This window comes from Apteryx rowi, unplaced genomic scaffold, assembly GCF_003343035.1.
Source record: "Apteryx rowi isolate R43461 unplaced genomic scaffold, aptRow1 scaffold_458, whole genome shotgun sequence".
Classification (NCBI taxonomy): Eukaryota; Metazoa; Chordata; class Aves; order Apterygiformes; family Apterygidae; genus Apteryx; species Apteryx rowi.
Genome location: NW_020450714.1, coordinates 427,668 through 491,684, shown reverse-complemented (window position 1 = coordinate 491,684; position 64,017 = coordinate 427,668). Strand labels below are relative to the sequence as shown.

The 64,017-nt window shown below is 38.4% G+C and overlaps 2 protein-coding genes and 1 long non-coding RNA gene across 4 annotated transcripts; 1 reads left to right on the top strand and 2 right to left on the bottom strand.

The window, feature by feature from the left end:
• Positions 1–30,653: 30,653 nt before the first annotated feature.
• Positions 30,654–42,032, bottom strand: LOC112971810. Of its 2 annotated transcripts, none has more exons than XR_003255469.1 (4): positions 41,623–42,032; positions 40,404–40,762; positions 40,246–40,291; positions 30,654–32,817 (listed from the first exon to the last, which is right to left on the bottom strand). It is a non-coding gene; the product is annotated as an uncharacterized LOC112971810 (long non-coding RNA). The 2 variants fall into 2 exon arrangements; XR_003255470.1 differs by having other exon boundaries at positions 41,671–42,032.
• Positions 42,033–42,524: 492 nt separating this feature from the next.
• On the bottom strand, positions 42,525–53,891 carry NDUFS6 (NADH:ubiquinone oxidoreductase subunit S6). The gene is made up of 4 exons (XM_026077555.1): positions 53,708–53,891; positions 50,929–50,982; positions 44,625–44,747; positions 42,525–42,671 (listed from the first exon to the last, which is right to left on the bottom strand). Exons 1-4 carry the CDS (start codon positions 53,852–53,854, stop codon positions 42,606–42,608), a joined length of 390 nt encoding a protein of 129 aa, XP_025933340.1. The 5' UTR covers positions 53,855–53,891; the 3' UTR covers positions 42,525–42,605.
• A 51-nt stretch (positions 53,892–53,942) lies between these two features.
• MRPL36 (mitochondrial ribosomal protein L36) lies at positions 53,943–56,124 on the top strand. Its single transcript, XM_026077557.1, has 2 exons — positions 53,943–54,038; positions 54,142–56,124. The coding sequence occupies exon 2, from the start codon at positions 54,151–54,153 to the stop codon at positions 54,424–54,426; it is 276 nt and encodes a 91-aa protein (XP_025933342.1). The 5' UTR covers positions 53,943–54,038; positions 54,142–54,150; the 3' UTR covers positions 54,427–56,124.
• Positions 56,125–64,017: the final 7,893 nt, after the last annotated feature.

The window sequence follows — 64,017 nt, the reverse complement described above, 5'->3', positions numbered from 1 at the left end:
TGTAATGGCAATGAGATCATGGCCCTGCGACCGCACACAGATCTCTAGTTCTTCCTGTTTGTTCCCCATGCTGCGTGCATTGGTGTACAGGCATTTCAGGGAGGTGATCAAGCATGCAGGTATCAAGTTTAAGAATTTGTGGCTGACTGCCGCTTATCCTTTAGGAAAGAAAACAAAAAGAAAGAAAGAAAACAAAATCAGTTTTGATGTAAATGTTCAAATAAGAAAAAAAATGATCATCACTTTCTATACATAGTGTAAAATAATATTATCCCTTTATATTCTGATTGCTGGAGCTAATCCCTTTGTCATCTAAATTCAAGCGCCCCGTGTTACTAAGAAGGAACAGTTTCTGCAGTTAGCTAACTGTGCTATACGTGTGGGCACATCTAACTCCTGGACTATGATTCCCTAAGATAGGCTAAAAACTTAAAGCTTCCTGCAGGTTTGATCGTAAGGTGGAATTTCCTGTCTGCGGATCATTCCTGTAGTGCTTCTCTGAACACTCTCCAGTTTTTCTATCTTTTCGGAGGGCTAGGTATCAGACTGCATTTTGGGAATGGTGGCAGTAACTTGGTGTACAGAGATAATACAGCTCCCTTTTTCCTATTTGATGATTCCGTGTTTATAAACCCAAGGACTTACCCCAGTTCTTTTTGCTGGAGCACCAGATGGGAAAATATTTGCATTAACAAGGCATTCATAGAGCCTTTTCAGAGTCAGACTTTAATGTTAAATCCTGTACTTTTTTATTTAAATGGCCTTGCATTTAATTATATTAAAATGCATGTTTTTTGTTCCCAGTTTACTAAGTGATGCAGAGAATATTGTACAAACGACCTGTTGTCATGATTTTCTTACTGTTCCAACTGTTTCTGTGACACTTGCAAACCTTATCAACAATTATTTTATATTTTCTTATGTGCATTTGTCAAAGATTTATGGCTGTATCGGCGTGAGAACTGATTTGTGTGACACCTCACTGGAAACCTATTTGATTATTAGTTATTACTCTGTTGGGTATTTATCACTAATATATCACGTACCATATTGTCTTAGTGAGAAAGTTACTTGGCAACATCTGAAAATCTGAAGAGAAATTTAGCTTGATCAAGCTAATAAAGGTGCCTTTAATCAGCTCATCATCTCTTAAGAAAGGAAATGAGGCCAGGAGGAACTATTTTGGGTAAAAAAACATCAATTGAAGTTAATTCTATTCTCACCCTTTATTTTTCATACCAGTTATTCCATTATTCTGGCAGACTCAAGTGTCATCTTTACAGGTTTATCCTAATCACCATTTTTTAAAATATAAATTTATTGGCAATCCCACAGAATGCCCCTGTCATTCCCAAATTTTAAAATGTTACCAGGAATAGCCCTCACAGTCAATTCTTTCAAAACTCTTGGACTCCAGTGCTCAGGACTCTACTGCTTTGTATGTAAGGCCTTGCTATCGCTGCTCACCTGGTTTCTGCAGCCTCTTTAGCTCTACAACTACAAATGACTTTGTGGCCACTTTTGTTTCAGTTAAAGTGCACCTCATCTTAGATAAACCTATCCTTGCCTGTTTTGTTTAAACTAGACTGAAATAAGAAGTTATAAACCCAGTTGCCGACTTAAAGCGTAGCTCTAAGTTAAATTATTGACCAGGTTCACCAGCCACAGTTTTGTTTGCTTTTCTTCTGGTTTTTTTTTTCAAAGTATTGCCAAAGACGGTGGGCTGAAAGAGAGAAAAAGAGAGAAAAAGAGATAAGTCATCGCAGGCCACACTAGGATGCATGTGCATGTGCACATATGCACGGCCAGAGGTGCGTATATACCCAGTATAGTGCAGTATACAGACTGCCCTCATGGTACAGAGTGCTTCTCTGAGCCTATCCCATAATTACTACCTTAACAGCTATATACACATATTGAGTAAAACACTGAAGTTCAATACCCCACTTTCTGCCCTTCAGTCTACATGCAGAAAGCTGAAAAGCCTATGATATCATCTCAGGGTTTAAATTTTCCTTTTAAAAAGCTTACATGGCCTTAAAGCTAATTTTCCCACGGATCCGTGGAACGATTTGATAAAGGTACGTACCCACCAGTTGTGATTCAAGAGTACTTTTAAGCAGGCCAGTTCCTACCCAAAGTTATTATCCAGCGTGCATTGCTGGGTGTAAAGAGGACAATGGTTCAACAAGAAATAAAAATGAATTTCATGTTTTAACATTAAAGAGAGCAAAGAAGATCATGTATTAATTAAATAAAAGACTAAACAGGACAAACCTTTGGAACAACAGACATAACATTTAAGAATAAAATCAACATGTCAGGGTAAAGGTCGGAGAAGATCAAGTAAGACACTAATAGTCGTGCTTTTTCCATTTTCTTATCGATCAATATTATGTTTTTCCCAGTGAAAATGCAACAGCAGAGTTATTGCTGACCTTTTCCTCACCCTTTCATTGCGTATAAAATCACAGCAAAATAACAAACAACTTCATAAGCTGCAGAGTTTTTTGAAACAAAAAACATATGTCCAGAAAATAATTGCTTAAAATATACACAAAAGAAGTGTTCCTTCTATGGTAAAAAGGAATCCACTTCTCTCCTAATTACATGTGTGAAAAACTTTGTTCCAGCTTAAAAATCAATAATTAAGCATCTTTTGGGGAAAATTCAACAACAAACTTGTTTAGCATTTTAAATAATTGATGGGCCAAATACATTTCCACTAACACAAATAGAAAGATTAGGAAAAATATACAAGTTTATATATTGAGAGTTGAATTTATTGATTATTTTCAGTGTCAGCATAATATATACCATAAAGAAACACCATTTCCAAGCGAAGGAAGAGATGTTGATATTTTCTACTGTAAACAGTAGTTGTGGATCCATGTAGTAAAGATAATAAAAAAACCCAAAACTCATTTATTGAAAACAATTTACAGTTGTCCTTTTAAAAAATATATTGAAAACACCATCAAAACTTAACAGCTGCCTGGTAAAAAGTTTATCACCATTTCAAACCTGCGCATGTGTAAGTGCTCAAGGTACATACCCCACAAGAAATGCTTGGCAGAAGATGAGAAATGTTGCCAGCTCCCCTGGTTTTCTCTGGAACAGTGCAAGACTTGCAAGTATAAAGCCATGGCCTACAGAGACACGCGATTGCTGGGGGATCTAAACTTTTGTTTAGAAAAGTAGGTTGCTGACCAGCCGAGCTGCAGGGTGAAGCTGGGACACAGGACCTTGTTGTGTTCCAGGAGCTCGACACATAGGTGGCAAAGGCAGACCCCCAAATGCATTATTTAGTGCGAAGTTTCATAAATTATTTTTTTATGATTTAATTATTTTACAGGCCTGAGTCATCACCTGTGAATATCTGAGTGCAGCGACATAGAAACTAACCTAATAAAATGACAATATTATGGTCTATTGGCCCATTGTAGTTACCATAGGCAGTACACCACTCTTGCTTGCTCTCATCCTGCTCACTGTCCTCATGTGCTGCATTAAACTGAAACTAAGGCAACTTAAAGTTACAGAAAACACCCCCCAACAAGAAAGAGCAAGTTTTCTTTCTGTGTTTTATTTGTTAGCCCAGCAATTACAACATTAACTTGAAACATTGGAAAGCAAAGTTCAAGTCCAGAGAGAGCTTCATTCACACCTGAAGCTGGAGGCCTTTCACAAGACAGATTGATTTTGGCTATTCTGGGCATAAATGTTGGGAGAGACGGCTTTCCTAGTCTTTGCTGTTGGGACTGTTGCACTTGCTATAACTAACTGAACATCCATTAAATATTAGACCTCCAGTAACCTTTGGTACCCTACTGCAGTCTCCTGGCTTGCAAAAACTTAATGCAAAACCTGCAAGATACTCGTTACTCTGGTGAAAGCAAAGGTCTCTGTTTTATGAATTGAAATCTCCTCCAAAAAATTTACCCACAAAAAATATTCAATTGCAATCAGTGAGCATTTTTTGTCACCCAATCAGCCATTTAAAAAAAAAAAATCACTGGCAATTACAGATCAGTCCTGATAAGACCCATGCAAAAGAAAAGACATCCAAAGTCAATAAATCATTGGGAGGGAGAAATGGAAAAATGCAGAGTCTTCCCTACTCCTTTTCTGCTTTTTTTTATTCCAGAGTCACTGCTTCACCCCATTTTTTTTTCCCCTAAATATTTCTAACAGTCAAGAGTTGAGTGGAGAGACACAACCCTGCACCTGGTGAGACGCTGAGTTTGTGGAGGGTTTTATTGTTTGGATTGTCAAAGTCTAGAAGTAAATATTTCTGGTTAGCAAGCATAATGCTGGTTCCAAAATGTCTTTCTGCCCTTGCACAGCTTGCTGTTCATGGGATGCTGCTGGTGGGACCCTACAGCACTGGACTTTGCCTGCTTCTCCTTCTACTGACCACAATGCACAAAAAGATGTTTTCATAGCAAGGAAGGGCAGCATTTCAACAGCAGGAGAGCCCTGTGTGTGCCATAAGCCTGCAAGGACCGTAGCTCACTCCACACTGCTGCTTCTCCCCTGCATTTTGTCATGTCCTCTGGAGGGTTTTTAACTTCTTTCTTCTTCTCCCCCCTTTCCCTCATATGGGTCTCCTCTCTGTTCCTACAGTCTTCTCATTCTGCTTGATTTCCTCTCAAGTYGTCATTTTTCATCCATCCTCCACTTTTTTCTCTGTTTGCCATAATTTTGTCACCAGTGCCATGACTTGCAGCTATTTTTGCAAGCATCTCTGATTTGTGGGTCACACATTTGCACTCATTCAGATCCCTCACTGTCTTCCCTAATTTTCTGAGACTTGCACTGAAGAACGCCTCAATCACAAAGGCTGCCCTTTCCCTGCAGTTACTGCGACACTAAGGATCTCACCAAACTGTGAAGTCATTAAACGGTCCTGCGATGGCCTTGCCACGTTTTCTTTCTTGAAATTTTCTGCTTTATTTTTCTGTAATTTTTTTTAGTTATATTTTTTTGCAAGAGATGTTTGTGATTTCACAGGTATGTGATTCACAGGTATGTCTACTTGCACAGATCACCATGAGGCTTATGTTCCCAAAATCTGGAAGTGGATAAYGTTTTAACTGGGGCCCTGAACTGAGTGTTTAATTTTGAACAGGACCCCTTGACATAATTGACAACTCCAGCTCTTATTACTATTCTTACCAGTGGTTTCTGCCGGAAGAGCCAACAGTAAGAAAGTTACAGAAAAGAGGAAAGTTACAGAGTGTATCTTATACTTAAGCCTCAAGAATAAAAAATAACAACTCCTATCCAAAAAAAAAAAAAAAAAAAGAAAAAACCCCACATTTTTCAAGACCAGAAAATGCAAGGTAGCTATTTGGGGGTTAGAAATCTAGCTCAGCTGCTGTGCGTCCATCAATCAGTGGCTGAGATGAACCCATTTGTAAAAGTTAATAGAGCAAACTATAATGAAAGACAAATTGGTGTTATTAGTCTAAAGTTTATGGTTCAATTAAACCAATAATATGCAGTAAAGCAAAAGGAATAATTAGAAATTATGATAAATATACATGGGTTTGTGAAGAGATGACAAAACTTTACATATTTTGTTCTTCTTTTTGAATATACTATCTTTCTGATAGCTCTATACATAGTTGCCTTGGGGCATACAAGAAAAATGCAACAGTAAGATTTAAAACAGATAATTACTTGAAACCAAATGGTATTAAATATGCAACATAAAATTTACAGTGGGAATTATCCCAAGAGCTGAACCAATTTGAGATTTTAAAAAATAAAAGAACATTTTAAATTGATTTTATTAAATTACTTGTTTATCAGCCTCATAAATAAATAAATTATAAATAGTTTGTAACTAAGGATTATCATTCCATTCACTGAACCCTTTAATATTTACAAAATAAGTATGACAGACTGATTTATAGACAATAAAACAAACCACTCATGTCCCCAGAACTTTTCTTTCTGGAAATGCAAGTGATGAAAAAGAGCCCTTGTCACTTGGCTAGTGGTCAGAGCTCTTAGACTGAGAGCGTGAAACTATAAATGGCACTGTCAGCCAGATTGCCTTTACACTTAGCCTCTGCTCCTCAAAGTTAACAACACAGATTTTTTTTTTTTTTAAAAAAGGTTACTGGGATGCAAGCAATGTATTTTGAACATTGTAAGGTGAATGGGGAAACTTTACATAAGGAGGAGAATTGAACACAAATTCGACAGAATAGAAATTTCAAGATTATTTTTAATTTAGATCTGGCTCAAGCTGCAGGTTGTGGAAAATGTGGCTTGCTTTCTTTTGAATGGGAAAGGGCGGCACTGGAGAATGCAGTGGAAAGAAAAGCGGAAAACACGGCAGTAGAGATTTTCAGTTCATAAAAGGAGAGAGGTCAGTTCTGAAGTGCTGTGAATGCTCCAGTGAGATCTTCTTAAGGCAGACAAAAAAAATAGACACCTCAAAAAAAAAAAAAAAATTAAACCAAGTCCCCAAAGAACCAACTACTAATTTCAAAGTTTTCTTCAAAATTTTCTGGAAAAAAAAAGAAACCCTAAACAAACCCAAACCCATTCAGCAAGGTATTTCAATTTGGTTTGTAGACTTCAAGGCTAGAGCGGTCACCAGATGGTCATCAAGTCATCAGATCATCTTGTTGGGGAACCTATATATCACACATCATCACACCTCAGTGACACAGTTTCCTGCAAACCCCAGGGCCGTCACATTTCTGTCAGCAGAAAGCAAAGAATAGACAAGACCAGTCTGCTTCCAGGAGGGGAACCCCTCTAGGGGTGTATTCATCAAATGCTCAGTTATCCTCACCGGGARGAAGCAGTATTCTATTTCAAGAGAAGATGTCTAACTTCAGCAGGATCTCTAGCTGCTTTTGTTAACATGAGTGTAAGCCTCTACTGTCAGAGGGTTTTTTTTTTTCCCCCGCTATGAAATACCTGCTGCCAGTGATCATGTTACAGCTCAATCTTCTCTTCAAATAAGCTGAGGAAGACGAGCTCTGAAAGCCTCACCCCATATGACTTGAATACTTTTGTCTCACATGGCCAAAGACTTTGAAAGTGAATGTCCTGAAGGAAGTTTCAATTTTCTACCCCCAAAACTAAGCAGAAAGATCATAGCTTGTGTGAAAGTTGCTTTAGGCTAGATACTTTTGACAACGCTTAAGCCTAAAAAGAGGCAAAACATTGAGAGGCTCTTATTAATTTTATTCAGCATTTCCCTTCTCTTGCCTTTTAATTGGGCAAATAAATTGCAATAATTTGATCCCTATTTATATTCAAAAACTATGCCTCACTTTTTTTTCCCCCCTCTAATATGTTTGTCATTTGCAATTGTTTAACAGAGTGCTTAGGCAAAGTTATTTCAACCTATAAAGTAACACTTACCTACTGCAACCAGAGAGTCAGATATTTTCTCACTCTAACTTCTAATTTGCATCTGTGATTGATTACTTAAATATCAGAAGATGCATGGGTACTTTTCCCCTTCCTATTGTTTGAAGGACTCTCAAATTTACAAAGATCTTCTTTCAGCAATTTCAGTCAGAACTAAGCAAATAATCTCCACCTAATAATTTACCAAATGCATTCAGATTACAGTTCTTCTTGCTGACTGTCTGGGAAAAGATCCTCAAATAAAAGGTGCTTTTATCATATATATACAGTTTTCAGATTACATAGAGTTCTCTGAGAATCTATAATATTGAAAATTCATAATATTAAGAACAGTCTCACTAAATTTCATGACTATACTATTATGTTGAATTAGTTCAACATAATAGCCAGTAGGACCTGCAGGACTGAAAAACTCATGGTGGACAAACTTTGATGGGCATGTCCCACTTCCTATCTGCTACACATTTATAGCAGCAGAGCTTGAAGAGCGCAGCTTTGAGATGACACTTTTCATCTTCTCTAATAGAAGGCAAGCAGCTTTTCACTGCCTGCCTTAGCCTGAGGATGATGGTCTCTTCCAGCAAAGGAATAAGAATGATTTTCAGCTCCATCATCTCTCACTAGGTTTGCAAAGAAGGTAAAAGATCCTGTGAGCTCCAGGAGAACAGAAAAGGAAGAAGTGAATGCCATTTCCACCCCTTTGCCTGGCTGGGCTTTGACAACACAGAAAGATTTCCATTGCCTGTCCCCAGCTAAAAATGTTCCCTATCCCTGGACTGTCACTCCATGTCCATCCTCACTCTTACTCCTTAATCATGTTCCCACTCATTTAGACCTAACAGGATCCCATTTGGGGGAGAAACCACTGACCATAGCTTAGAGGTAAGGTGAGCATTAGACATATGTGGGAAGAAGAAAATTGTGAGCCTGGAGAGAGAGTCCCTGACACAGAGTTCTTCTTACAGGAAGTACTGGCTGTGATTTCACCCTGAATTTTCATTTTCTGGAAATGAGATTTCTAATTCTTGGAGTTAGAAAAGACAACAAAAAAATAAAGAAGTTTGAAACTGCTGTTATTGTTCCCACCTAAGACCATGGGGGCTTGAAAGGATTCCTCTGAGACCTCTGAACTGCATCATTCATTTTAACAAATTTTGATTCTGCCTTGGAAGTTCTCTTTCTCTTCCCAAATTTCCTCTTGGAGAATTCCAGTACCATCTCATGGTCATGCCTGAGGTAACTTTGCTAGAATAACTTAGCTAGCCAATGGACAGGAGAAGACTAAGTTTTCCTGGTGTGAGCTATCCATATATTCTTCAAAACATTTGCAGAGAGCGTTTCTGGGGAGGAAAAGCTTTCTGCTTTGTAAGCTTGCATTTTCAGTTAAGGGAGTCAAAATCACAATTCTCAACCCCTTTCTCATCTGGGACAACAAATGCCCACCCCATCTCATCCTGGGGGCACCTGAAACCCACAGGCACTTTATTCCCACCTCTGACTCCACTGTTGCATCCAGTCACACCTCCCAGGGCCTGTTTGGGGATATCCACACTGCTCAGTGCTATTGCAAGTCATTCTTCTACTGAATTTGCATAGGGCCAGGTCTATCAGGTGTCCCACAGGAGAGAGCACCTTCTGCTTGCTCAACAGGTGGGGCGCTCACTGGCGAAGCGAGAGATCAGGGCTCAGCCATGGCCATCCCTCAGCTACCTAGCAGACTTCCTCAACACCAGGCTCAGGGCTACTCTGGACCCAAACCACTCTGACCTCCTGCCTGAAGAAGAGGTCAAAATTTGAACGGTGTCATTACATCTGAATTAAGGCACAGAAAAGTTGATGTGAGTGTGACAGTCTGGACTAGTAGTCAGAGCACTTGGTGGAGAGAGAGATGCTTCTGGAGTATGGCTGATTGGTTAAACTGGTTATTGAAGCAGAAAGTTTCACCCATGTCTACCCTCTCTTTGCTCACAGGCCCAGGAATAAGCTTACACTCACTTTTTCTTTTTGATGCAGCAGACTCCCCAAACACTCCTTCTCCAAACAGGACAGAAACTAGCAGAAATTCCTAGACTAAACTAGGAAAAAAGGAGTGTTTGATGTGGGGGAAAAAAAGAAAAAAGAAAATAAAAGAGCAACACATTTCCATAGCATTTCCTTCGGATAACTCCAGCAGGTCCCCCCTCCATGAGCTGGCTGCTCTGCGTCCCCTTCTGCGGCATGTAGCTTTCTCATCCGTTGTGCATGCCCAGGGGCCTGCCTGAACTGAGACTCAGTTATAAACTATAGTTATGGCATGTAACTGTTTAGGCATACATTGTACTATTCAATGAAACAGAGTTTCGACTAATGGGAATCCTTGAAAAGTCAGTCACTGCTTTTTAAACAGACAACCACTCTGAATTCACTGGGGAGTCTGTCTAAATACTGTGATCTGGTATTTCTGAAATGACTGCAAATCTAAATCAGTCAAGGGAAATAGCAGACATACCTTTAAGGATGGATATAAAAAAGTGCTCTGTACGAGCTAGTCTTCATGTTGTTCTGCACTTCATTCCCTACTTCTTTTCTGCATTTCTGCCTGTACTGGAGTTTGTATGTCTTTTCAAATAAACCACAGATAATTTTTTTTGTTTGTTTGCTGGTGTAGTGACACTATTTTACAGAGCGCCAAGAATTTCCTCTGTTTTTAATGCTATAACAATACCTTGGTTCTAATTACTTGAACAAAAGGGYTTTGAGTCCATCAGAGTGCCTTTCAAGGCCTGTGAAGATATTAACTGATTCCATAACCAATTACCTACATTTTCCTTTACTTATTGCAAATGTGACCTTTTGGTAGAATTTGATTGCAAGTTTCCTGCTGTGAGTATATAACTATCTGTGTGTCTGAGAATGGCTAGCCTCCACTCATGTGATGACTGCTGTTAATTTTAATACACTTTGATGGCTGGAGAACAAATAAGTGTCTGTGACACAGAGCAGAGACATTTGAAGGTGGATAAACTACCACTTTAATGAGTAGAAATCAGCAAGTAAAGGGGCCTTCCAGTGACAAACCAGAAGACCTTCAACCTAAGCAAAGAAAAGTATTTTTCAGTCTGCAGGCAATAAAAAAAGAAAAGTACTTTCCTTATAGAGGTAGAAAAGCAGAACGTGTCATAAAAATGACACTAATTAGAGGGGAGAGGAATACATAAATTAATGTTCTCAGGAGATAATCTCTTTCTCTTCTAAATGAAATTAGATGAGAGCAAATATTTCTTTGACTACTGTAGTTGTAGATTTTTATTACCTGTTGATAGTAATTCTCTGAGATAAAACAAAATTGGGTTGTAGTCCTGTTTTCTTTGTACTGGAACTGTATTGTGTTTTTCCTTTTTTCTTTTCTTGACTCCAGAAACAATCTTCAGGCTACAATCCTACCTCAGAAGAAAAGCATACTGCCAGATTTGTTGGAGTCCAGAGGAGAGCAAGAATTAAAATTAGGAAGCTGAAAGGATTCACTTGCAAGACAAGATTAACAAAGTTACATAACCAGACTAAGTAATGATCAAGGTGAAACATTTTAATTCTTTATAAATATTTAAATAGCACAAAATCTTCAGAATGAGAGGAAGTAATTAACAATAGTTAAGGGAGTACTAGGATATTAAGAAAGGTTGAAAATTGTCTAAAACTGTTCAAAGTGGGTTATTTATTGCACAAAAAAGATGTAAAAATTCTCCAAAGAAAATGAAGAAAATTCATTGCCTGCTTACTTAAAACGAGATTTCACCAAAGTTTGGTTCCCGTAACCGCATTCTTTCCATTATTATTGTTTCCACTAGAAATGAACAAGTACACGCAGGGAGGTTGCATTTGTGCAAAACCAGGAGACAAACAGAAAAGCCTTCATTCTTCCTTTTCTAGTTTTTCTCCACAGTTTGCGAGCACATTCTGAACCCCAAAAGCTGACTTGTTATCACTACTGGAAGAGTTTGCAGAGCACAAGAAGATCTCCACTGGCTATAAGCAAAAAAAGGAGGAGCAAGTGGTCATATAGAAGAAAAAAAGACTCTCTGAATATGTTCTTTCCTACTCAGTCACTACTGTAATGGTTCCCAAATTGCTGAAATGATTATTAGCTTGAAAAAACATCATTTCCCTCTGCTGCCAATCACTGGTTTGAGAGCCTCACTTATCTGCAAAAAACCCTCACTTTCACATGCTGCTCCCATAAAGAAATCCTATCTTCACACTGGCTCCAGAATCTACCACTCGTCTTCCCCCTTACTCCCTTACTGAACACACTATACAATAATAGTAGATGTTTCAGACTTCCATGGGGACTCAGGGACCTCTACAGCATTTTAGTTTTACAGCCTATAGCTGATTTTGTCTTCTGTTATCACTGTTAATTATATAAGCAGAGAAGGGGCATTGCTTTTACCTAAAATGCAAAACACTACCCATTGCAAAAGGTTTTTTTCCAGCAATAAGTTCTGCCAAACTGTTAACAATTCAGTCCGAAATTTCCCATGCTGAGTCAGATAATTTTATCTCAGCTATTGGAAGAAAGACTCTCAGCAAAAGGTAACACAGATGATTCCAAGAGTCAGATGAGCAAGAATACCATGATGTTTATTACAGTTCCTCTATTCAGTAACTGTGTCAGGGGATACCCTACTGTAGCTGACATTCTTCTCTGAAGGCAGGAAGAAGCTCTTAGTCTGGTCTGCACCATCACTCATTCATCCTTGTTAAGGCCTATTTTAGTGGTCTAATAGTCACCACCAGAAATGGTCTCACAATCTACTGGGGCTTGCATTATAATGTAGCAGACTCCTGCTCTGTTATCTTGGTCATACCTCCTCAAGATATGGGACACAGGGACCCTAGAGGTCTTGTGAGGTCAGCTGAATGGTCAATGCGCATCATCTTACAAAATCAGAAGTAAACCTTCCTTCCTTCCTAGGGCCTGGAGTTACAATTGCCCTATTGACACAGTCCATCTCTAGACATCCAAAACTCAGGGTGTCACTTTTTTTTTTTTTTTTGGTTTATATGTAGGTCCCGGGAGAATATTGTCTTTGTCCCGTAACCTGAGCAGTTCCACAGCTGGTAGGTAGCTGGCCATGGCCAAAATTGCCCTCCTTCTATTCTAGCGTCAAAAATCTGCCATGACACAGCTACCAGTTCTCACCTACCTCTTTTATTCTACTGACACCAAGGTGGCCAGCAGTCATTCATAATCTGCCGTTATTGCTGACTAGTCAATGACCTTTCCAAGCCTCCTGCCTTGTGTGTAGGTTCTCCACTAGCAGGAAATTTCTGTATCAGAAAATGGTCTTCCTAGACATTAATAAACTCTCTTTCCCTTAAGCACCAGATCAGAGCCTTTTGGATACCTGGCATGTGATGCCAGAAGACACTCCTGCATAAAAGGCTATTTTATAGTTCAGCATACATGCATACATGAATTTTTGAAACAGGAAGCCAGTTTCAGAACATTTTTGGCAATGAGAAGAGTATGAGGGTAGGCAAGGACTGTGCTGTTAGTGCTGGTCAGGCCAATATTGATCATAGGACAAGACTTGAGTGTAGGTTCATTGCCAGCTTGCACCCAGACTTGGCCTTCCTCTCCAGTGCTGCCAGCTAACCCACCACATAACATCTCAGGATGCAAACTGTCACGAAAGCAATGGAAATGATCTGGGGAAGAGGGGGAGCAAGGTTTGTGCTCAGCAGCAGTGGGACTAGCTCATCAGCTAACAGACACAGTCGAAAAAGATTTGGAGTGCAAGAGCAATAGCTCAGGTGGCATTTCCAAGAGGAATGACTGAGTTGGTAACCAGTAGTTCCCCACAACTTTTTGACAAATCGATGTTGAGTCCTTGTTCACACTGAATAACAACTATTCATAAAATTGTGCACTCTCTAGAATATTGCTCATGAAAGCTTCAGTCAGCTTGTCTTTTTGTACCAGAGTGATCTATGAGGGTTTTTTTCCTGATTCTCAGGATGTATTTCTAAGGCAAGCAGGAGAGAGCAAGTGCTCATCTTACAACAAAAACTTTTGTAATAACATCTAACTCATAGCTAGATACATGTCTCCTAGGTCACTCAAGGTCATGAATCCTAGGCTGTGGAATTCAGTGAAATAGCAATTCTTATCAAGTCTGCCCATAACAAGGACAGAAAGCACTTCAAACATAAGGCAATCTAGAGGAATTTAAAAACAGAATGATGTAAGATTTAAAGCTGCAGGTTTTTGAGAATTGAAACTGTTTGTTATTGGCACATATATTGACACAACATCTTACAGAACATCCCCAATCTTTGTCTTCCCCCATTTTCATCTTCCCACCTTTGCCTTCATGTTCTAATCTTATTCTTTTCCAGTGAGAAGTTATTTATATATTCCAGCCCTGTTTGACCTATTAGAACTGACTTTACAGTCTATTTTTTCTTTTTTGCTACATCATAGCCTTCTAAAATCAGTTACAAAAATATCAATAAAACTAGTAAGGAAAATACTAATAACAAAGAAAATGATATATTTCCAATACATACCTATTCAAATGCAGTCAGCCTTTACAAACTACCCCTTAAAAGTTGCGCTGTAAATGATGAAGTTTCTTTAGCTCAATAAAAAGGAAAGCCTGATGTTTTGAATCAGTAAAAAAGTTTTACTGGACTAGCTAGTAGATAACAAGGGTTTTCAAACTGATTTATTTTTACCTCCTTTCTCTGCAACAACAGAACAATTTTAACCACTGTGTAAATTGAGATCTGTTGTCACATTAGTAGCCAATGGTCTTGCTGGTAAAATAAAATGACAAGAGGAATTGCACCACTGGAGGTATTCGCTGTGCAAGATGGACAGGATGGGTGCCATTCAGTTGCCTAAACATAATCACCTTGCACCATCTGAGATGCCCTGGGGTAGTCAACGCATCTGCATGGGGCTGGCAGATCTGGCATAGGACTACAAGGAGATTCACACCTGTACAAACCAGCAGGTGGAGGCCAGGCAAGCTTAAAATTTCAGGCCCAATGACAAGTGTGCTACTTGGACACTTCTGTTCAGGCAACTGAATCTTACCCTTGTTTTTGACTATTCATTAGCCTGCCCTTCTTGGATTGCCAGGGTGCCTTAGCTCATCTTACATTTCATTGCTGCTGGAAAATGGAATTTTACCTGAGATTTCAGTGGAACCAGATCAAGTCCACAAACCTTGAATTCAAAGAATTTGATACCACAGCTATTCCACTGTGAAGGAATTAAAAAGAATTTACATTTGTTTCCCTTCTTTCTTTTTAGGGGTTCACAGAAGCCTCAGTGAAACTATGGGATGTGCTAGCTGGGTCCTCACATCTAACTTCTGGCCACCATGGCAGAACATGGGGGAGTCCCTCCTGGAGACCTGGTGTGCCTGAAGTGCCTGTGGGAAGAATGAGGCGTCTCACAAAGAAAATCCCAGAAGCCAATAACCTCAGCAGGAACCTATCATGATAGAGAGAAATGCAAAGGAGAGAGAAAGAGCTTAGTCCTACTCCTCAGAAGTTGTGAGGTGCTGCTAGCAATTTTCAGCCTTTACCGGAACTAAATGCCTAAGACACATAACCCCTTCTCAGAAAAGAAATAAAAGCTACTGAAATCTTTGTCCTCTTATAACATCATTCAGTGGTGAGTGCACTCAGTGGTGAAAGACCCACTTTGAGATACCTATTAATTTGGAACAGGGACTTCAACTTAATTCTTCTGCCTGCCGGAAGACTGTCCACAGCAGGAAGCCATTGAAGAACTACAGGTGCAGCCTGCCCAGGCTTGACAGAGTTGTTCCATTCTCCAGTGAATATTTCATTATTAACATGAGAAGGACCAGACCCAAGTCTACCACTTCCCAGGTGACAGTCCTAATTACATGCCCATGTCATCAATCTCTGTCTCTGCTGTAATGAATTGTCATTGTTTGTACATACTGGAAGAGTTTTAACAGAGAAAAGGAGGACAGCTCCCTTCCATCCTCTCCTCCCCTCCAAATATCCAACAGTCAAGAGGTTACAGCACTATTTCTGGCATAGATGAAGAGCTGGGTTCAAGCATTTCCTCTGAATTAAGCATTAATGAATCTGAGGACAGATGCACGGAGAATAGCTATAGTCACTGTGAGATACCCCTTGAAGACTCTTCCTTTGGCTGAGTTGACGGAGACTGAATCTGGCAAGAATTTGACTGAACACTTCATCATGAAGAAGGATGCTGACCAGCCTGGCTGTGGGTATGCTTTTGTGCATATCCATTGGCCCCCAAACACTGCAGCTTTAACAGTCTTGCTAGTTCCTTAAAACTGGAGTTAGGCACCAAAAGGAACACACAGACACTTAAGTCTCTTCGCAGATCTAGCCCTTATTATCTAAAAGATTATCTGCAGAGATATACATAGTCTTCTAATGAAAGACAATGTCAATAAACAATATATTTGTTCTGTGCCCCCCTCCCCCTTCAGAATGCATTATACAGCCTTTGCCCACTGACTCGAACAACACAAAGATTTCACATTAAGACTCACACAAAAAGAAAGATCCTTCAGACTCCATAATCACATATTGCTTTCTCCAGGACATCTTCTACAATAGAATACCGCATTTTCATATCCATTACTCACATTCCCTGTAATATTTTCAGCACTAACACTGTTGAAAGTACCTCTACAAGCTCTAAATAGCCTGTTTTTGCCACACTTTGTAGGTGTTTCCCCCAGAGTTCTCCAGAGCTAGATGCTTTCTGAAATGCTGCACATGAGGATTCATTTATCAGAAGTCTATTAATGTGTGTGTGTGTGCGTGTGTGTGTGTATATATATTTATGAAAAGAAATGAGGTTAGAATGAATGCACTTAGTACTATTTCTAATAGACTCACTACTTTTTTGCGCCCTCTGTACGTGCAGGATTACTAACTCTACTGGGATAGACAAGCATTTCCTATTACACTCCAGTCAAAGGAAAGCATGGGCTTTGTTTTTTGTTTTTTTGGTTTTTTTTAAAACATGACTTCTTTACACATTAATCTCTTTAATATTGCAGCCCCTCACTTTAGTGTTCGAGCACTTTGCCAGGTTGATCTGCAGCAGGGGCCAGTGCAGTCCCCATGTGACCAGGAGAGGGGAGAGACAGATTATGAGCTTTAGCCCTTGCACTCCTGATCACATGCTGGGGGCACAATCCTTCTCCCACCACCATGCACTCACAGGGACAAGGCTCCCATTCCCCAGCTGCCTTTGGCTCTCCGCATCCGCCTCCTGCGACCACAATGTCCAGGAGAAAGTGCAACACTGTGCCATGAATGTCCAGGCTCCTGATGCTGCAAAAAGGATATCCAAAAGTATAGCTGTGATCTCCCACATACAAATAAGAAAACATGGTGGGGGGAGGGGAGAGAAGAAAAAGAGAAGGAAGTAACGCTGGGTGAACAGTCTACTACACTTCTGTGCAGATTACACACTAGTACATCTGCCTTATTGCATTATTATTATTGTGGTGGCTTGCCATGCCATCTAGCAGGGACGAAGGGAACTACCAGTTCTCTGGAAGAAGTAAAAAGACAATGCAAAAGCAAGACAGGACAAAAAGTTCTGGAATGTATATCTGCCAAAACAACCTTGTATACAAAATACAACCATCCGCATTTTTCAAATAAAACAATTATTGTATAGTGAGCAGCTTTTAAGAAAAAGATATTTTACCTTTAATTTCCTAATGCAGGCTGTGATATATAATTATGGATCACTTTCACAAGTTCATATTACATTGTGTGGGAAAATAATTATCTTCCAACTTYATATGTTCCATGTTTGTTTGTTTTTGTAATATTAATATTTTGTAATTTTGTAATATAATTTTGTAATATTATTATGGGCTTTCCATGTACCGTGCAGTGTTATTATTACACGTTTGTTAAGTTTATTCTGTTATTCCCTTTTCTGAACTTTTTTCTGATTTTTCTTTGAGTTGAAGCCCTTCATTTTTCTAAACAGATACTGTGCTGCATAAATAGCACACCAACATCTGTGCAATGCAGCTCCATTTCACTTGCTGATACACAAAAATGGCATGTAAGGTCTTTATTTATTTTATTATTATTATATTTTTTTAGGAGATAACATACCATTTTTGGTACTAATCCCCACCAAATCAAAACAGTACATTGAGACCAACTCTGCCTCACGCAGCTTCCTACTTGAAGACCATATTTTACTTTACGTTCACCAAATCGTATTTCTGTTCTCTTCTTCTTCAGCATTTGCTGAAGCAGGATAATTCAGTGACAAACATATCAGTTGTTCTCAATATAAAGCCACAGCCATTCTATCATCTGGCTACAGAGGCAAGGCCTTTGCCCTTCCTATATTTACACCAGTTTTGTTTCTCCCTAGCAAATCTTAAAGTCATGAGAATGGCCCTACAGTTGCTCCTCTACCCCTCACCAGGAAACCAAGTCTCTGGGATCCTACAGACACTGACAACTTTGACAATTTCCCTTCCTCATTCCTCCCTTCCTTCTCTAGCATGAGCGCCTTAGCCTTCCCACCTTTGTCCCATATGCCTTTTCTCTCCTTTCCAGCAGCTTTTGGGTTTCTTTTTTTTCTTTTCTTTCCCTTGCAACACATAGTGGACCCTACTTAAATGTGGTCAAGGCCCCTCCTGCAAACAGGAGGGAAGAAGTACTTTGGATGCATGTTCTCCATTGCAGCTCTTAGGATCACCACCACCACTACAAACAGTTCAGGGAAGAAAATGTGGACAAGCCAAGATCTCTGCTGCCTCCTCCACTGAGTCCACTACTGCACTTCCCCTAGTTCCCTCATCCAGAAATAACTGGTGGGGAAAAACAGGGCATAAACTCTGCCAAAAAGCCCCAGCATGTGGCTGCAGCCTCACCCAGCCTTGCTGGTGGCCACAGACCCTTTCCTCCTTGGTTGCCCTGCAAATACAAGGACGTCAGCCCCTAGAGCGTGTATCGAGGCTGTCGTGGTGCTGTCTGGTAGAGCCTGTATCTTCAGTCACAGCCATCCTCCGTGGTCCTTGCCATCTCTGGGCATATCATCTGTAAATTCAAGGTCTCTTCCCCACCCTTGCCCTGCATCATGGCCTCCTGGTTGCCAATTCACCCTATCCAAAAACATATATATGGGAATTAGAAGTGGGCCCCTTGGCCATGGCAACACTTTCCAAGACACAGATAAATGGTTTTCTTCCTATCACTGCAACTACCCCCCAAGGCATGATGAAGAAGGGGAATCTAGCAGATGGATCACCTTTGTCCCTTTCAAAATACGGGGGAGCTTATTTCCCTGTCTGCCCCAGGATGCTCATCTCCCCGACCTCCAGCACCCTCCTGCTGGGCTGTATGGACCTCACTCTCCACCGTCTGTTCTCCTTCCACCTCAAGTTACCCAGAGTATACTGGAGGGCCTGGAACGGTCTTCACTGACACTGTCAGGGCTCCCTCCACCAGCTGTGTTATTCCACTGGGAAATCTGGTGATTTTTGACTAAAGTTTTGGCAGTAAAGCATCACTGCATATGGCCCAGCATCTTTCTCAGGCATCTGCAGTTCACATCTGTCAGAGACAGGACACTAGGCCTTTGGTCTACCCCATTTAGGCTGTCCTTATGTTTTTATATCCTACTCTCTACCTTCCCTAGTTTCATTACATCTTTTCAAAGGTGAGTGGGGAGTAACAGAGTCCAGAGACAAGTGCATTATACATTTATACAGGGGCAGGCACAATGTCTCTGTTTTCTTTCCTATTTCTTCATTAATCATTTCTAGATTTATCTTAGCATCTAAGCACCTAATAAATGTTGTCAGAGAATTATCCAGGACTTCAATGTCCATTTGCACACATTTCTCCCTTGTCTGTATTATTTCTGTATCTTGAGATCCTTCTGTGACTCTTACTTTTTACCACCCTCAGTTGTCAGCAAACTTCTTCACACTAGTTCTTATCCTCTTTCACATAGGATGCAYGAATATGCTGAGTGCTACACAGATTTTTGGTGTATCCTGTCACAAAATCTGACCACTTAATATATATTTTTCCCCTGTCTTCTAGCCAGTTGTTAGTATACAAGAAGACCACATGACAAATTCATTACTATCTTCTGAATGTCCCTGGAGTGCTTCTAAAAGACTTGTACTGCATTAGTTATCTTCAATCTCTCTGCCACCAAGGCTAACTTAGATGGTACATTAAATACCAGAATTAGAAGTTCAGCAGTTTCTTCCCCGGCTTCTTTTAAAACCTTGGGCTGAGCAGCCCCCCTTGTTGAATCAAGCTGTTACATGTAATTTTAACAGTTTGCTCTATGATCTCTTCTGCTAACATTTTTGTTTGAAATTCAGTTTGCCACACTCATCCCTTAAAAAACACAACAACAAAACAAAAAAGCAAACAACAAAAAGGAGCATCTGACATGGAAATCATGTCCTGAAAGACTCTGCTTATACAAATGATCTTTCTTCAATCAAAAATGATCATCATTTTCTATTGTGCTTTATAGAACTTTTCTGTATGGACTGATTTCATAATCTTCAATCTTAACACAGATTTAACACAAGTAGCTCTGTAGAGGTTACACACACAGACCCATACATAATGCTGCAGTTAGTCTCTAAGAGCTCTTACTTAATTTTTCTATTTTCTGCTCACTTGTCTTTCAGTTATATTTTTCAAAACAACTTTTTAAAATTTTCAAAAACAACTCAGCTTAGAAGAGAGATGAAAGCAGATATAAGAAAATAAATGAGCAAAAAAAATTAGTTTTAAGCAATACAAATATTTATAAAAAAAAAATTGGGGAACTGTAAAAATATTACCAGGAAGCAAAAGAAAGGGAGAAACAATGGCTGTGAGAATAATGGACAGAAAAGCCAGGCTAGAAAGGAAAGGAATTCTATCAATGGTGCCTGTTGGACACTAGTATAATTGCACCATTTTGCAATATCACAGGAAAAAAAGCCAGAAATATTCACCTTTTTGATCTGTATGTTCGAATGTTTTTATACATACATACACACACACATATATACATGGTTTTATACATATACACACACACAATTTTATACATATATATGTAATAAATGCAATTATACCACAGTAATGTGAAGTTGATAAAGAACATGCACCAAAGCAAGAAACATTTAAATCAGCAGGTCCAAGTAACTTGCATTCAAGATTTTCACAAATCCCCAAGCATTCTGGATACCCAACAATGAATCTCAATAGTTTTGAACAGCTGAAGACTAAGAGAAAGTTAATATTATATGAATATTTCAAAAGGGTAAGGAACACAGTGTGGATACTGACAGAACTGTTAGCCTAAGCTGACCCTGAACAAAATCATAGAGAAGGTGATAAAAAGCTGATTAATCAAGAATTAAAGGCCAGTCAACAAACAGAAACATGGGAAATGGATCCTGTTAAACTAAACTGATACAAGATTATGAGTTGGACAGATGGAGAGAACAGGATGTTGATGTAATAAAGTGGATATCTGCAAGGCATTTGCCTTAGTAAGAAAACAGGGCAGCTGAGAAATCAATGGGGTACTCATTAAATGGATGGAAATATCACTGACCTCGCACTGTTTTGGTAATCTGGGAACCGTCAGTGGGCAGATGTGTTTTTAGTGGCATCCTGCAGCTGGCCAGTCATTTTCCCTGTGCTGCTTAATTATCCTGCTAGCTACGAGCATTTTCCAAGTGCAGGACAGAAGGCTACATCCCACCGCCAAGGGCCTGAGGGGAGGAGCAGGAGGGCAGAGAGCACAGAGGGACAGAAGGACACAAGGACAGGGCTTGTGGGAACAGGTCGTTCGGAGAAGCATGGGGGCTGCTCAGTGCAGACTGCTTTGAAATGCAGATAATCCAAGTTCCTCAAAGGAAAGCAATTTGGGCCAAATATAGAGTATTCTTCCAGAGGGTGCTCCCAATGTGGACAGAAAGGGCACTGAGCCTTTGAGATTTTTTTTTTTTTTTTTTTTTTTTTTTTTTTTTTTTTTTTTTTTTTTTTTTTTAGGACAGTTACACAAGGACCCACAGAAATCTTCACATTTGCAACAGGCAGCTGTGGAGCTGCCACTTTGGTTTCACCAAACATGATTTTTAAAGCAGCTTAGGTAATATTGTGCTAAAGTCTGTGTAGGTTTCCCATGGGACTAACTAGGCTTATTTCATATCTTAAACTGAATTGCTTTCACTAAGCTGAAACAAACTACTTCCACCTGAAATAAGAGTGCCTGTACAAAAGATTGCACTCATTTTGGAGGAAATTATGAAACAGCTGCAGCTCTCATAGATATACAAATCTCCCCCTGCATTTATTGCTAATAAAACAGAATGACTATTATTTGTTTAGCTGGCTGACCCTAGAGTAAAACATAACTGTTTGCATCCCAAAACAAGCATTCATAGAGTACTGAGATTCTTAATTTACAGCCTTTGCAAAAATCTCATGAACTTTAGGACTAGAGTTTTTCCTCATTTTTTACATACTCCAAGACTTTGCTTTGACTGGCTAAGTCTAGGTCAGGATTAGTGACCAGTGTTCAGTTAACCAACCTAAGTGTAACATTTTTACTTAATACAGATGCAGACCTTCAGTTTTGACTAGGGGAACAAGTGACCCATGAAAGACACCCAGGTTCAGCTCACCAGGTAATTTTGTTCTAAGAAGCACGAGTCAGAGCTCCTGAGCTGGGAATTTTCACCCATGGTTGAGAGAGATAGGAGACCCTCCATGTATTCTTGCCAAACCCTTCAGTGTTGGTATGATGACCTGTTTGTATAGCTGCAACCTTCAGTACTTTAAAACATTGATRTATAATTACTGATTTAAAATGGACTCTGAGTAAGCCTACCTGTTCCATGAAGTGTCCCAAGTCCAAGTCCCATCCTCTAGGACAAGAGGCAACAGACACAGGTTGGAACAGGGAGAGTCCAACTCGATATAAGAAAAAATATTTTTGCTGCGAGGGTGGTCGAACACTGGAGCAGGTTCTCAGAGAGGCTATGGAGTCTCCATCCTCAGAGATGCCCAGACCCAACTGGACACGGACTGGAGCAACCTGCTCCGATTGGAGCTGCTCTGAGCAGGCAGTTGGACTCAAAACCTCCATGGGTTCCTTCCAACCTCCTTGCTTCAGTGGTTCCTCAGATTCAGTTTAGTAGGCTGTAACAACAATAACTTGATAACAGTTTTAAAATGGAGTATAATTACCATAATAAAACTATCATAATAAAAGTGCTTCTGCCCAAAGATATTAAACTGCCAAGAGATCTGACTTGTAGTTAAAAAAAAAAAAAGTCATGTGCATAGGTAATGCAACATAAAAATACAGTATTTGCCCAGATGTAAAGGTAAAAATATTAGACACATTCCATTATTTAAGTTATTGCAACTTAATGTGATCACTTTCCATTTTCATCACATAGCTCTCATGGCTTTTGCATCTGAAATTTTAAAAAATGCCTACAGTTCCCAAAGGGAGAGAGTATAGACACTGATATAATCTTACTATGCACTAATAGAGAAATAATACAGAAGGAAGAGGCTAGTGTCTGTACTACTGAGTTGAGTTAAACCAGTTTTCTATTTAATATTGTCTTTGGTCACAACCAAACTTTTGACATCCTAGTATCTATTGGGGGACACAACGATATGAAAAACTGATCACCTATATAGAGATTAAGTTGTTATAAAAGATCCAAGGACTCTTTATACATATTTGATGAGACTTTTATGCATTTGGAGAGTGATCAGCTAAAATTTAATTAGTTTTGACACTATCATTTTAAATTTTAAATAACTGCACAAAAATAAATTTTTAAATCTAGCCATGTCTAATAAATTAGTACAGTAATACTGATACTACCTCTCAGGAATCAAACTCAGTTTAGCATGACTAAAGAGGCCCTGTCAAATATGAATGTTCTGGCTAGCTGTCATTGCCATGGATCATAACATGCTTGACACAGCTGAATTAAGTTCTGTATATAACATTCAAGATGTACTGTAAGTAGCATCTTCAGTATCACATAAATTTATCAGATTTTAATCATACATGGTATAAAAGGATCTACAACAACTGTAATTGTAGTAGAGGTACACAAAGACACTTTATGTCTTAGCTACAGCCAACAAGGAAATTTAGACCAACATTTTCAGCAAAGTTCAGCACTGAACAGTCAACACACTGCCTCAGTTCTTATCCATTTAGGCAGGAACCCAACTTTCAGTGGAGGACAGAATAAAGAAAACATGAAAGATGGTCCTTTAAAAAACTGATTTTTGTTTATTTAACAATCTGTGCCTAAGTAAAGCTGAGAGATTCTTCAATATATTCAGGTATCTAATAGCAACTGAAATCAATGGAACTTCAATGGGTAATTATCTTTAAAAATTGATACCTGAGTGATGGTGAAAGTTGATGACTGGCTCTTTTGAGTCTGTTAGGCTTTCGTATTTGTGATTGAAAGGATTTACGATTTTAAGTGCCTGGGTACCTTGCTGAGTTGAGTGAAAATTAGGTGGCTAAAAGCCTTCAAGAAGTAGGGTCCATATTTCAGTGGTCTGGACTTCACTGCGGTACTTTGTACTTTTCTCTACAGAGATAATGCTGTTGTTAGAACACTATTCCATCTTCGCAAATAGCCCAAAAATATTCTTTCATTGAAAGACTCATACAAAGTGGTCTATGCTTTCATATGGCTAAGATTACTGTTTTCTACACCATTTAACTGCTTAAGAGTCAGGGCCCAAACAGAATTTGAATGCCCAAATGAGATTTAGAAGTCTAAACTGCTTAAATCTGAACTCTTAACCCTGGAACAATTTCCTCATCCATCACCCAGCCCTGGAGTCATACAAACTCTGCAGATAACCTGTCTTACTTTAAAGTTCCCCATGCACCTAGGTCTGTGCCTCTACTGTAACCTGAACACAGTTGCCTTGCACAAAACTGCCCCAGAATGGGTCATTCCCAGCAGCTTTCTCAGAGCATGCTGATTACAAGACTGGGCTCTGCAAAAAACATTGCAGTAGTGGCCAATTTTTCTTTACCCATGCTTTAAGGGGCTCTTGCCCTACCCGTGACAAACAGAAGAGTCATTTGAGCCCCTTGCAAACCACCACTGATCTGACAAAGTTGGAGACCTTGCTGGTTCCAACCTCCCTGAGGTTTTCACAATGCTTTGGGTGCTCCCTCAGCCAGTATTTTCTGCTGGAACGCTGGCTGTTCCTGTTATTTGGTTTTCAGTTTTTCCAGCTAGGCCTACTTAGAGCCAGCAACAGCAAACTAAAATATATCTCAAAGATACTGATGTGCTTGTGCATCTGCTGTTTCCTCATGTGAAAGAATCTTTAAAGGATGTACAGACACTTATTAGAAATACTGGCTAATAGTTCCACGACAATAAATTGCAGTTTTAGTGTTAGTAATACATAAAAGTAAAGTCAATATCTTGGATCAAAATCCCTCTGCTTCCTCTAATTGCAAAGTTGCAGATCACACATACTAAGGTTATTGTCGAATGCTTGATCATATTCTTTACTATTAGGGAATTCTATTTTTAATCTGAAACAGGGCTGATTCATGGTCAGCCCAAAAGAGACAGGACATTCCTTTCTCACTGGAAAATTTCACCTCAAATTATCATGATTTGCCAAATTTACAAGCAACTAGCAATAGGGTTCTATGAATGACATCACCTGATCACTTTAATAACATGTCACCCAGGTTGATTATAACTATAGATTTGCTCTATGCAGAAATGGCATGCTTAGTTTAATCCCTCTAATAGTGTCTAGTAATCACTGAAAGAGATTGCCTATAGAAAAACCGTAGCGCAGGAATATCACCGATGACTAGCAGTAAAACTGTGAAATTAATGTGAGCGAGAATAATCCTGGAATGATTCACCTGTGATGATGCATCAAATCTTCCATCTGAAATCTAGCAAATGTTATCACACCACCAACCTGACTTAAATAAATAAATAAAAAATTCTGTGGCTCCTAGAGTGAGATGAGGGGAATGAAATGTAAAGTCAACACAAAATCCTTTTATGAAGATCAGAGAAGTCTGTAGGGTATGTCTCCTCGGTTCAGTGGGAGAACTGTGCTGAGATTCCCAACTTAGCTGCAAAGCAACTGTCTCCAGAGCAAGAATCAGACTGGTAGTATGGCACTTCACCTGAGGTAATTAGCCTTGCTGCATATGTTCAGATGCACAAAAGCAGAGTGGAGAATAACATGGGAACAAATGATAATGCCATTCTATAAATCAGTATGCCCTCATCTGGAAACTTATGTAAAGCACTATTTAACTGATCTAAACATTTCTGGTACAGTTGCAGGAGGAAGAGGACAGTGAAGGGCAATGAAAATGACTGGGGAATGAAAAAGTCCTTCAATGAAGACGGATTGAAATGACTGGAATCATTAACCTTAGTAAAGAGATGAATAAGGGACGTAATAAAGGCACATCAAATTATTTACAAGGGATTATATTAGGAGAGGGTTATTGAAAAGTGAAGTACTTAAAAAGCAGTTCCACCATTGCTTACACAACCAGCTTTCAGCTCCTTGCTGTTTCTACCCTGGGCTCTAAATGAGGCAAGATTAGGGGGGGAAGGGGGAAAGCATATGAACATGCAGTTAAAAATCAGAAAGTTCATGCAGAAGAGAAACAGAGATGATTGTGCATTCTGTCCTACATTTTGAGTGCTGAAAATTACAACTACAGTATTATTATTCTAAAGTAATTCTTAAAAAAAAAAAAAAAAAAAAAAGAGTGATTCCTTAGGATTATTTAATTGAAGTTAAAAAAAACCCCAAAACATGCTACCAAAAACCTACAGTATTCTGCACAACTGTAGTAATGGAAGCCACCACCTCCAAGCTATGCTACAACAACACTTCAGCATTTCCAGTCCAGGGGTAGCCACTGTGGCTGCAGTTCTGACTGTTGCAGCAGTATCTGTTACTGCCTCAACAGTAGCACAACCCGGAATCTTCAGTTGTTCATCAGTTTTTGACAGACWGTTTGGATATCCCTGAGAAAGACAAATGAAAAGCAATTTCAAAAGAAAGGCAATTTTACCACCATTTAACTTGGCAGTATATGAATGAAATTTCCTGGAACAATTAAAAAGACACTTCTACAGCCTAAGGCATTTCCACTTGGAAAATATCAAAAGCTACTACTCACAATAGCAATGTGAAATTTATTCAAAGAAATGGTCAAAAGCATCCTTTAAAAGGTCAAGAAATAGATAACCTAGAATATAGAACATCTATCTATTCTCTTTTTAATTGTGAAGGACTGCAGAAGATATATCCAGAGCTTCTGTTCTACCTCTCACAACAAGGCAGTCAAGAATTTTAAAAATGGATAACGTAAACCCCTGAAACAATCTTTCACCCACAAAATATAAGACTGAAGTTTGGAACTCACTGTTGCAAGACTCCAAAGACTCTAAAATCTTAGCAATATTCCAGGAACCTTATAGAAATAAGAAGAGGATCTAGAACTACAACACAACTAAAAAAAGTATATTCAATGGAAAATAAAAATATCATGCTGTGGTTTTAACACAGATTTGAGACATGATTTAAGATAAAACTGGGGGGAAGAGGGTGCTGATTATCCCTATACAGCACCTACCCATTTTCCAGTCAGAGGCATAGAGCCTTCGGTAGCTTTGATGTGTCATCTACCTGGGACCGAGAAGCAGAGATTAGCCTTTTTGTGTGCCATACCTGTGTTTGTAGGGGGAGGGAACACAGGAAGAGAACAAGGCATTTAGCAAAAGAGTGCAAAATAGTTCCAAAATTAATGGAAAGTAGTGTGTTAATAGAAGAGCCTTCTGGGCCTGCCTCCAAAGTAACCAGTGAGCTGCCTGCCAAGGAATGAGCCTGCACATCATGCTTGTACCTGGAAATAAGAGAATAACCCTCCCCCACTTTAACATTCTGCATCACTACAGTGCCCCCAAATGGCACTTCCATCCACTCATTACAGTTTTACTTTTCCCATAGGCTGTTCAGAAGATACCTCCTTGGTATCCTTCTTGGACAGGCATGCCTATAAGGGGTCATGGCAATACATATTGTTTCATTTCACCAAAACCAGGTAAACTTGCACAGGAAAAAGTAGTATATGAGCTTAGAACAAATACTGTTTCCAAAACAATCCAAGACCAAGAAAGCATCAGATGATGTCTGCTCAGGCATAGGTGTAAACTATTTCTTGTAAACATGGCTATATTGCATAAAGTAAGAGCTTTTGGTACAGATACAACAATTATGAGAAATCTTTAGTGAACAGTCTGCCCCCTAAAAGGAGTTATGCAAGAAGTGGTGTTAGGGGCACGTAATGAAAGATGAATGTGCAACAACAGCATAAGCACGTCAAGAGAGTATCAGAAGGGCAATGTGTAAAGCTTCTTTATGGTGAAGAATTAAGCAAAGATAAATTGTGACCATGTATTTAATGAGATCAGTTTCAATAACAAGGCAGATGCAAGCTAGAATACAGAAAGAACAGGTTATATGTTCTTTGTAAAGGAAACAGATATAGTTGAGTCACCACGGCCTGAGGAAATTAATCCTAGAGCACTTAAGGAACTGGCCAAAGGAATCTCCTAACCGGTATCAGTTATCCTGGGAACTCGCAAAGGACCAGAGAGGACAAACAGAGTCTCTCTGCACTTTTTTCCCCCCCTTAATTTAAAAAAAGACAATGTAGGGAATTTTGTATGAACCACCCCTACTTTGATCCCTGGAAAAGTGCTGGAAAAGCTATTAAATAAGGTGCTTGCAAGCACCTAGAATAAAGTAATAAAAAAAAAATCCACGCTGTTTTGCCAAGACCTAATTATACTAACTTCCTCCCTTAACGATCTAATTAGCCTAGTAGATTAGGGGGAAGAGATAGAACATCTATCACTATTAATAAGGCCCTTGGCATTGTTACAGACTATATTCTCTAAAGCAAGCTACGGAAAGCAGCCATGAGACAGTAAAAACCTCCAAACGATCACCATCTTTTTTGTCCCATTTAACACACTAGCACCTGAGTGCTGGAGCTGAGGTTTCTCAAATCTGATCCAGACCTGGACTGCAAGAGCGCTGTTCTCTTGTATCCCTCCCCTTTAAGTCACAAAACATTGCCAAACAATACCAAACGAGGCAGTTTATGCTCTGTAGAATATAAGCTACAGTCGAATAATTTCCAAGCACTTAACCTAGGTGGACCAGAAATAAGGACTTTTTTTTCCAACCCAAACAGAGGTTACATTTGTAATCTATTCCACCTCTAGCGCTCTCTCTGAACAAATGTGGGAGATCTTAGTATGTTGCGTTGGTTGGGAAAAACACAAGGCCTACAAGGCTAACTTGCGCTGTGATGTCAACAAGCAATAATGGTAATGAGCAGGAGACATGCAACCAAAGCTTCTCACCAAGACCAGTGCACATCCCTGTAGGCCAAAGGTATGTTAAGCCACTAACACATCTCCCAGATTAGCCAAATCTGAGCACATTTTTTGCACGAGTGGCAAAAGCTCTTTCTCATTCTGACATCATAATTTATAAAAAGCAAGGCATTTGTTAACAGTGGCAGAATTATTTTTTGGCAAGTTCATGGCTAGACTCTTTTTGTTCAAGCTTTCATTATTGATTTTTTTATTTATATCCTTGAAATAGATGATAAAATGCCAAGAAGGCGTGAACTCCAAGAGGAACAGCTTTAAAGCAAATCCATAGAGAGGGGTTTTGTTTTTTTTAATGTAAACAAGTTGCTTCATTTTGGTATAGTCTGAGGATGTTTTGCATCTTAGAGAGGGGTACAAGAGGAGAACACTGGTCTAACAGTCAAGCTCAGGATCAGATTTGAGTAATGTGCATTACCCCCTGCTCTGCCTCTAGCAGCTGCCTGCTGCCTCTCCAGTTCTCTTAATAGGCAGACCACAAAACACTAATAAATAGGTTTCATTTTGCTTGGCTAATAAAAAAACCCTGAAGCTAGAAAAGAATTACTTAGCACATATTTGCGATTTGTCACCTTATAAATGTTTTGCCTGGATTCACTTCCTTTTGTACAAAACTTCTGTAATGAATTTTGGTCCAAATATTGTTATATCAGAGTCTTACAGAGAGGGACTAATAACTTTGATTTTCCCAATTACAGAGCCCAAGACTGGTGCCACCACCCTTGAACTTGCCCCTTTCTCTGTATTTGCACAAAACTGCAATTTACCCAAGAAGGGACTTTTTTCTGGACAACTTCTATTTACAAAAAATGTTCATTTTGACTGTTCATATATCTTTCCTGGGAATACAGTTTAAAAGATGTATGAAGAATGAATACAATTATCCTTCTAGGCAGTTCTGAGGCATTTTATTTTTAAATAGAGTTCCCAAGTTCTTCTATTTGTATCTGGTGTTGAATATTTCCTAAGTCCTCCATGTAACACATATAGATATTTTCTGCACTATGAAAAAATTTGGACAGATGCTAATTCACTTGTTCTGAATATCAAATAGCCATAGCATATTTGACATGATGACACATCAGTATTAGCCCACACTCACTGGCAATACTGGAATTTCATTGAACATTGCAAGCGCACAGTTTATAGTTACTGAAGAGCAAAAACTTAGTAGTGAATATTAGCATACACCACATTTTCACACATGCCCACAAGCTAGCTGAGAGAAAAACAAAACAAAACAAAAAACAAAAAAACAAAAACCCCACAAACCTGATTTAGCCTCTGATTGCATTATATTTTTTTGACCAATATAAGACATTTTTTCCAAAGTATATTCTTTCCAGAAATTCCCTGCCTCTGAATCCCCTTCTTTTCCCAAAATATTCACTAACTCTCTTTTCTCTACTTTTTTCTCTATCCCAGTAAGGCCCACTGCCTCTAATTCTCCTTCGCTTCTGCTTTCGTGTCACTTACCAGTGGGTTACGTGAAGATTTATTTTTAAGTACCCGAACCTTTAAGGTGGAACAGATTATAATGAGGTACAGATTATATGAATTAAAATAGTTTTTCTTTGTAACCTTTGTAAAGGGCCACAGATTGTTCCCAGAAGATGTATATTTCTGTAAGTCTTGTATGTGCTCAAAGACACCCGCACACATTTTTTTCTTGGCATTTTTTATTCAAAAGTAATAAAGTTGGACAGAAAATATTTCACAGGTGACCTGCTGCCAAGAAGAATTCGAATTATTTTTGGTCATTTTGAGTTATGTGGTCTCAAGATAAAAGAAAAGAACATTAAGAATAAGCCATTAAGTCACTTAACCAAACAGTCCTAAAGAAGCTCACTGCTAAAGTGAACCACATTTTAGTGTTTCTCTGCCTGCTGTAATGAATGACACATGAAATGCTTCAGATAGTACCACAGGGTTGGGAGTGATGAGCTGACAATGTGACTTTCCTTGGCTTCACTGTCAAGCCACCCCCCCAAAAAAAGTATTAAATCATTTTTATCCAACTTTTTCCACCCTCCTTAATACACATACATACATACTTTTACTTGCATGAGATAAGGCTTCTTCACCCTTCCTTCACAATGAACAAACTACTGCACCATGTTCACTTTGCAACTAAGTTAAGATTTACCAACATGGAATAATATCCATGTATTTGTAAAAAATATTTTACAAATCTCCATATACAGAAACCCTCATTTTGTGAATAAGAGTAAATGAAGATAGTGCAGAAGTAAGAAGCAGAGATAAATAAAAACAGATCTAAGAATACAGTTAGCTTATACTCACCTAATGACCAGTTAACATAGTTTTGTTTCATGCACTCCAGTGCCATCGTTTAATTGGTATCAAGTACTCAAAACAGAAAGTAAAAAGGGAAGATTACACTTTTCTTGACATAAGACCTTACTTAGAAAATTAGGGCAGGATCCAAAGGGACTTTATAATGCTCAATATTATAACATATAAAAATTACATGCCTTTTTCCAAGACCTGAAATCACAGTGCTAATCTGGGCATCTATATTTCCTATAGGGGAGACACAAACACACACACAAAAGATTTTGTATTGAGAGTCCAAAAATCACCATCTGTGCTTCTGCCTCAATCATAATATTATCTTACTGGAATAATAGCCCGGTTATTAGCATATATGCCAGAGAACCAAAGGCCTGGCTCCGGGGCTCATTACATCACGACTGAGTTTGCACTGGCAGAGCAAGGTAATTGTACAGCCCTGTCCATCCTCCTGCCAACATTTTGCCATGATCCAGCAAACAGCAGAAACTCATGCACCCAGAAGGAAAACACCCACACACAAAGTAGCCTGACTCTTCTTGAAGATACTTTGACATTCATCTAGATGCAAAATGATCTAGGACCCCAGTTCAAGCTTAATTAATTAATTAAAACAGTAGGTGATCCCTAGACCAGAAAAAACAAACCAGAAATAGTCCAGAGAGCACAGCAATCTCTGGATGAGAGAGTAAAATGAAATTAAACAGGCATTTCCTACAACTCTTCCCCCCCCCGCCACCCCAGAGACAATTCATAGAAAAGGTGATTTCTAGCACGGTAGAGGTACAGAACCTTAACTAGTCTATCAAGGCCAAAAAAAACCCAAGAAAGCTTCAGACTAATAAATTCTTATACAGCATGTATTCCTACATCATTTGTGCCTGACAGTGAACATTGGTTCCTCCTTCACTTAGCATTACTTTGCTTATGGAGCTCCCAGACACTCGCAAAGCCCTGGGGCATGCCAAATAAACTCTAGAGGGCAAAGAGAAACCATTACTTATTGCATGCATATACACATGCAGGTAATTGTATGAAGTGCACCGAATGAAGGTGAGCAAGAAGACGGAAGCTGCGAAATGCTTTTTACAGAAATATAGAAAGTATTCAGATCATACATTTCACTAGATTTATATCAGCTTCCTTTCAGGTTCCAAATATATTGATTTGATCCAGTTACATGAGGAAGAAAAAGAGAGGACGGCATGCAAAATGAATAGATGAATGAAATGGAAATTCCCTAAAATATTGATATGTTACCTACCAAGAAACTATCATAGGTTAATAAGATAAGCTATTTTAGCAAAACAGGAATTTGAGCATTAGGTATGAAGGTTAGTGTCCTTTTTGAAAGCAGAAGAAAATATTTCTTAGGTTACAACCAGATACATCATCGGAAGTCAGGTAATTCAAAATACCTTGGATGAAGCATAGGCAATTTCAAGACAGGAAGTTTCATGTGCTTCTTCCTCTTTGACTTGAGTGAGCACAGCGCAGCAGACTGAGTCTCTTGATTCTCACATTTTATTTCCAAATATTTGTTTCTGTTCCAATAGCAATACTGCAGGTTACAGAGTTCACAACAACTTCAAACGTGGAAGTGACTAAATTCACCAAATAAACTTAACAACTTTAGCAACCTTGAGAAGCCAACCATTGTTTTGTTCATTAAATAATAAACAGAAAAGTTACTAGAACTGCTGGAAAAATCCTCTTAAAATATTGGGTAGAGACTGAAAAAAATTTCTTCTTAGTGAAATCTTTCCCCCTGCCCCCCAATACTTCTGTGTCACAATTTATTTTTCAAGAATTCAAATGAAACTTGAGAACTGAAAAACTCTATCCCCCAAGTGGAAAAATGTGGATTTTCGCCTGCATAAAGTTAAAAAATTTTTTTTAAATCCTTTTTGGGGGATTCCTACACACACACAGCAGTATTTTAAAAGAAGAAAATCAAAGGGAAAAAGAACAATTATTTTTTCTTCTGAAGTTTTCAGCACTTTTCAGTGAGCTAAGAACTTTGGATAAAAGCCAACTTTATAAAGGAATAGCATATAATAGTTATAAATAACTATATAATAACTCAAAGTATACGCTCATAAAACAATTGGAATAAAAGATACAACATACAGCAAAAAACAGGGAATGAATAAAATAGTCTATACAAACTAGTCAAAACTGTTAAAGAACAGAGAAGACAAGGAGAAATCCAGAAGTTAAATAAAATATAAGGCCAGTAAGCAGAAATGTACTGGGGACATCAGGAAAAGGTTCATATCACTGTTGTACCTCTATCACCAGATGAATTCAGAAATAGCTAGGTGGCAGATTTCAAAAAGTTATTACAAATGAGGAAAAATTCCTGTCAAACGAGGATGTTTCTCATTAGTCAATGGCTGACACCAGTCAAAATTGTTATCCGCAATTCAGAAACAAATATAAAACCATGTCTGATTATACAAATATTTGCAGAGAAGTGAAAAAGACAGAGACAGCACTGCTTAGGAAGCGATTGGAACCACTCAGCTGAACCCATTTAAGCTCAGCATAATTTCATATAATCAAATGCAGGGTTGTACATTCAGGGAAAGACCTAGTATACAGACAAAATCTATAGGGCAGGAACTGCATCCTAAAAAGCAACAACTGAAGATTTAGGGGGCATAGCAGACACTCAGGTTGTGAGCCTTGTGAGTACAGGAGATTCCCCCTCTACTATTTAATTTCTGTGGGCCGTAGCAATGAAGCTAATGCTAAGTTATTATATTCAGTGTAGGTAATCATTTTAAGATGTTGAAAAATGGCTGAAAGTACAAAAAAATAAAGGTTCATTCTGTGTATCTTACCAAAAGAAAACCAAGAGGTTATAGGATACAGTGTATAAAAAGCTTCATTGAGGCAAAATTCCAGATGCTAATCACTCTTTCTTCTAATAGAGTAAGACACAATAAGAATCAGCAGCAAGATGCATTCAACAGCCTTTCCATTTACCATCTTTAAATATTAGCATATCAGCTTTCTTCCAGCTTTTCTGAAAACCTGCCCGTGTCCCAAGAGGTTAGGTTTGCCAATACCAGTGACATTGAAAGCTCTTCAGCCAGTTGTTTTCAAACTGTTTAGTACATGTTATGTAGTCCCATAAGTTAAAACACCTAATTTATCTTGAGAATGTGTTTAATATCCTTTCCATTTACTTATGGAGTAGAACATATTTCACCATCACATATTATAAATATATCATACACATGCTTTCCAATCACAGGACATTATTTATTAAATATTTTACCTTTTTTGAATATTACTGGCATTTCTCTCTCTTTAATGTAGGCCACTCAACTACCAAGGATTTTTTGTTCCAAATACACTTTAAAAACCCTTCTAATTATCCTTAGCATTAACAATGATAGATCTCTTTTTCACTGATATGCACAGGTTTACCTAATATTGTTTTAGGCTCCTCCAAAATGTCTTAATTTTAGGACTTCTAGTTTATAGTAATTGGCATAAATGTCATATTAAACAGTAAACAGTTTATTCTGTGACTGTTCATGAGGATGCTTTTATCCAACACATGATTAGATGTTCTATGCCAGCTGCTCTGCCAAAAAACAGGGAAAACTTGAGTTGCAACTGTACCCTAGAGTGGCATTTTAAAAGGGCAAGGAAAGCTCAGAAAACTGCAAGCCTTTTCATTCCAGAGTCAGATATAATATCAGGACCACTACCAAAGACATACTGACAAAATAAAATTACAGTAGACTTTGGAAGGCAGGACAAAAATCTGAATGCAAGCACATTTGATTTTCTTCCCCCAAAGTAATGAGGGTTCACAGATCTGTCATCTTAACTGAAAAAGTGAGATCAGATGCCAAATTCTCTGACTGTCTGTATCCTAAAGGTGAAATTTTTATTTTAGTCGGTATAGCTTTGTTAAGCACTGACCAGTCAATGACAATTCCACACCATGATAAGCATCAGGATCTGAGATCTGGTCTTTTTCCACATTGCTACAAAGCCAGATTTTGCGAAACCACAGTGGAAGCCTCCATCCCTCAGACAACTGGAGTATTTGTGTGGGAAAACAAAGTTCGAGGCCCTTCTGTGCCTTTTTCAGAACAAGGGCTGGAACACATTTCTACCACCACCACCACTGTTCAATAGAACCAGTGTCTCTTTGGCCTGATACATATTTAATTACTATAGATTGAGAAAGGACCACTGCAATGATCTAATTACCTTTATAACACAGCCCATAAACATTTCCAGATTACAGCCTTGTTTCAATTAAATCATATTTTAGAAAATTATACCAGCCTTAAAAATAGAGTCAGCAATGCTGCAGAATCTACTGCAATCCTTGATACATGACACCCACTGCGAAGCCTCCTTTTTCCTGGCCTGAATTTGCCTGACTGTAGCTCCCAGCCACAAGATCTTATCTTTTTTAGCTAAACTACAGAGCCCATTATCAAAGTTTTCTTCCCAGATTTGTACTGGTAGACCCTGATCAAGTCATCCCTTAACCTCATTTATGAGGAAGTGCAGAAATGAAGCTTGTTAAATCTTCGACTACACAACATATTTTCTACTCTTGTAATTAGTGTCATGGCTTTCTCTGAACCTTCTGTAATTTATCCGCATTAACTAACAAACTGTAGACCTCAAACTGGACACAGTATTCAAGTGATAAATGTGCTAACACCAAATTCAGAAGCATATGCCTACTCAAAACATCTCTATTTATTCCTCCAAAGTTCACAAAAGTTATTTAAGACATAGAATTGATCTGGAAAATCATAGGTATCTGGTTATCTGTGAAAACCCCCTGTACAATGTAATAGTCAATGTTTCATGTTACCTGAAGCATTAAGGTTGCAGCTCACAGGTTAAAAAAGTAACCCAGCTTGTTACAGTTGTCACTTCACAGAATACCTCTTTTTCTACAAATATGGACTGCATTTTATTTGTTCTCTGCATTTCATCGTACTGAAACCTTCAGCTTTGTGCCAGCTTTGGGTAAGTGGCAGTGAGCAGCATCACTGCTTAATCCTCTTCCTCAAGGAAGAGGGTTTACTCCTTGTTAAATACCAATCCTTCACCCTTTCAATCCTCAGCAAATCAGCAGTAACTATCACAGGTTTCCTTCGGATGCTGATAAGTTAAGTGCCATTGGGTTGAGAAAGCAGAAGAGTGCAACAGAAATGTATCCTTTCAGTGATGATTCTTATTTTACACTGACATTTTCACACCTAAGAATGAGCTACCCTTTAATACATGTAATACATGCAAATTGTAGCTGCTTGATTTCACAAGACTTCTGTTTCTGAATCAAAATCCCAGGAAGTACAAGAGTCTATTCTTCACAGAATTCAAGTATATTATATTAACACTTTTAGCTTTATCAACCACTACTTCTAATTTCATCAAAAACACATCAAGCCAGCTTGGCATGGTCTGATTTTCCTGTAACTCATGTTGATTGGCACTAATTATACAACACTTCTTTAATTCATTATTAATTGGGTCCCTTATTATTTTGCCCAGAAGTGATGTCAAGCTGACAGACATGTAATTATCCAGGTCATGCCTTTTACCCTTTTTGAATGTTGGCACATTAGCCAGTTTTTGTCTTCTTTCTCCAGTATTTCAGAGCTTATCAAAAATCAACATTAATGATCCAGGAAGCTCATTGGACAGCTCTGTTGAAACTAATTATCTGGACATGCCAATTTAAAAATGTCTAAATTTAACAGCTACTAAAAGAGCAACCCCTTGAGTGTCCATTATTGGAAATTATTTTGTTGACTTCCTATGATACAATTACATAATATAATAGATATATCCCCCAATTCTCCTGTCTTTTTAGATCACTACTGAGAATATTACCACATCCCTCCCACAATAAACCAATTTTTCTGTTGGCATTCTTTCCAATCCTAAAACATTTCAGTTGTTCTTATTGACCTTATTTATACTCATTATAGGTCTTCTGTTTCCCTTTTATTTTCTTCATTTTCTTTCGGCCTTTCACAGTGTATGTACTGCTCATTTATAGCTCTTTTAGCTATCCTTTGAACAGGGGTATAAGTTTTTAAATCAGCGTGTCCCCAATCAGTCCTGCCTCTAGAGCAATCAAGTAAAATTTCCTTAACAAATTTTTTTTCTAATCTGATTAAATTCTCCCCAAAGAAACAGATTTGGGCAAAGATTTAGAGTTTGGCCTTTAAAACAGTCAATCCTGATCCCACTTTTCCATACCGTTCAAGATTTTGTATATCTCTATCATATCCCCAGGAGACTATTCTACTCAGTCCTTCCTTGTACAAAAGCTGCCGATACCCTTATCTTTTTTTTTTYCCCTCTTTTCTAAGCCTTTTCTCATTCTAATTCATCTTTTTTGAAATAGGAGGACCAGAGCTGTACAGAAAATACAAGGTGGGGACAAACAATTAGTTTAAGCAAACTGTTTTCTGTTTCACTCTCTAATCCTTTCCTAGTAATTCCTAATATAGATTTGCTTTCTTGACTGCTGAGCTTTGAGCTGATGTTTTTTATGGAAATACTAATAATATGGAAATACTGAGATATACATAATAATAATATGGAAACATTGAGATCCTAAGGTCTCACTTTTGTGTGATTCAGCTCAAAGCTCATAATTTTATCTGTGAAGCTAAGACTGTGTTTACTTATGTGCATCACAATGTTTATCTATGTCACATTTCCTTTGCTGTTTTTTTGGTTTTCTGTTTTGTTTTTTTTTTTGCCCAGTCTTATAAATTCCTTTGGCAATTCATCACAGTCTAACTTCCTCTTTACTATCACAAACAAATTGATTAGGAAACTTTGCCACCTCACTACCCACCCTTTTCCCCTGGTCACTTAAAAATAAGTTGAACAGTGTTTTATTGGCACAGCTTTATTATGTGCAGACAAATCACTGCCATTTCTGCCTATGCTACCACTAGCAATTGCTTTGATTTAGGAACCAGTCCTGTAGGGCTACATCTCAGCCACGGCGCTTGGGAACTTTCCCAAACTCCAAAGTCGGGTTGTGTGTCAAAGCCATGCCTGGGCCCCATATCATTGCAAGACCCAGGTGTACATTAGTCCCATTCTTTCTCCTGATCCTACAGTTCTTTTCTTTGGTTACAAGAATATGATCTAGGAGGATAGGCCAAGCAAAATAAATCCAAGCATGTGTTCTGGCTTAACCTCTAGTCTTAATAACTGGAGAACCACAACTGTGGAGTACATCACAACACACCTTATCCGTACAGATAATGTCAGCAATCCTTCTGCCAAAGGCTGCTGGGAGTAAAAATATCCAGCTCAAATACTGTTCCTTCCTAAAAATCCAAGCACCCTCTCTCTCTTCAGCCCTTACAATACCTCCTTGTAGATCTGTCCATGCCACCTTTCCTCCCCGAGGGGCTGTGGTGCACAGGACAGCAGTGTGATCCTTGTCACACCCAATATGCTTTTTGAAGAAAAACTTTTTCTCTATGACATACTTTCGTTTTTGGTGTCCAACCTCCCCAACGCAAGTACTCCAGACTACACTTATGTCAGATGGATCCCGCTCCTCAATCACATTGCTGTATTGAGCATGTGCCTTCATTACACAACAGGGATAATTTAAAATTAAAGGCAAATTTATATTAACCAAAATATCTATCCTTGGTACACACCTGATGCGCATTCCATATTTACTCATTGGTTGCGAAAGATGCTCTTTTTTTGGTCTCATTGCCCACTCAAATAAGTTATGAAACTCTTACAGTTGTTTACCAAAATGCACCAAAAACAAGTTCCCTTTCCCTAATGTTTCAGGTCACAGAATTCAGGACAACATTATTTAATAGAGTAAGATTTAGAAATATCAACATAATGCTGCCTCAGAATTTATTAATATAACATAACCTTCTTTGCTAGAGATAGTAAAGATGTGTTTAAAGGCTAATAATCTCATTCTGTATCACAGTTTAGGGATTCACAACAGTCACTGGTACCCCAACTCATTTACAGATCCATTTTTAGTATTTCAATCACATTTCAGATTTCCTTTCAGCAGCTGACGCCTGAGAAATAGGGGTTTTTTTATTTGTAAATTGGGAAAGCTTCCAGGGAGCACTCCACAGTCCAAAGATTAAGGTACATGCCCAATCCTAATCAACTACTTAATCAGTTTCTTCCTCCTTCTCTTCATCAGCAATTCCTTCCTGGACATGAAGGACCACCTTACTCAACGTTTTCTTGCAACTGACATTTTCTATAAGAAGGCCAAGTTCTGAAGAACTCATATGGCCAGAAAAAAATCTTAAATGGCTTTAAGTTTAGACTACATACTCGGAGACCACTAAAGAAAGATTTAATTACCTCTCTCAATCAACACAGGCTGATGGTGGAGAACACACCAAAGAATGCTGGCAATGTAGATATCAGAGAACCAAACATTCCTATTGTTATTAGAGTATGTTGTATTTTATACAATACTTGTGATAGTGCTATAGAAAAGGTGCAAGCATTAGTGGCAGGTCGGAGAGTATGAAAGAGATGCACTGTCTGCTGATTTTGAAGAGCCTGCCACAAAAGCAACTACCGGAGCAGGTTTAGATGCCATATGATTGAAAAAGGCTTTAAGAAGGTGCACTTGCATATTATGCCATAGTCAGACATGGTAATGCTTTATGCTCTTGTGAGTAAATAGGATTTGGCTTGTAGATTCATTTTAGTTATTTTTATTAATTGATATAGAACTATTGAATGATATGGGGAATAGGATAGATGGTGTATATATGTTTTGAAAGTTTAAATACATCATGATTTTCACCAAGCAAAGCCTTAACAAAGCAGTTATTAAAATCAGATAGCCTTTTTTTTTTTTGGTTGAAGACAGAGGACAAGACACAGTTGTTAAGACTAACTACACACGCATGTAGAATACTTCCTATTTCCATCATGACTGAGTATAAATTACAGGTTTTACCTTGGTAACTGGAGTAAGGCTATGGTCCCAGGCTGGCGTGAATGATCTGTGAAAAACAGAAGAATGACTGATAGTATCTAAGCCTGAAAGCTTTATTCTATATCGCTTTCCAGTCTGAATTTGTTGACTGAGAACTGTAATGCTGCTTTGATACTTACAAGTTCTAGGAACAGATGTGTTCATACCTCTATTTTCACATATCTTTGCTTGTGACCACTACAATAAGAGCTTCTGCTTTCCTCACTTCTTTTTCCTGCAGATCAAGGTCAATTTTTCCATAGGTATGTGGATGGTGTGGCTCAAAGTCCTTTCAGGCAGAGCTTTAGATAAACGGCCACCACAGTTAAGTACATATACTTAACTTAGCACACAGGAAACAGTAAGTAGCCATGTCTAGAGTTTTCCTATGAAGATCACCAAACAATGAAGTAGAGAAACCATCTTTGCTTCACTGGTGTCAACAGTTCCACATATCACAAATACTTTAGGGAGAATATCCAAGAACAGCATTCCACAGCTGAGACAAGTGGGGTGGGATTTGTCAGGGTCTTCAACAGATGCAGCACCAATTTAAATATTGTTAATTTATTATGAGCAGCAGTGATTCAGGAAGATGTATTATTTATAAGAAAATCAAAGGATCAAAGAAGATGACAACATGTAGCTACTTACATGTTTCTAGCCTCTTTGCAGAGATGGTAGCACTGTAAGAGAACAGTGTCAGCCAAGATGCTCTGCAAACTGGTAGAAAGTCAAGACTCCTGAGCAAACAACTTTATGTTTAAAGATAGAAACTGCAAGTTCAAGCAATTATTTTGTACTATGATCATAACAGCCATCTATCATGAATCAGACTCTGGTTTATAGAAAAGTCACTGCTCAGTAACCTAAACTGAATTTACAATGCTTAACTCTTATTCTACTACTTAAACCTAGATCATTGCAAAGAATGAACTGAAGGCCAGCCAGATGATCACTGAAATCAGAAGAAACGGAAAGGAGAAAATAGATGGAAGGAAGAGATAGGAGAACAGAGGGAGGTTAGCCTCTCACAGAGAGTAGAATGAATGAAAAAAAGAGGAGGGATGTACATGCACGTAAGCAATTGCAGCAATAGCCTCAAAACACACAGCTTCTGCAGATAGTTCAGACCTTGCTTTAGGCCCGATTATATTGGTTCAACTTCACCTATAAATTCACACAAGAAAATTAAGTAGCTATAAGCACACCTAATTTGGTTCAGTTTGATACAGCTAAATCAATTTAACTAAAGCAATATATACAGCAAGTTTAAAATCTTGCCCTGTTAAACTTCAGCCAAGCAGTAACTATTGCCTTAGACAAGGTTCCATCACTAGTGTTTAAAAAAGCACTTACTGACAACAGATTAAAACTCCCTCTGGAGCAAAGACCAAAGCCACGAACCTCCTTCTCCATACTCGTCCTGATTGAGAGTCATGCTTATACTGTGGCTACATAAGTGAAATTAAGCAAGAAGGTAGATGATGTCCTTCAACCAGCCTCACACAGGCTAGGTGGTGTTACACATAGGTGGTGCTCTAGTTGCCAGACTACCTGTATTAGAAGAGCAGAGAGGTTACCTACAATGGAGTGATCCTTATTTTCCTGAGTCTTACAAGACTTAATTCCAAAAGAGATTTCAAGGCTGTGAATCCCGAGAAGAATCAGATATCTACACTTTAATCCTTTCAGCTGGAAAACAAATGCCTCTGTCTTCACCCTTCATGTTCATCAGCTTTGGTAGCTCCCCTGCTCACACTGAGTCCCATTCCGAGTCACTGTATTTTTTTTTTCATATGGTATAGGAAGTGTAGCTAATTAATTCAGGGATGACAGTTTTGCTTCTGGGAAACATGCCCATAAGTACTGCAATGCTATCACATCATCTTTGCTTCCATTTTTGACTCTAGCTATAGATATCAAGCAATGAACAAATTAACACTGTAGAAAATTGTCAAAAGGCAACCACCTAGTCTAATCAATCCCCAGTAAACATTCACATCTAATTCAGTGTTGAAAAGAATACAAATCCACCCTGTTACAAACCAAGATGATGCTGCAGCCAGATGCCACTCCAAGCCCACAAGAAATCTGCCAAACATAAAGTAGTAGCATGAGATAACATTTGTTCCATGAAAACCATATTAAGTACAAAGCAGACATTTTAACACCAGTCAGCTCTCAAATACTTGAGAAGCTAGGCTTCARAAATGTAGAGACTGGACTTTCCATAGTTAAATTAAACACAATGGCTAACCTTGGGCTTTTAAATATATTTTTTATTTATAGTTAAACTTTAACATCTCAACAGAAATCTGCAAGCATGAAGGGATGATCTTTCAGTGATGTTTCTGTTTAAACTGAAGTCCACAGTAGCCACATGTTCCAGTTTTTGTATCTTTGTCCTGCAAAAAAATAAGAGTACAAGAATTGCTGGTTTCATTTTACACTGAATACAGCTTTTAAAAATTACAAAGTTTCCTTTATTTACATGTGCCATCTTAAAATGGCTCAATATAGCTGAAGTATAGAGCAAAATCTTACTTGAAACAATGGAAGCAACAAAGACAGTATGAGGTTCATGCTTGATTTCTCTATCATATGCAGTTTCCCTGTTTGCTTCTGCCATTCTTTAACATAATTTCAAAATTGAGCCAAATGATTTCTTTCCAGCTGTAAAGGACCCTCTTACCAAGCTAGACATCTTAAGTCAGTTCAGTCACATCTGTTTCAATGTTCTGAAAGGATTGTTTCATAATTATTTTAATACAAAACAGGACTTGGCATTTTCAAGTTATATCCAGACAGGATTTTTACCCAGTAACATAAACTGACAGTTAGTTCTAGATGGGAGGAAAATGCAGGAGGATTCTGAGATAAAATCCCAAAGAAAAGGTTTGGAGAATAGTAGCAGATACTACAGCACAAAATTTTCTTCTTCTCTCCAAATGGTAAGGTTTTTTTTAAATTTAGAAGTGTGACTGACTGCAGGCTGTTGTTGTAGTCCATCTTAATACAACAAAAAGACAAGAAAGCTACGTAGACACTATGAGATCTTCTATGATTTAGCAACATGATTATTCACAGTCATGAAATTAAGTGAACTTACGCTTTCCCTTCTTTAATACAGGATTAGAATTGGGAAAAAAAAAAAAAAACAAAAAAACCCCCTACTCCCTCATCCAAGTCTGGATTTAAATAATTAGGACTAGTGGAAACAAGTTGATCTAGTACTATTCTCTGTGTTTAGAGACATTAGGATTCAAGAATCTTACCACAGACATCTTACAACTTGATCTTTAACACAAAAAGATCTTAGAAGTCACAAAAACTACAGCATCCCTCAGGAAGTGCACAGCACAAGCCAAAGGAAACAATGTCAATTCAATAGAACAGCAGTGAGCTTTAAAAGTTAATTTCCAAGCACTAATGGATATAAGCTTCCTGAGTTTTACAAAGTAAACCCAGACCGTTTGACTCTGAAGAATATAAATTAAATCATTACAGAGTGTTTACTTTGTTCAAAATAGAAGTGTTTGTGATGATAATTGGGAGTTGCAACAACAGTAACACTAAAGGACACCATTTCTGCCCCACAATTCCTTTGGATATTAAGCAAATGTCAAAGCTTAAGTGAGCAAGCAAAGATTTCAACTGTCATATGCACTCAGGGTCTGCCTGAGAACAGAGAACAGTAACAAAGCAGCAGGCCACTGTTGATTCTATCGAATTCATCAGTAGCCGCAATATTCTTACTCTCTAGAAATACACTAAAATTGTATCATTACTGTCAGGGTAGATAGGAAAATAATGAGACATTTATTCTTCAACGATTCTCTGACCATGATGGAAGCTTTCAATCTTCAGAACTACCGAAGATTCCCAAAGACTGAAAGAGCTCCCCACACAAACACACTTAAAAAGAAAGATAAAAAACATTGAACTCACAGAATTCAAAACAAAACACATATTCCTAAGAAAACGTCAAATGTATCCTCAACTTACATAATGGCATTTAGATATTCAGAGTAAGCATCTCAAAACACAGCAAGCATATTATTTTTACTTACAAGGCACTGCTTGTTCTAACATACTACTTCCTACTTCATTTCCTTTTCCCTAAAATCTGATTGACCTATCAAACAAATCCAAATCAAGTGCAAAAAAATTCCTGGTAACCTCAGTGGAAGCCATCTAACTCTTCTGGGTAGAAATCTTAATATTGTATTATGCATCAAATAAAGTATCTCAGGTGATTCCACCTTTTTACTTCATTAAACTAACATGTCAAAAAGCAGATGATTTTGCAAATGAAAACCAGAAGGCAAAACATTTTATATGAAGAACAAAGATATTACCAAGTTTATGTATACTTTAGGATGTCCCAAAGCTCCACCACCACCATTGCATGATATCACTCTGCTTTCAACTTCACTCACAGGCTGCTCTGCTATTAAATCAATTGCAAAATTCCTGTTCACCTGTAAGAGAAAAAGGAAGCTCTTGAGATATCTTCCCTGCTCAAACAGAAAGCAATTGCTGTTTACTGCCTCCCCAAGCAGTTCCAGTACAGCTGTCTTAAGAAGTTCCTGCATATGTTTCTATCCCTCCCCTCTGCAGCTGTAATAGCTCTTAGGGCTGTGCTATAAACCAGATCAGTGAATCCATTGCACTAAATTCTGCAAAAATATTCCCCCTGGCCTGAAACACGGGCCACATCAGTAGTCAGGTTTACAATGTAACCTAAGCAGTTTCAGCAAAGAGGTGAGCAGGAACAAGCAACCAAGAACAGAAGATATTTAACCAGCACTGCCTCTGTATTGTACCTTAATGACTAGGTGGTAAAATTGCAAAAGACTCCCTGCTGATAAACTCAAAATAATAGTGGGACAAGTAAGGTCAGGTAATTTAGAGCCTCTCACCATGCACCTAATTCCATTACGGCACATAAATCTTAGAAAAACATCAACTTGGTGCATAACAACAGTTAAAAAGGCAAATTGTTAAAAGTTACAAAAAAGAAAACAAACCCGTAAACATCACTCTGCCAATCTATAAATCCATACTATACACACTTCCTGAACATCATGTCATTGATACTGGGACTTTTTACTAAAGCTTGTCTACATGGATTGACAAACATAACCATTTCTGGACAGTGCTAAGCCTGTTGCAGCATGACTTGCACCTAAGCAGAACCTACCAACTCAGCCACAGTGTTTTCCTCACTCATTTATGTCATCTTCTTCCAACTAGCTCAAAGCCAGCACCGAGCAATCATCTCTACACCACCACCCCTCACCATGTGAACAAACTCCAGGAAGGGCCAGCTAATTTCAAAGGCAGTTTTATACTTACAAGAATATAAAATATTATACAAACCCAAAGAAGGCACTATCTGCTGCTCTGTGCATAAGGCTCATAAAGATGCTGGTATCTGACTGAAGACTAGACTCTTAGAAAAAAGCATAAGATAACTAAGTGTCCATTAAATGAATTTCTAAGGACTACAGTGGTTATTTTACATAGTTCTAGTACACAACAACTTCAGATTCTTTCTCCAAGCCTTCAATGAAGTCTACCCAAATTCACAATTTTGGTATAGCACTGGAAAAGTTAGTTTTGTTAACACAAGGATTTTCTTTACCTAAAGTTGATAGCTTAAAAAAAAAAGTTAATATTTTGTTAACTTTCAGTTTTGAAGCAAACAGACAACATCAAGAACCCCATGACTTAGGGCCTATGTGCACAAGGCATATGTAATCTTAGTCAACTTGCAAGGATTTTTACTGCTGTTTTTCTTAACAGTCAAAATTTTGCATCCTTCCTTTTATGCGAAGAAAGGAGATAACACCTTGATGCATCTCTGCTTCAAGATCAGAAACAGAGCTTTACTCTTCCAAATTCAGTCCTATTTCTTAATCACAAAAATATCTGTGGGGAGAGGGACAAACAAGTACCTCTCATCTAATGTTCAACTGTAACTTGGTTATGGTTCAGCCTACTAAACAAGATTCCAGGAGTTTGCAGAGAAAATGTGCTAAAGAAAGACTAAATCATCATGAGGAAAAATTGTGAGAAAAAAGTGGGGGAGGGGTTCACTTCCATACATCATGTCCCTTCAAGTAAAGTACAGTAGGAGTTCGTGTGGAAGGGGCCTTTTTTCCTAAGCACATCCAAACAGAACACTCCTTCCCCAATGCCTAATTCAATGAGCAATTTTTTTTCTGGCAGCAGTGCCAGCTTGACAATCCCATTGCTGCTTGTTTCCATCTACTTGCCTGTGCCAGTACATTGTCTGTGAGACTGAGTGATAAAAATCAAACTTGGAACTGACCCAGCTCCAAAAACCCAGAAAGAAAGAAAAAGGTTATATATAAACTAGATCAGCTCTGATGTCAGGTTCATTTCATGGCTCCAATTGCTGTACTGGCACAACAGAAAGGGTAGAGCTGAAGCAGAAACTGCCATGTAGTATAAGTTTCTGTGGTATTTTAAGGATTATACAAGGACAAGATTACACTATTCTGGTTGCAGCAGATATAGTTTAATAGCTACCATCCTCAGTTTTCTCACAGCTCCTTGTCTTAGGCTATTGCCAGAGATCATTAATCCCCCAGTTCTGGATTTTGAACGTTCAAATGTGCAGTGCAGAGAACAATGATTTCAGTTAAAACACGCGGATTCCATTATCCAAACAATTAGACTGGCAGAACTGAGGCGACAATATCCCCACAATCTGGACCTGTGCCTGCTGGGCATGGCAATTGCTCAGGGAGGCTACGTGCTGAACCAAGGTGAAGGCCCAGACTTTGTTATCAGGGACACTTGCATCCAAAGCCTGTATTCCCGAAAGAAGTAATGAAGGCTGTATTTGTTAGATAAGAAGTTAAGTTTGGCTAAGAAGGGCACACTGAAGAAAAAGGGAAGAAGTAACCGAGAAAGGACAGTCACCAACTTCACAAGCTAGCTTTAACACCAAGGCAACTTTCAGACTACAGATACTGCTATAAAATCTAATACTAGCAGTTGAGATACATCTGGGGAACTCCTACGTAAAGGCAAAGACTAGAAATATATTCCATTGCTAAGTACAGTTTAGGACTGTTTTAGTATTTAACATGTAGGTGTTGTTCCAATTTCATAACTAAAAACCTGGCACTAAATCTTGCTTAACAGACTTAAAGGTTTTTTTGTGCTGGGGAAATAAAAATTGGGCTGAACTCAAAACTTAGGGGGAATCAAAAAAACAAACAAACAAACATAGTTGTTCATGAAGGCACAGTAGAGTGACATGTACCCTAAGAAAAATTAGGGCCAAAGAGCTTTTCTTACAGTTACAGAAGCAGCACAGAAACAACTGTTGTGTTTTGGAAAGACTTACTTTCTCAGGTGTAAATCAGCACTGTCCTCCCAGAAGTAAACTACTAAGGCACACCACAGGACTCTGAAACAGTGTGTCATTTTCATTTAATTATTTCTCATTTAGAATTCCTATCTTTGCCATGTAGCATGGGTTAAATAGCACATACCTTATGAAAGTCACAATATTAAATTAAGCAATATTAAAACTCAAAATCAATATAATTAGTTCAGTGTAATTTAGAAAGGGAATATTTATATGTAACTGCATTAGAACCTACCACATCTTATGCTTAATACTTCTATTACATACACACACACAGATACACACGCTTCTAGCATTAACACTAAGAGGCTAACCAGATACTCAGATGGTGGGAAACACAATTTAGTTAAAATAATAATCTTCATTTCTCTCCCACAAGCCAGCAGATCCCTGATGGATCCACACTGTTTGATTATTAGAGCTGAATGCTGAAGGACTTCCAATTTCACATACCCACTCCACTGCTATCTGGTAGCAACAGGCTCACTAGCCAACTTTGCAGTAGTATATTTGGTTGAAACTAATGTTGTTAAAATCTGCTTTTGAAGTTTCATTATTTCAGAATACACCAAATCTTATTTTGTATTTGTTAAATTATATCACTGTTTCAGCAAATGTTTCCCAGCCTCTGAAAATGAAGTGCCTCATAAAAATCTCCTAGGCAGTTTGCGTAAAGATCAAGTGTCTAAATATGCAGAGGCAAATTAAGTTTCAAAATGCACATTTAAACAGATATACAGATCCATGATTCAGAAAAACACTTATGTACTTTTTCTGAACACAGATGGCACTAAATACATGCCTAAAAAGTTTTGTTAAACCAGAACACAGAGTAGCCCAAATTTAAGATGCTCATATGTCTGCAACTTCCACAGCCTACGCGTAAGCACCTAACGGGTGTCAAATAAGTCCAGAGTTTTCAGAGCAATCTGTGAAGGAATTTCCCTTGCAGAGAGCTGGGTGTGTGTGTGGGGGGGGGGTTGATGACTTTAAATGGATAGCAAATCTTCATAACTTTGCTACACTTTTAGAGGCTAGTGTACCATCACACCCAAATCTACAACAAACTCAATTAAGAAGAATCCTAATATCATATCACTTTAAGTAACTGAGACATGTTGAAAATCATTCTACTAACTTTTTAAAAGGGTAGCTAATATTTTACAGCTTAAAAGACATAATACTTTCAAATACTTATCTATATGATTGTGAAATTAAGTTGCTTCTTCACATAAATGATCTGAATTCATGAATTTGTGCATTTATCTAATTACTCTCCATCCATGCTGTGTGCTTTCCACTACCCCAAAATATTTTCTAGAGAAGTTAGTTGCAAATCCAGCACCACAGTACACACACTTCTAGACTACCATTGCTTAATCACTGGAAAAGGGACACTAAGGTCAAGATACTAACTAGGTCAGAGGGACCCAACTCTGAAGAGGTCTGTCTAGCTTATCTCAGTTTTGACCACTAACTCAACTTAGCTCCTAGTTTGGAAAACCAAAAACGTTTATCTAAAATTAGAAGAAAAAAATTTGAAATATTCAACTTCAGTCAACAATCAAGCAAGATAGCACTTCATTTAATTGAAATACAAATATAAAACAGAATTAAGTTTTTGATGAATTTTTATTGGTTCACAACTATTAAACCATGTTCTTTGAAATTAAATACAATCTTCATAATAAACTTCTTCAAAAAAGCACATAGTTTAACACAGCAGTTCACATTTGTATATCTGAAAAGGGAAAATGATGCACCTTTAATTTATTTATTTTATCCTATTAAAAAACATTTGGATGAATCTGAAATTCAGTTTAAAAATCCTGCATTTTCAAGTACACAGTGTTTAAATACTAACAACAGGTGTTAGATGCTTACCAAAATACTTTTTTTTTTTTTAAACAACAAAGAGAATATTTATACTAACATTCTACACCATTTTTTTTTCCTTCCTACCACACTCAAGACTTTTAGATCTAGCAGACAAATTGTGAAGATGATTTTTAGTCATTCTTTGCTGTAAACCAGATTTTTTTTTTCTAAATCCTAATTGCTGCAACTTTGGGAGGAAGAAAAAAAAATAAAACCCTTAAAACTAAACTGAAATAATCATTAAATGGAAATGAACGTATTCTCTCCATACCTATGGAGAAACACTGTCAGACCTTTACATTTAGCAATAATACAGCACTATTATATCTTTAACTTCTGAATTAAGTCATCTTTAAATGACATCTTTCTTAACCAGAGAGAAGACTGGGGGTTTGGAGGGTTTCTTCCCCCACCCCAAAACTCTTGTACTCAACAGAACTAGTTTTCCTGGAGAGTTATGCAAGTAAGCACAGCCATAACAGAGCTATGGCTTGTCTTGAATCTTAGTTTCTAGCACAAGTCACAGACGGCACATGACCATTGTTCAAGAAGTATTATAATATGTATGTAAAAAAAAAAAAAAGTTACTGGTATCCTCAGCACATTACTTAGCAATAAGCTATGTTGAGTATGCTAAGATCATACATGAGTTCTACTGTTTGCATTTCATTTTCTGGGTAGCTATTATTAAATACTTAAAACGATATTCAAATTTTTCCTTTCCCCTTCTCTATTTATGGATGTTCTTCCAGCTGAAAGTCACAGTAAGTCACTGTATATGAGGTTTATTGAAATGAAAATATGCTAACAATTTGAGTAGCAGGCATGTACTTACATAATCAAGGTTACTAGATTTCTCTATCCTAAACACTTATGTCTGTAACACAAAACCTTGACCTTAATTTTCACACCACTCTTTTTAACAAAGTACATTTGGACAACACTCTTACCTTTGTAGCTCAAAGAAGAGAAACAATGAAAATACACTGCAATTTAAGGTTTTAGATGTAGCATTAGCTCTTCCAGGCCCAATTCCACAGCACTTTAAAAACCTCTGCATGCCTCAATCATTGTTTTCCACTGTTTTACTCTTAAAGTCTACCAAACAACTGCAACCTTTGTTTTCTGTCAAAAGAAGCCACCTTATAATCAAGATCATCAAACAGCAAACAGGTAGGAGAGTACACAGAAGCTATTATATGAGGTCTTGAAAGCATTTTCACTTTATCAAAAAACTAAAAACAAACTAAAAATAAACAAACAGCAAAACCTCTAATCCAACTTTTTTTTTTTGATGACAATATCAAAAGACATCAATATCAAGCATAAAAATGAAAACCATTTCTCTTCCCCTGAGGGAAAGCAGAATGAGTTACCTCCTTTTGTCGTCCAACAAATCTAATTCTTCTATAATCCTCTTCGTCATACACCTGAAATACAAAATAAGTTTCATTTTATTTAAAAAGCAATGACCAAAAAAAGAACACAAAGGCTTAGAGTGCTATCAAGACCAGATGATAGAAAAAAATAGATTTAAATCATTTCCTCAGTTTCGAATATCATCATCATCTTGTAAATAGGTACTCCATAGGAAAACTTTCGCTTCTCTTGCACAGGATGATGATATCTAAGAGGTAGGAAAGCAGGAAGCAAAGGGTTGGGGAGGGGTGTTAAACCAGTAAACAGAAGCCCGTTTTCCTCTGTGGTGACAGCTAAGAAAATTTACTAGTTAAAATGCTGTTCCTTGATCCCACACTGCCATCTGGAAGATGAACTAAACTAGGAAATTTAAGTTTCGTATGTTTATGTTTGAGTCAAGTAACCATAGAAGTAGCACTCCAGCATTAGCTCCAGTCAGTTGTAACTCTTTCATGTCTCCACAAAACATTACCCAAATCTCCCCAGTTTCAATGCTCAGTAAAATGAAGTTAGAAGGCACTTACTCACATAAGATGTAAGACAGAAAAAGGACATACCAGGACTGCACACATTGTGCTTTTAATGTTGAGGCTGCAATTAAGCTTCTATAAAACATTAAGAGAGAATATGAAAATAATTTAGACCTCTGGGAAGGAAGACACTATTAATAGCTTATGCTCTATCTTCCAATTCGAATGTAGCTTCCACCCACAGATTTCACTGAAGAATCATTACTGTCTAAAATTTTCCCCCTCGAAGAATGAAGCATAAAACTGCATCTCAAGCTTCTTTTGGAAAAGCAGAGTAGATCAAGACTTTTAGGTTCCTCACTGCACAGCATTTTGCCCTACACATCTTAAAAGGAAAAAAAACAACAAACAAAAAAACCACACACTTACTTCACAACATATTCGATGCTTCAAGCCTTACGTGGGAATAACAAAACTGCTGGCTATGCTTTAATATCAGTGATGAATACATATATCAAAGTTGCCTCCTAGCCTTTAATCCTCAGTTTCTACATTAAACGCAATGTTTCTCTATGCCATAGCGTCACCCTGGAAGCACTAAGCTGTACGAAAGTTGTTTGTCCATTTTCAAAAATCATTGTTTTCTTGGACAGTTTCCCATCTCCTCAAGTTAACTTTAAATCCTGGCTTGTAACTGCAACAAAATTGCAAAGGTATCTTTTAAAGTTTATGAGCACAGACCATTACTAAAATACAAAATCCCCAAAAAACAAAAAACAAAACAAAACAAAAAAAACACAAATCCCTTCTGAAGACAACATTAGAAACTTAGAAAACAGAGGATTTACATCCAAATGTGCCTATTGTCTGTGGGTGATATTAACAAAGTCACATTCATGCAATTCTGTTTTCCCAAGGAACAACAGAAAGCTTATTCTTTATATAACATCTTGTGCTCTAAGGATGAAGAGTTTAGCTGGCTAAAAAAGACAGCAGTGTCTACAAAAGTGATGAAAAGATCTCTGTGACAAGATCTCCAGGTGGAAAGAAGCTCCTAATGCACAGGTGGCTACAACCAACAGAATATTTTTCTCTTGTTCAGGGAATTAATACAGCTATAACAGTAGGAGAAAAAAAACTTTCTCTGCTGGTATATACTGCACCTTTCAGTAGACAGCTCAGCTGATCCAACTGCAGCAAACAGAAAGTGCAATGCAGACAAAATACAAACCGGAGAACATGAGAACTGCCAAACAATCTAACAGATCCAGGATAAGGAAAGTTGAGAATCATCCTTTTCAAAAGATACCCTCCTATCTGTCAACTTTTCAGCCCTGTCAAATGTTGCATTCAGATATTTGGTAACTACTGAAGATGCCATTCTTAATAAACAGTCTCTTCTTGAAACCATACATATCTTTTGTCTACACATTACCCAACAGCATTAAGTTCCACAGCATAAACCTGTTAGCTAAAGAAACACTTCATTTTGCTATAAACCTGCTTTCGGGGGGGGGGGGGGGAGGAAGTATCCTGTCTAGATACTCAGTTCAGAAAACTGTAAATACTTACCTTGTAAAAGCTTTCTCCATCTTTCATGAATCTAGACGTGTTTGTCTCAAGACTTAACCATCACTTAAACTTAGTAGCTTTTCTGCAAGCATTCTCATAATAATTCAATCTTAATCAAAACCAATATCCTATAAAATCATGAAAACTTAGAATTTATATTATATTTAAAGTAAAAGCAAACACAGAGCTGGAAGACATACATATGGAGAGYAGTAGTTTGCTGCAGTCACAAAGAACACAGGATAAAGTTTGCAAAGCAAGTAGCTTTTTATAACACACGTCAGCATAACTGAGAAACACGTATGAGATCTCAGCCAAAAAGGCCCATCCAAGAGTGTCGTGAATGAGAACGAAAAGCTGCAAACACTACAGCTAAACGAAATCCAAAATTCAAAACAAAAGGAGTGTCCTTATCAGCCTGTAACTTGGGAACAACGAAACACCTTAACTGGGGCCTGATGAAAGCAGCTTTGGGCCGGGTCCGTGTCTCCCAGAGCAGGAGCTTTCGCCCCCCGACCAGCGGGGAGGACAAGGAGCGGGACAAGCCCCCTTTCACAACGCGCCCCCCTCCAGGGGCAGCTCAGGCCCCTCAGCCCGACACCCACCGCCGGCGGGGGGAGTTCGACGGCCGTCCTGAGGTCCCAAGCGACCCCGAGGCATGGCGGTCACCTGCTTCTCCTGCCGCAGCCCTCACCTGCCCCGTGTGCGTCACCAGCTCGCCTGTACCGGACACCTGCACACCATAGGGCCGAGAGGAGGCGACGACGGCCGCCACCAGACGCGGCAGCGCCGCACAGCTCAACGGCAGCAAACAGCAGAAGGTCGCCCTGGGCGCCGCCATCTCGAGGCAGCCACGTGACTCCGCGCGGGCGCGAGCGCACGCGCACATGCGCATCCGCTGCCCCGCCCCCCAACAGGCCTCGCCCCCTGCTTAGGAGCGGGCCGCGCGCCTGCGCGAGGTGGCGGGCCACGGTACAGGAGTCACGCGCAGTGGCCGTTAACGGACGGAGGGGAGCGCGGTGTTGGTTAGTGATCTGGGGTCGGGCGCGGCGCGGCGCGCGCCGCTCCGGGGGAGGGGGGCGGCGGGTGGCGGCGCCGCGCCCTCATCCCTCTCGTGTCCCCTCACAGGCGCGGAACATGCTCTCCTTCCTGCCCCGGGCCGCCGCCGCCGCTGCCGCCGCCTGGCCGCTCCGCTCGTCCTTCTGTTCGCCGGTGTGGAGCGGGGCGGCCGCTGCCGCCGTGGCGCGGGCCCTGCTCGCCGGTCCGCCGCTGCCCGCCGTGCTGCCCCTGGCCGGGCTGAAGACGAAAACGTCGCTAAAGAGGCGCTGCAAGGACTGCTTCATTGTGCGCCGGCGGGGCCGGCTCTACGTGTGCTGCAAGACCAACCCCCGGCATAAGCAGCGGAAGATGTAGCCGCGCGTTTGCCCTACTGGTCGATTCACCTCGGTTGCCGGGAGGTGTTTCCCGAAACAGAAAGCTCCTGCGAGTCTCTCGAAAGGAAAAACAATAAACTCAGTCTTTGTGTGTATGTGTAAGCTTGTGACTCTTGGTTCCTACATCTGTGAAACTATGCTAATTGCTTTTTCAATGGCAGCTAGCTGACTTCTTACACCTGGCCACTGGGGATCCAAACCAGAAAATGGCGTGGGTGACAATTCTGGCCCTTAACTCTCAAATAGTGTAAGTTAAGCTCTTCTCTTGAGAGTGATTGCCCTAACTTAACTTTAAACTGTAGATGCTCAGCACTGAAATGGAAGGCCTCAACTTCTGGGACCTTACTTACACAAACAGTTAACTCATTGCTTTTTTTTTGTCCTGGAAAAAACTTGTTGCATTTCCTATTATTTTATCATGCCGCATACTGAAGCAGAAAGATAAAATTAAGCACAGAGGAGAGCAAACCATAAGAGCCATTGCTAATGCCTTTGTAAAAAATTAACAGTTGGAAATTTCTCTTCATTTGTAGAGAGATGAAATAGATTAATTTTCCATCCTTAATATCGGTAAGTCTATGACTGTTCATAGGAAAATTAAAAGTTGGAAGAATTGTTTAACAAGGTAAAACAAACTAAAAAGTAAAATGGTAAACCCTGTCAAATACTGTTAAACAAGGGAGGGAAAAAAAGTGAGAAGCAAACTGCGTTCTGGTGTTTAACAGTGCAAATGAGCTCAGCAGTGCCATTGCAGGCACCATTCAGAATGTCGTCTGTGCAATTCCAAGGTCTTTCTGTGGTTTTCAGTGAGCTCCGTACATTTGATATGAGACAGGTTTCATCACCAAAGGTAGTTTAAATACAGTCTCAGTATCACCGTATCCTAATGTTCTGAATCAGCAAGGGTGGATATACCTTTGTATATACACTGATGAAAACTATCAAATGGCTTTTAAGGTGCAAATTAAGGATAAAGTAGTTCCATTCACTTTAAGAAGACTGGTTATCCATTTAAATACTTGTATTCATTCCATGAGAGTTCATCAGGTTATTAATTTAGAGCTTAGAATCTAAGTTAAGCTGGAATGGGCTGAGTGTGATGGTCCCTGAGCTTGAGAAAAGGCTGGGTTTTCTTACGAGCTGGGATGGCTTACCTCACCAAACTTGTGCTGGGTCATGCCTTTGTCTGTCCAGTCTCTTCTGCTCTCCAGGTCAGGGCTTTTTTTGCCTGTAGGAATAGGATTTAAAAAAATATGGACACAGGAACTATATTGCAGTATCAACCTTAATAATGCTGAAAACTGAGGTTAATGCTCCCGAGTTTTACACTCACCAATCCTCCACTTCTTCACCTGATGATCACATTATTGCTACAGCTTTGCATTAAGAATTCATGTGTGTTGTCAGTTTTCTACAACTAGTAAATGCTTTATGCATGCATCCCAAGCAACCTACTCTTCTGCAGGTATAGCTGCAATTTCTGATTGCTGGATGTACAACTTTGTGCTTGAATGTAACAAAATAACTTTTTTTTGAGCAGGACCAGTGTGTTGAGCAGCATAAAACGCTCTCTGTGACTTTCCTATCGTTATCACCCCTTTGTTCATTTTTGTATTATCTGTGCTTGATGTATATCACTCCTAGTTCACTAATAAAAACAGAATATCACTAGTCCTAATATCTCTGGAACCACAATGCAAAACATTCAAATTTCATTTTGGTTCTCCGTTAGCAGTTACATTATGACATCTGTCATTTAAGCAGTTCTTAATTCATGCACATATATCAGTGGGGTTTTTTTTAGAGTTTTGGAATGTAAGACATCTCATGAGTCAGTTTGAATCATTGCTTTTGTTCTTGCATCTTGTTTCCTTGGTCATCCGCACCAAATGCAAGATGGACAACTTCTGGGATCCTTTTGTTCCCCAGACAAAACCCAGAAACAGGTGAGTGGCTAGACTACTCCAGCCTGTTCTGATATGCAGCATGGTTGGAGCCGTGCTAGATCTTGCTCCTCCAGCCCATCCCAGTTCTCCAGTACTATTCTAAGAGGCCTTGCAGTCTCACATAACCTGTAAAGTGCCCTTCTGCACTCAGCATGCACCCTCAGCATGATGCAATTCAAGCACAAGCTTGGAGGGCTGCAAATCACTCATCTCATTTTCTTTGGCACCTTGTGAAGCCATGTTAGTTTTTAAGGAACTTAAGATTTATGACACTTAAGGTCAAAGAGCAGTACAGGAAGGAAAATAAGCCTACCTGGCAGGATGCTTAGCTATACCAGATGTGGAAGACAGGGAAGTTGTGATGGAAGAGCCTTTCTGGCCTCTGGGGGTGAGGTGGGACAGCTCCACTCTGAGTTTTGGGCATGTCCCTTAATACTGCTTGAAAAAGTAAAGAGTGGAAAAGCTAAAAACAGCCCATATCAAGACTCATGGTGAGAGATGGCACTGTCAGGTGCTAAGCATGGATTAGGCAAAGATTGGGCATGGCATGAGCAGCAGGTTAAAGAGCTGTGGTGTTAGGGCTATTGCTAGGGGCCAAGGAAGAAGCTATCAGTGTTAGGGCCTTTGCAAAATACTGAATTTGGAATCTCCTCAAATGTTATGCAGTTGCTGTGTCTCCTGACACTTTAAAAGATGCTACCTGTGAGTAGTATGGACACAAGCTGCTCCAGACCGATTGGCCAGGAGAATCAGGATCACTGTCATAAAGGCAATATATATGTAAACTCCAACTCGCTGCTATTCTGGCAACAACTTAATATAATTCTTTTGTTAAGTTCTGCATTGAAAATTAAAGCTCCTGCTGCTATTACCACTCTTGGAAAAATACTCTAGAATTTCACTCCTCTTCCTAATCTTCTCCTAACTCCCCCACTAAATTTTTTCAGGACTTGTTTATACTTATGCCAACATTATCTTTCATCTTAAATAGCACTTCTCTTCCTGTGGTATTTGCCCTTTAGATGTATATTTCTAGGCAACTATCATGTCCTTTCTCAATCTTTGTTTTCCTAGGCTAAATAAGTCACGTTATTTTAGTCTTTTCTCATAAAACAGACTTTCTGCTCCTCTCATCACCCTAATAGGCCTTTTATGTAACTTTTGAATTTGTAATATAAGGCTCATAAGGAGAGGTAATGTATTTTATTAGATCACTGATATAGTTAGAAAAGATACAAAAGCTTTGGGTATACAAGTCATTCTCATGTATGTCCAAAGCTTACCAGCTTTTTTCAACTGTCCTAATTGGTCTAATTAAAGACCCTACAAACGTTGCCCTTCATACTTTCTTAGAAGTTATTGGCTACAACGTACATCTTTTGAGTTAAACTTTCCTGAAATATTTTATATAATTCTGGCCTCCCAAGTATTTCGGGTTTTGCCAGTATGATAGATGAGTATCTCCCTCTACGTTTTTTGGAAATACACCTCACCCTATATATTTTAGGACTGCCTTTGACCAACCAATGGCCAGCTTACATCAGTGGCTCTGCATCTTTCCTTGAGGTACTAGTACACCCAGGTTTTTGTCCTGCAAGGAGCCAGCAGGCTACTTTCCTTTGGTTCTTGGGTGATTTTATTCTTCTTGTACAATATTTCCATTCCCCTCATATTAGTTTCCTAATCCTACATTGCCTATTCACTTTATTAAACCAGTCCCACTCTTTGTGCTAGGTGAGAAGGGACGCACAACTAGCTTCTCTTCCCGTTAAAAGTTCCCCTTTTGGCATAACCCTCCAACATCTTGCTCTTAGTCACTTCCTTACCCACCTTAAAAGTCTTGTGCTAATCCTCATTTTCTCCATTTTAAATAACTTCATAGATGAAGTGTCACATGTTTTACTGAAGTCCAGATAGATTAGATCTACTGTATTTTCCTCTTTTAGAAATTCCAAAGAAAGATATTTTAGTTGACATAATGCACACACACTATACCATGTTTCATTTTATCCCATTTTTCACTTATTTTCATGTCATTACTTACCGTTTTTCTCCATGTCAAAAACCTCCTACACTGTTGAATTTAGCTTGCAAGCTTGTACTGCTTAGTTTCAATGACTGGTATTTCAATATTTTAAAAAATATATATATAAAATCAGTAGACCAAAAATATCTTGAGTCAGCTCTTTCAGGACATATGGTCATAAATTATGTGGACCAGCTGTTGTAACACAGTTATCCCTACATACTTACTAGTTGTTGTCTGTCATCAGGTAGTATGAATAAATAAGGCTACTGAAAGTCTGATCAAAAAACTTGTTTTTTTTTTTCTTAGAAACAGCACATAAGAGTGAAGGCTGTTTTACTGTTGTTTTTTCTTTAAACTTCTAAATTTAGAAAAGTATAAGGGGGCATGTTTTCACAAGGAAAAACAATGTGTCTTTGAAATGTTAGCCAATATGCATCCAATTCCTGGTGAAGAAAAGAGAAGTGTAGTTCTGACACATGCTAGCTGGGCTGGCAAAAACTCTAGGCTTTTCTTAGCCACCCAGCTTATACAATCATATAAATTGCCCTGCTTAAGCAGGCATTTTTATATCCTTCAAGTAATATTTATGACACAGTAAAAGAAAAAAAACTGTATTACCTATCAGAAAGGTGCGTGAATTTGGATACTGAAATATTTAATAGTAGAAAAGAAATATTGCATAATGTATTTGATTAAGAGTTTAGAATTTCAGTGATGTAGCAAAGGCCCAGTCTAAACCCCATTGATGTAAGTGGGATGAGTCTGAATGGCTTCAACAGGCAGCCGTGGAAGAGTAAGGTGCAATGCATACATCCTTCTCAGAGTAGGGTGCTGCCAGAGCTCCTGCCACACGACAGGGGACAAGGCAGATGGGAGCTGTGAAATCTGCCCAGTGATTCATACCTGCACAAAACAGCTGATCTAAGGGAAGGGGAGACACTCAAGGGCACCTAAACTGTATTTGTACTACAAATTTGAGGGAAGAGAGTTTCCTTTCCTAAAGTCTTCCTGTTCTCAGCTCCATATAGTAGACGATCCTGCCAAAATTATATAAAAAGTAGGTATCTTATAAAGATAAATTTTTGCTTTGCAGGAAATTTAATTCATTCCTCTTAAACAGTCTATTTTTAGTGATATCTTAAGAATTTTTGTGCATGTTTGTGTATATGAAAGATTTGACCAGAATCACCAATCTTCTTTTTTTTTAATAAACCGGCATAAAGTAGAGTTTATTTACATAATGCAATGATCCATGAAGGTTACCATAACATCAAGGGAACATATTAACCGCTTGAATGGAATTCATTAGAAATTAACTACCACTTAAATTAATTTTCCCATATTCACAAGGCTGTAATGGTGGAAAAAGGAACCGTCCATCAGCATATACTGACAGGAGAGCTGTCACTGCTTTTATTTATAGGTGAATACATTAACCCATGCAGCAGCCTTTTCAGGCCAAATCTTGAGCTTCTGTACAAATAAGCTCCTTCAAAAGACTTTTCTTTTAATATGTAATCCAGCCTCAGTTAAACAGCAATACATACTGCGTAACACTTTTTCCACTGGCTGCATAATGTAGCCTTGATCATTTCTTTTTTTCATAAGAACAGTGGAAAAAAATGCCCCTAAAAAATCCAAACTTCACACTGTATGTAGTTTATTTTCAAGGGTTAATATTGTTGATTAAATCTAGTTATAGTGATATTGATTGCTTTATTAGTATTGGCCTAACTATACAAACACAAGATTTTCTATTGACTTTTCTACTCTCTTATTTTGTTACATTGTTTGAATTTTTTTAACTGTCTTAGGAATGAATATATGTGCAAGTGCCCAAATGGTAGGGTGAAAGCCAATTGGATTTGCCGCCCTGTGGGGTCTAGGAACTTTTGTCAAATTTGCTGCAGTACATTGAAGTAATTAATATGAATTTAAGCTAAAAAAAGAAGGAAGTTTGTAGCACCTGTTCGATACCCATAGTTATCACAAACCAACACAGCTTTAGAAGACAGTGTCTTTATCTATGTAACACTTGTAGCTGAAACAGATTTAAGACTATTTCTGTGCAGTTTACTCAAACAACTTTTTTCATGAGTAATTATAGCTCAAACCTAAAAGCTGGCACTTACCAACTAATAATATTTTTTATTTTCATTTTAAAGGAGAAAGTTCAGTAAGAAAATGATAGAATTGTTAGCCTTTAAGAAACACCTCCTATCTATCCCCATTAATATTGCAATAACTAAATATAATCAATTTTATATATTTCTTCAGTCGGATGCTAGCATATCTAATAAACAGTAGTGACACAACAATACCAAATGTGGTTGTATGCCAGCAACATTGCTCACTGAAGTATTGCATTGCTGTCAAGAAACAGCAGATGTGAAAGTCGAAGTGAATCTAATAGTGCTTTGAACACTTTCTCTTATGCTCCTCAATGGTTTCCACACCAGTGTCAAAAGAAGCTTCACAACACAGTTTCTTGTATGAGGAATTAGGAGGGTGGGTGGCCTTCCCCTGTTACAGTAGGTGTTTCTGTGAGTTTGTTACTCCTGTGATAAAATTGTGTGTTATCTTTTATGTTGTCCCCTCTGAACATAATTTTTACAACAGCTTCTCAGAAATATAGAGATGTTACATGCTCAGAGCTAAAAATATAAAAATAAACTCAGGAGGTGAAAAGAAAATATTTTACAAACTCTTCCCCCAATAACATATGTTTTTTCCCATTTCAATTATTATTGAAATATGGCTCAGCTTTGCTGCTCAACTGAATTAAAACTTGCTATGAATATTACCTAAAAAGATTATAGTTGCAGTTATAGTCAGTCTCAGCCTGATGTCACACATCATTACAAAGAGTTTGTTCATGTTCATTTTTCTTATTTTCTGTACTTATATTTCTATTAGTTAAATGACAATCCATGAACACTTCTACCAATGGCTTATGATGCTATTTGATTGCGATACGTGCAAGCGGTGTTTCTAATTTTCTTATGGCACTGCCTAAGGAAAGCTCGTTGCTGGAAGCAGACTAGCCACTCTCCTGCGAAAGTAGCAACTGTCACCGGTATAACACAAGATTAGTTTTATATTTAATGGTTTTAGAACATTTTAAATCCTAACAACTGCTATTTTGTCTAATTCTTCCACATTATATATGGCACTGCCTTTTAGTTTGTCTGATTTGTATACACTAATGTACACACATAATGTATAATGTGAATGAGTCAGACAAACTAGAAAATTATGCCATTCTACTTAGTTCTCCACAGGGACTACAGTTAATTTGGTTAATTGATACAATATTGACTAAGCAATGGCTCTCACTTCTGTCAACATTTTTACATTTGTTAAATTCCCCAGCCTGGTTCTGATTTTCTGCTTTATTTTCTTTTAAAATTTAAAAATCCTTAAAAAAAATCTCTTCTCAATTAATGTATTTCATGATTGAGGAACACTGAAATTAACTTTTAGCCAATTAAATTTTTATGAATATTTGCTATGGTCTACAGTAGTAAAACCTTCTGTTTCAGCCACATCGATAATTAATTTAGAAGTCCATGCCTGAAATACTTCCCCACATGTGAAGGAGCGGTTATTATCCCACAGCTTCCCTCACAGTCATCCTGGTGACTCCCTTGGCACTGGTACACCATTATTTTGTTGGCAGCATTTTGATTTCTGCATGGTTATGATTAACCTGTACAATGTGTTCCTCTTAATGCAAACCTGTTTTCTTATTCCTTCAATTCTACAAAATGGAAAAAGCATATAGCCGGAGGCCACACAGAATAATACCAGTGTCAAGCTTTAAAAAACATATTTGTTTTGTGTCCTCTAAGGACAAATGATAGACATGTAAAAATGTTTTCTCTGTTTCTCTTTCAGGGAATAGTTACTTTAGAATTAACTTCTGTCACAGAAAACATAATTTGAAGCATCTACTATATATTATTTCTGGGCATTTCTGCTTTAAAGAGGGAAAATAGTACATTGTGTATGACATGTGTGATTACAAGGTTATAGAGTTTCTTTATGTTTCTCTTGTTGTTATGGTTTCCTCTTAAGAAAAGCTTGTCACTGGAAACAAAAGGCCATCCTTCCTTCAAAAGTTGCAAGTATGTGATGCTATCAAACAGTAGTGTGTAATGAATGTAATTTGTAATTGCTATATAATTCTTTAAATTCCTACATCTCTAAAGCACTCAGTAATCTTCATGCATTCCAGTCATGTATCACTTTTAAAATATGTCAGAGGACAGAGATATTTTTTTGATACATCTTTGTGTTCTGATGATTATACATGCTGTAACCTGTTTCTTCATAAATTCATTCCATCTTTAATTTTGTCCTCTTCAAGATACAATCATCCTAGTGTTCTTCTATTCATAAAGATTGTTCTTTAACATACTTTCTCTGTCTTACCTATTTGTTAATTCTGTTTCTCTGTGATACGAAGCATACTTCATTTCATGCTTCATTGTCCAGGGTTTAGTTTCAGCTCCAGTATATTAAATGTTCCCACTCTTTTGCTCCATATTTTATAGTTGGCAATATACAAGCATTAAAAGCCTTTCTCGGGCAAAGAGAAAGACTAGTGTTCTTAATGTGGAATTCTCTTCCTTCATAAACTCAATTGACTTGAAATCTTATGACTGTAGAAGAAAAATAAAACTCATCGGAGGCAAAAAGTATCTGGACAACACTTGCCTGAAGTTGAAATATGAGAAATTATCTTTCTTCCCTCCCAAATTCCCACTCCTTCCCTTGAAATAAAGAAAAATATCTATACATTAAAATGGAAAAAAAGATAAAAGGAATAGCTGTATAATTTTTGTTTAAGTCTACATACTGTTAGGAATTTTATAGACCCTTGTTTTTGATACCAAAATGTTCTGCTTCACCACATTGAATTACTATTGTTTGAAATCCTCAGTTTCCTGCCTGAGTTGTTCATAATGGACCTGACCACAGAAAAAGAATTCCAGAAACTGAGGAAGTTCTGACAGAAGAAGGCCACCCAAGAAAGGTCTCTTAGAAACCACAACGTGGATGTAAAAGAGCAACTAGTTATATCAGAGTTGTGTGCTGGTATGTCTCCCAAGCATGGGATGTAACTCAGGATACACACAGAAGCTTGTGTCTGTTTTGCCCCCTATGCCTGTTATGTAGCATCTTTTTTCTCCAGAACAATTAATCTGTCCTCAACTTTCACCCCTAAGCTGCAAAGTATTCCACAAAGTTTCTGTCCAGAGTAGAACTGCAAGAAATTTCTGAATGTAGTTGACATAGATATATTTTAAACAAATGTAAAAGAAAAATAATTTCTATTGAAATATTGTCTGAGTCTTGCCTTTGACTAGGTTTTGCAGAACACACTGAACAACAATGAAAGAGTAAAAAAAGTTAACCAAAGAAAGAAGGGCTTCTTCAAATATATCAGTAGCAAGAGGAAGACTAGGGAAAATCTGGGGCCTTTGCTGAATGGGGTGGGTGCCCTGGTGACAAAGGATGCAGAGAAGGCAAAGTTACTGAATGCCTTCTTTGCTTCAGTCTTTACTGCTCAGGCCAGCCCTCAGGAACCCCA

What these genes read in the sequence shown, in the direction of transcription:
- NDUFS6 (XM_026077555.1), bottom strand. Translation starts at nt 53,854, where the DNA reads ATGGCGGCGCCCAGGGCGACCTTCTGCTGTTTGCTGCCGTTGAGCTGT. An exon ending in TGGTGACGCACACGGGGCAG is followed by an intron (nt 50,983 to 53,707) that starts GTGAGGGCTGCG and finishes TTTGTATTTCAG; the next exon opens with GTGTATGACGAAGAGGATTA. An exon ending in TTGTTGGACGACAAAAGGAG is followed by an intron (nt 44,748 to 50,928) that starts GTAACTCATTCT and finishes TTTCTCTTACAG; the next exon opens with GTGAACAGGAATTTTGCAAT.
- MRPL36 (XM_026077557.1), top strand. Translation starts at nt 54,151, where the DNA reads ATGCTCTCCTTCCTGCCCCGGGCCGCCGCCGCCGCTGCCGCCGCCTGG.